The sequence below is a fragment of the Solanum lycopersicum genome, chromosome 12 (assembly GCF_036512215.1).
Source record: "Solanum lycopersicum chromosome 12, SLM_r2.1".
NCBI classification, from domain to species: Eukaryota; Viridiplantae; Streptophyta; class Magnoliopsida; order Solanales; family Solanaceae; genus Solanum; species Solanum lycopersicum.
The window spans coordinates 60,534,700-60,605,390 of record NC_090811.1 but is presented as its reverse complement, the minus strand read 5'-3'; the positions used below and the strand labels follow the sequence as shown (position 1 = coordinate 60,605,390).

The following is a 70,691-nucleotide window of genomic DNA, read 5'->3' as shown; positions in this document are numbered from 1 at the left end:
ATCAGTATTATTCTTTAGTAATTTGCTAAACCTATATAACAAAGACGATATATATGCATAAAAGAAATGTGAATAAGCAAGCAACAATTTGTCAGCATGCTTGTTTGTTTATCCACATTCCAAATTTATTAGCTAAATAATAAACAGTTGTCTATTTTATTAATAATTATAAGGTTACTAAGGTATTATATTTTGTGAGAAATGTGGGTCCATTAATTTTGTAATTTGACACATCTATTAGTTATTAAAAAATGTGGGGTGTCATTTGAATTGCTCATTTTTATCTGTAACGGTAAGCTTCTTTGAAAAATAACTCTTATTCACATTTCTTACGTATTAAAAATAATTATGGCTCTATTGATATAAAAAAAATTATGGTCTATGATTATATTTTGTTAGGATAAATGGACAAAGCTCAAGATAAAAATATAAAAAAAAAGCAGCAGAATGCTGCAAAAATAAAGAAATTAGAAAAATAATGTGTGCCGCACACACGAACAGAAGAAAATAGGGAAAAGGGTCTGATATACCCCTCAACTTTGTCATTTAGAGCTGATATACCCCTTGTTATGAAAGTGGCTCATATATACCCCTACTTGTAAACAAATGGCTCACATATACCCTTTTCCTCAAACGGAAATGGAAAAAAATATAATTTTAATCTAAATTTTTATCATTTTTTTCTAAAAAATATAATTCCATATTAGTAAATTTAATCTTTGTCAGACATATTTTTTTTGACTTTTTTTTGTTTCAATGACTAATTTATAATTATTATTTTGATAATCAAATATATTTATGTTTCACTAATATTCTTGTAAAACTTATTGTAGATGATCAAATTTTTTCTTCGAATATGAAATTAAATTACAATATACATAAAAAAATAGTTTAATTTTTTTTCTTTAAACTAAGGAATGAAAGAAAAAAACAAAATAAGAATAAGAAACTCAAATGATTATAATAAAAGAAGTCAAAAAATAATTTATGTATGAAAAAAATTAAAATATACATGAAACTTTGATAGAAGAATCATATATACCCCTAAATAATTTTTTAAAAAAAAAATTAGAAGTAATAAATATAAATTTAAAACTAATTTTTTAAACTTCCGTTAAATGAAGGGTATATGTGAGCCATTTTGTAACGACAGGGGTATATGTGAGCTGTTTGTATAACGGTAAGGGCATATATGAACCAATTTTATAACGAGGAGTATATCAGCTCCAAATGACAAAGTTGAGGGGAAAGGGAGGAGAAAATTGTGATTTTCATCCCAATGCTTAAGGTAATGCTTCTCGTCCTTTTCATTAAATTTTTATGTGATTATGAAAAGATTTTGTAATGACCTGTTTAGTCGTTTTGAGCAGCAGATTTTATTTCTGGAAAAACTGGCTGAGACGACGGAACCCACAACGGACCGTCATGGTCACGACGGACCGTCGAGGGGGTCTCGTTTCAAAACACTTAGAAATTCTGAAATTGGGTACTGAAAATCGACTCTCTGAACTTCGTGACGGAATGGCAGGACGGACCGTCACAGGCGTGACGGACCGTCACAGACTCTTTGGTGGAAATTGTGTCTCTGAACCTTGCGACGACCTGCAGGACGGACCGTCGCAGGCACGACGGGCCGTCACAGGTTGCGTAATCCCAGTCTGGGTCGGATTTCTTTACACGTTTTAAGGGACGTTTTGGACTATTCCTACTTTAATTATAAAGTTAGAGGGTTAAGGTTAATAAGTCTAATTACTTGAGGGGTTAAAAGAGGTAACCTTAAGTTAATTAGTGGGTTATTATTGCCATCTTTCATTCTTAATTATATACTAATTAGGGTAAAAGAAAGAGGGTTTGAATAAGAAAATAGAAAGAACAAAGAGAAAGAGGGAGAATCGATCGAGACAAGAGGAAAACGAAGAGAAAACAAAGCCTTGAGAAAAATTGCTTGCTTGATCACGAATCTTCGATGAAGGTAGGTTATGGTTTCTCTTACGATATTCGTAATAAACTCTTAATAGCGAATGATATGTATTGATAATATTGTAAACCCTGCTATGTGTTTAATTGTATGCTTGCATGAATGTAATTATATATATTTGTGATTATATAAGCATGATGAAGTTATTAAATCTCAAATCTTGCAAAACCCTAATCTCTTTGTTAATGATGAGGCCTTGGTAAGAAAGAAGGCTTGATGAACGAAAGTAGTGAGATTAGGGGATCGGGTGCCACGTTCCGGTACCAGGATAGTATATGAGGATCGAAGTGTCACGTTCCGACACCAGGATAGAATATGGATCGGGTGCCACGTTCCAGTACCAGGATAGTATATGAGGATCGGAGTGTCACGTTCCGACACCAGGATAGAATATGGATCGGGTGCTACGTTCCGTTACCAAGATAGTATATGAGGATCGGAGTGTCACGTTCCGACACCAGGATAGAATATGGATCGGATGCCACGTTCCGGTACCAGGATAGTATATGAGGATCGGAGTGTCACGTTCCGACACCAGGATAGAATATGGATCGGGTGCCACGTTCCGGTACCAGGATAGAATATGGATCGGGTGTCACGTTCCGACACCAGGATAGAATGAGGATCGGAGTGTCACGTTCCGACACCAGGATAGTATATTGAGGAGCGGAGTGTCACGTACCGACACGAGAGAAATAAAGATAATGAATCTTGAAAGATGTTAATATATTCAATCTAATGAACCTAATTCTCAAATGAGTATGATGAGGAGGTGTGAGTCCTCATTGATGAGCTTGGTGTTGTAACCAAGGGTTATGGTAATTGTAAATGTTGCATGCTAAGGATATTAGTTGATTTTATGATATTACTTGGTATATATTGATTCCTATTTTGAGTTGGCCGATGATATCTACTCAGTACCCGTGTTTTGTACTGACCCCTACTTTTATGTTTTCTTCTTGTTTATTTGTGGAGTGCAGCAAACGTGCCGTCGTCTTCAACTCAACCGTAATTCTAGCCAGTCTTCAATCACACCGGATTTCAGGGTGAGCTAATGCTTCTAGCTTGGACTGGGTCTTCCTCTTCATGTCTTGATGCGTTGAAGTTCCGGCATGGACTAGCTTTTACTTGTTTAGCTTTTTAGAATACTCTTAGTTTAGTAATTTGATCATAGATGTTCTTGTGATGATGACTTCCAGATTTTGGGGATAATAATAGTTATTGAATTGGTTTTTATTAATGAGTTTAAGTCTTCCGCATTTCTTTATGTTGATATTACATTGAAACGTTAAGGTTTAGATTGGTTGGTTCGCTCACATAGGAGGGTAAGTGTGGGTGCCAGTCGCGGCACGATTTGGGTCGTGACAAACTTGGTATCAGAGCATTAGGTTCGTTGGTCTCATCACACAAGAACGAGTCTAGTAGAGTCTTAAGGAACGGTAAGGGGACGCCTTTACTTTTCTTTGAGAGGCTATAAGACTTTAGGAAAATTCCATTCTTTCTTTCTTTCGTGCTACTACTTGAATCCAATTGGTATCTAGGTGATACAAATTGGTATCTGACCATCTTCACTCTCTTTCGCAGATGGTTAGAACTAGAGCAACGACTACGCCAACACCAACACCAGCAAGGCAGGATATAACTGAGCCAGCCACTGGGGCTGTGGCTCGAGGAGGAGCAACGGCAAGAGGCCGTGGTAGAGGTCGTGGGAGGATGTCCTCTAGAGGAAGAGGACAAGCACCTAGCCCATCTGATGCTAGGGCGGTGACTCCTCCACCGACTAAGGAAGTAGTAAGAGAGGGTGAGGAAGGGGAGAATGAACAAGTGCAAAATGAGGAATTGCCACCCCAACCTACCCCAGAGATGATCAATCAGGTTCTCGCTTATCTTAGTGGGTTGTCTGATCGGGGTCAGGCACCTCCAGTGTTTTCTGCACCAACACCTCCGGTTTCAGAGGTACAACATGCAGCCACTATGGCTCCTCGTATGGATGCCTCATTGGACATAGGCACGTTTCCACGTCTGACTACAGGGCCTATAATGACAAATGATCAACATGAACTTTTCAGTAAGTTCTTGAAATTGAAACCTCCAGTCTTTAAGGGCGCTGAATCTAAGGATGCCTATGATTTTCTGGTTGACTGTCATGAGCTACTACACAAGATGGGTATAGTAGAACGGTTTGGTGTTGAGTTCGTGAGTTATCAGTTTCAAGGGAACGCCAAAATGTGGTGGCGGTCACATGTTGAGTGTCAACCAACAGAGGCACCACCTATGACTTGGGCCTCATTCTCTAGCTTGTTTATGGAGAAGTATATCCCCCGGACTTTGAGGGATAGGAAAAGGGATGAGTTCTTGAGCTTAGAGCAAGGTAGGATGTCGGTCAATGCATATGAGGCTAAGTTTCGTGCACTATCCAGATATGCCACCCAACTTTGTTTCAGTCCACAAGAGCGGATTCGTCGTTTTGTGAAGGGGTTGAGGTCGGAGTTGCGGATTTCAGCCTTACAGGTAGCGGCTACGGCAAAATCCTTCCAAGAAGTGGTAGATTTCGTGGTAGAGGTGGAAGGAGTGAAGCCAGATGAATTCACTATGGCATCGACATCAAAGAGGTTTCGAAAGGGAGGTGAGTTTAATGGTTCTTACTCTAGAGGACAGGGTTCCGGAGGTTACTCAGTTCGACCCATTCAGTCTTCACTACAGACTGTAGTTGGGGGTCCACCTCAGACCGGTCAACACTTCTCTGAGAGACCTATGCTTGAACCCAGAGAGTGTTATGGATGTGGGGATACTGGACACATTAAGAGGTATTGTCCAAAACAGAGTTACAGACCTCCAAATGTTAGAGGTAGAGGTGGTTATGGAAGAGGCCGTCATTCTGGAGGACGCGGTGGTCGAGGTAATGGTGGTCACCAAAACGGCCGGGGTGATGGGCAAATTGGAGCCACTACATCACAACATGGTAGGGGCAACGGACAAACAAACGAAAGGGCCCATTGTTATGCTTTCCCTGGGAGATCGGAGGCGGAGACATCTGATGCTGTCATCACAGGTAATCTTCTGGTTTGTGATTGCATGGCTTCTGTATTGTTTGATCCTGGATCCACATTTTCTTATGTATCTTCCTCATTTGTTAATGGTCTAAATTTACATTGTGAATTACTTGATATGCCTATTCGTGTTTCTACTCCGGTGGGTGAGTCTGTGGTAGTTGAAAAGGTATATAGGTCTTGTTTGGTGAACTTTGCGGGGAGCAACACTTATGTAGATTTGGTTATCTTAGAAATGGTTGATTTTGATGTAATTCTGGGTATGACTTGGCTTTCTCCACAATTTGCGATCTTGGATTGTAATGCTAAAACGGTGACGTTAGCCAAGCCTGGGACAGATCCGTTAGTGTGGGAGGGTGACTACACTTCCAATCCGGTGCGTATCATCTCCTTTCTTCGTGCTAAGAAAATGGTTAGTAAATGGTGTTTAGCTTTCTTGGCACATCTCAAGGATGACACTACCCAAGTATCTTCGATTGAGTCAGTTTCGGTGGTCCGTGAGTTTCTGGATGTGTTCCCTGCAGATCTTCCCGGTATGCCACCAGATAGGGATATAGACTTCTGTATTGATCTTGAACCGGGTACTCGCCCCATTTCTATACCCCCTTATAGAATGGCTCCCGCGGAGTTAAGAGAGTTAAAAGCCCAACTTCAAGAGTTGTAGAACAAAGGCTTCATTAGACCAAGTGCATCTCCTTGGGGTGCTCCGGTTTTGTTTGTGAAGAAGAAGGATGGGAGTTTTCGGATGTGCATAGACTACCGACAGTTGAACAAGGTAACCATAAAGAACAAGTATCCTCTTCCTCGCATTGATGACTTGTTCGATCAGTTACAAGGTGCTTGTGTCTTCTCTAAGATTGACTTGAGATCCGGTTATCATCAATTGAAAATACGGGCAACGGATGTGCCAAAGACTGCTTTTAGAACCAGGTATGGGCATTACGAATTTGTAGTGATGTCTTTTGGTCTTACGAATGCCCCTGCTGCGTTCATGAGTTTGATGAACGGGATTTTTAAGCCATATCTGGATCTCTTTGTGATCGTATTTATTGATGATATATTGGTATACTCAAAGAGCAAGAAGGAACGTGAAGAGCATTTGAGAATGGTATTGGAAATGTTGAGGGAGAAAGAGCTTTATGCCAAATTCTCCAAGTGTGAGTTTTGGCTAGATGCAGTGTCCTTCTTGGGGCATGTGGTTTCGAAGGATGGGGTGATGGTAGATCCTTCTAAGATTGAGACAGTGAAGAATTGGGTAAGACCCACTAATGTGTCAGAAATAAGAAGCTTTGTTGGGTTAGCTAGCTACTACCTCGATTTGTCAAGGGATTCTCTTCTATTGCTTCCCAACTGACGAACTTGACTAAGCAAAATGTTCCATTTGTATGGTCGGATGAGTGTGAGGAAAGCTTTCAGAAGCTCAAGACTCTGTTGACTACTGCACCAATTCTCACCTTGCCAGTGGAAGGTAAGAATTTCATTGTCTATTGTGATGCGTCCTATTCGGGTTTGGGTGCAGTGCTAATGCAAGAGAAGAATGTGACTGCTTATGCTTCAAGACAATTAAAAGTGCATGAACGTAACTATCCAACTCATGATTTGGAATTGGCTGCGGTAGTGTTTGCATTAAAGCAATGGAGACACTATTTATATGGGGTTAAGTGTGAGGTCTATACGGATCATCGTAGCCTACAGTATGTCTTTACTCAGAAAGATTTGAACTTGAGACAGAGGAAATGGATGGAACTACTGAAGGACTACGATATCACTATTTTGTATCATCCGGGGAAGGCGAATGTTGTAGCGGATGCTTTAAGTAGAAAGGCAGGGAGCATGGGGAGCCTAGCTCACTTGCAAGCTTCTAGACGCTCATTGGCTAGAGAAGTTCAGAATCTGACTAACGACCTTATGAGATTAGAAGTAAATGAGAAGGGAGGATTTTTAGCTTGTGTGGAGGCAAGATCTTCCTTCCTTGACAAGATTAAGGGAAAGCAATTTAATGATGAAAAATTGATCCGGATCCGAGATAAAGTGTTGCAAGGAGAGGCTAAAGAAGCGACAATCGATGAGGAAGGTGTTTTGAGGATCAAGGGAAGGGTATGTGTACCCCGCGTCGATGATTTGATCAACACTATTCTGACAGAGGCTCATAGTTCAAGGTATTCGATACATCCGGGTGCAACCAAGATGTACCGTGACCTAAAGCAACACTTTTGGTGGAGTAGAATGAAGCGTGATATTGTGGATTTTATTGCCAAATGTCCAAACTGTCAACAAGTAAAGATTGAACACCAGAGGCCCGGAGGAACACTTCAGAGAATGTCCATTCCTGAATGGAAGTGGGAAAGGATTGCAATGGATTTCGTGGTTGGTCTTCCAAAGACAATGGGTAAGTATGACTCTATTTGGGTGATTGTTGACAGGTTAACTAAGTCTGCTCATTTCATTCCTGTCAAGGTGACTTATAATGCAGAGAAGTTGGCCAAAATCTATATCTCAGAAATTGTTCGATTGCATGGAGTTCCACTATCCATCATATCAGATAGAGGTACGCAGTTTACTTCTAAGTTTTGGAAAACATTGCATGCGGAAATGGGTACTAGGTTGGACCTTAGTACCGCGTTCCATCCTCAGACCGATGGTCAGTCTGAGCGAACGATTCAAGTGTTGGAGGATATGCTTCGTGCGTGTGTGATAGAATTTGGTGGCCATTGGGATAACTTCTTGCCCTTAGTGGAGTTTTCATACAATAATAGCTATCACTCAAGCATTGATATGGCTCCATTTGAGGCACTATATGGGAGAAGATGTAGGTCTCCCATTGGTTGGTTTGATGCATTCGAGGTTAGACCTTGGGGTACTGATCTTTTGAGGGATTCGATAGAGAAAGTGAAATCTATTCAAGAAAAGCTTCTAGCGGCGCAAAGTAGGCAAAAAGAATATGCAGATCGAAAGGTTAGAGACTTAGAGTTCATGGAGGGTGAACAAGTCTTGTTGAAAGTTTCGCCAATGAAAGGGGTGATGCGGTTTGGTAAAAGAGGCAAGCTAAGCCCAAGGTACATTGGTCCCTTTGAAGTACTTAAGCGAGTAGGGGAGGTGGCTTATGAGTTAGCCTTGCCTCCAGGGCTGTCCGGAGTACATCCGGTATTCCATGTGTCGATGTTGAAAAGATACCATGGGGATAGAAACTACATTATCCGTTGGGATTCAGTTTTGCTTGATGAAAATTTGACTTATGAGGAGGAGCCTGTTGTCATTCTAGATAGAGAAATTCGCAAGTTGAGATCAAGGGAGATTGCATCCATCAAAGTTCAATGGAAGAATCGACCAGTCGAAGAAGCCACTTGGGAGAAAGAGGCTGATATGCGAGAAAGATACCCACACCTGTTTACAGATTCAGGTACTCCTTTTCGCCCTTGTTTTCCTTCTTGTGATCGTTCGGGAACGAACGATGGGTAAATTGGTATCTATTGTAACGACCTGTTTAGTCGTTTTGAGCAGCAGATTTTATTTCTGAAAAAACTGACTGAGACGACGGAACCCACAACGGACCGTCATGGTCACAACGGACCGTCGAGGGGGTCTCGTTTCAAAACACTTAGAAATTCTGAAATTGGGTACTGAAAATCGACTCTCTGAACTTCGTGACGGAATGGCAGGACGGACCGTCACAGGCGTGACGGAATGGCAGGACGGACCGTCACAGGCGTGACGGACCGTCACAGACTCTTTGGTGGAAATTGAGTCTCTGAACCTTGCGACGACCTGCAGGACGGACCGTCGCAGGCACGACGGGCCATCACAGGTTGCGTAATCCCAGTCTGGGTCGGATTTCTTTACACGTTTTAAGGGACGTTTTGGACTATTCCTACTTTAATTATAAAGTTAGAGGGTTAAGGTTAATAAGTCTAATTACTTGGGGGTTAAAAGAGGTAACCTTAAGTTAATTAGTGGGTTATTATTGCCATCTTTCATTCTTAATTATATACTAATTAGGGTAAAAGAAAGAGGGTTTGAATAAGAAAATAGAAAGAACAAAGAGAAAGAGGGAGAATCGATCGAGACAAGAGGAAAACGAAGAGAAAACAAAGCCTTGAGAAAAATTGCTTGCTTGATCACGAATCTTCGATGAAGGTAGGTTATGGTTTCTCTTACGATATTCGTAATAAACTCTTAATAGCGAATGATATGTATTGATAATATTGTAAACCCTGCTATGTGCTTAATTGTATGCTTGCATGAATGTAATTATATATATTTGTGATTATATAAGCATGATGAAGTTATTGAATCCCAAATCTTGCAAAACCCTAATCTCTTTGTTAATGATGAGGCCTTGGTAAGAAAGAAGGCTTGATGAACGAAAGTAGTGAGATTAGGGGATCGGGTGCCACGTTCCGGTACCAGGATAGTATATGAGGATCGGAGTGTCACGTTCCGACACCAGGATAGAATATGAATCGGGTGCCACGTTCCGGTACCAGGATAGTATATGAGGATCGGAGTGTCACGTTCCGACACCAGGATAGAATATGGATCGGGTGCCACGTTCCGGTACCAGGATAGTATATGAGGATCGGAGTGTCAAGTTCCGACACCAGGATAGAATATGGATCGGGTGCCACGTTCCGGTACCAGGATAGTATATGAGGATCGGAGTGTCACGTTCCGACACCAGGATAGAATATGGATCGGGTGCCACGTTCCGGTACCAGGATAGAATATGGATCGGGTGTCACGTTCCGACACCAGGATAGAATGAGGATCGGAGTGTCACGTTCCGACACCAGGATAGTATATTGAGGAGCGGAGTGTCACGTACCGACACGAGAGGAATAAAGATAATGAATCTTGAAAGATGTTAATATATTCAATCTAATGAACCTAATTCCCAAATGAGTATGATGAGGAGGTGTGAGTCCTCATTGATGAGCTTGGTGTTGTAACCAAGGGTTATGGTAATTGTAAATGTTGCATGCTAAGGATATTAGTTGATTTTATGATATTACTTGGTATATATTGATTCCTATTTTGAGTTGGCCGATGATATCTACTCAGTACCCGTGTTTTGTACTGACCCCTACTTTTATGTTTTCTTCTTGTTTATTTGTGGAGTGCAGCAAACGTGCCGTCGTCTTCAACTCAACCGTAATTCTAGCCAATCTTCAATCACACCGGATTTCAGGGTGAGCTAATGCTTCTAGCTTGGACTGGGTCTTCCTCTTCATGTCTTGATGCGTTGAAGTTCCGGCATGGACTAGCTTTTACTTGTTTAGCTTTTTAGAATACTCTTAGTTTAGTAATTTGATCATAGATGTTCTTGTGATGATGACTTCCAGATTTTGGGGATAATAATAGTTATTGAATTGGTTTTTATTAATGAGTTTAAGTCTTCCGCATTTCTTTATGTTGATATTACATTGAAACGTTAAGGTTTAGATTGGTCGGTTCGCTCACATAGGAGGGTAAGTGTGGGTGCCAGTCGCGGTCCGATTTGGGTCGTGACAGATTTTTAGGGTAGAAACGTGTATAATTTATAGAAAATATAGCTTTAGAGTTCTTAGAATAAAATATTGATTTGGGGATCAAATAACGAGCCATTTTATCTGAAGTTTTTTCATGCAAGTCTGTTTTATCATGGGTAAATATAATCAGAAAGAAAATTTCAAATTCAAATTTAGTGGCTCGAAATTACTTTTTTATCCAATTTTTGAGTCGAAACTAAATATAGTAATATAGGTGTCATTATTGAGAATTATATATTTGATAGATTGGAAGTACTTTGAAGCTTTATGAAAGGGAAAGACTCAAGTACCGGAGTAATTGTTCGATTGTTTGAGGCAAGAAGATTTTTCAACCCCTATTAAGTGTATAAAATCGTGCATTTTCTTGTGATGTGTGTTGGAGAGTAATGGAGCTCGGTGATAGGTTGACTTGTTCATATTGAATAATTCTAATGATAAAAAAGGGGTAATACAAGGCAATGTGATTAATTATTGGTGTGTGATGTGTTGAGAATGGCTTATTGATTCATTGTTGGTGATGCATCACGGTTGTGCTGTTGTGAATTGTGTATTGTTATGTAAATGGTCATGTCCTCATGTCATTTGCATTGGTTTTGATACATAGTTGTAATAAGTGGTATGCGAATTGAGGAAGAATAAAAAATAAAAGAGGAAGGAAGTGTCGCATACCGCAACAGATTCTATTATCGAGTGACGTATCACACTCTGCGATGGATTTATTATTGAGGATCGTGTCGCACGCAGCGACGGATGCATGTATAGATATATCCCACATGGGTCCCGGACTGTGAGACTGTGGATGTGTATCATTAGGTCAGACATGCATCATTATACTTGATATTGAATTTCATTACATTGCACATCTTTATCATTGGTGAACTTGATCTTGTGTGTTGTTGATCATGTGAGTACCTTTTTATTAAAATATGTGATTGATGAACATTGAGCCTATTATTGAGAATATGAAATTGTTAGAGTGTTATTGTTGAGATATGTGCTTTGTAAATTGTGAACTGTTAGATTGGTCTGATTTTATGCAAGTAGTAGTTGTGAAAGTTTGATTAGGGTGTAAGGAGTAGTCGTATTCTATTTCCTTAGCTTGTGTTTAGAAATTTACTTGTTGAATACTGTGTAATTTGGTACTCAGCTCTTGCTTCTACGTTTTTGTAGGTTACTAGCGTAGATATTTATGATACTCTTTCTCTTCTCTTCTTGTCTAAGGCTTCTTGGTGGAGGTTTGTGAGATAGTTGCATCTCAACAAACCTTCTTTCTCCTTATTTATGATTTTGTTCTATTCTAGAAACAATGTCATTTGAGACTTGTATTTTCTTTTAATTTTGATATAGGTTTTGAAGTATATTTAAGCGGATTATGAGTTTCCGCATTATATCAAAGTATTAGACTTCTATTTATAGTTTATTTCTTCACTTCATCATAATGGTTGAGTTTTAGGTTAACTTATTTATAGGTGGGATAAGACGAGTGTCGTCACGTCTATTTTTGGGTTGTGACATTTTCATAAAAGTCACAAGTTTTTATTAAAGTCACAACTCTTCATTTTTCATTCACCTTTTAAAATTCAACACTTAATTCCAAGGCACCAAAAGAAGAAATAAACAAAGAAATTGATTTCAATTGTAATGCGACATTACTACTCTTGAACCTCTCAGTCCACAACTCATAACATGTTGAAATGATTGAATTCATTACATTTGGTTCTTTAGTAAACAAAACTTCTATTTATGCCACTATTATTTTTAAGGTCTTTTTCCGTTATAGTAGAGTTGAATTAAGATACATTAATTAAGCTTGTTAAGAAGTGTGTTTCATTCCTCAAAATTTTTTTCCTCCTATTTCATGAAAGCTTAATCTTTACAGTAAGTCATAGTGATTCATGTAACTATTGCGCAAAAAAAAAAAAACTATTATAGTGAGTTTTTTTATCTCTTTTGTCCTCTCTACAGGTTTCTTCAAATAAACAAAGAAAATTGATTTTAATTGCAATTATTTTCATACTTAAATGCTCAGTTTTCTCTTTTGTTCTTGTATTTGGACATGCAATGTAAACATGGAACTAAAATGGGGGTTGTGAAAGAGGACCTGTGATGCGCAAAAAACTGGAAACCAGAATTTATTATCTAAAGACGCTCGATCTGCAGGTCTATGTATCATCATTAATGCTACATCAACAACAAATCACGCCACTGATTTGCAACACATTTCTTTGAGAAATTTGCTTACGAAATTGGACTAGTTTACAATGATTTCAATCAACAATGAAGTTTCATCATTCATAATCCCCCATTGGTGGTTAGGTATGATGTAACGTAATAATCAGTATAACGAAAAAGAGATTAATGAATGAACTTGGAATGAATACTGAGAAACTTGATCAATAAACTTGGAGCAAGTCTGGAAAACCTCCAAGCCAGTGACCAATCTCAGAGATTATTACAAACTTTTGGGAATTTCCAAAGTAGAAGTGATTGCTCTACTACCAAATATTATTTCACCAAGCATTGTACAATTTTAATCACTACAGATCAACAAGCTGGGAGTGCCAGAAATACAGAGCAGGAAAAATGGGGAAATGGGAAAAGAAAAACATAGCTCTCAACTTTCAAAGAAACAAAATATATAAAGTTACACCTGAAAACATAAATGTGATACCTCTATAATAAAAGGGCTACGAGCCGTGCAGATGCCCCAATTGCAGTTGCAAGCAACATCAGGCTTTCCCAGGTTCACTCTTTGGTTTTGGTAAATATGCTTCTTCTCTATTCATCGGTAACACATCCCTTGGAAGCGGATTGCACATTTTTTATATACTGCATGAAATATAATAATTATGTCAGACATTACGATGTTTGCATTCAATAACTCATCATTGTCAAGTATTCCTGTACCTTGTAGAGAACCCCTCGGTCAGCCTTATATGCAGGGGGTGTCCAATTCTTTCTACGCTGTTCCAACACCTCGTCTGATAACTGAACATCCATTTTCTTTTTCTGAATGTCTATTGTTATTATGTCTCCATTTTGAACAAGACCAATTGGACCTCCTTCCTGGTAAAAGTTTGAAACGTGGGATTCTCAATGACAATAAAACAAGATTGTAAAAGATTCCTCTTATGTTACAACGCATGTTTATGTTCTAAAACTGTTATCACCACGACTCCACGGAGATCCATAGTTGCATCAACAACACATTTTTCATACAACAAAATACATTATTAACACTTGATAAATTAGACAAGTCATGTCTGCATGAGCACACTCAAAGTATCAAACGAGGTGTGTGTGTGTGTGGTGGTGGTGGGGAAGAGGGGGTGCACATGAGAAAACAAACCAGGAAAAATCTGGCTAACTAAAAATGGGAACATTAGTGAAGAAAATTTGGCAACTTTCCACTGGCACTTTTACAAGTAAAACTCTTAACTGCATTATGCAACGTGCTTCTATCGTGGTTAAACAATAAATGCATTAGCGGAATGCTCATAGCATCTGGCATCTTCTATTATTTTTTGTTTTACAACAAGAAAGTTCCAATGGTGAAACGGTCGATACTTGTTGGATAATACCCACCCACCCTCAAAAAATAAAAAACCTTCCTGCCCTCTTCCACTTAAAAGTTAATGCCATGCTTTTGTCTACAGCAGGGTTCTAACATGTAATGTGCGCCTAATCAAGGGTTGGATCCATTTAACCCATTTTAGAGAAATTATTCACATATCGAGAATAGTAAGGTGGCTCACAAGTTCCTGAAGGCTGCAAACTACAAGCTATAATGGTCAACCAGACAACATAGAGAAACCAATATAAATGGAGGGAAGGAACAAATTCAGAAACAAAAGTTAATGCACCTGTGCTTCAGGACATATATGCCCCACAACGTATCCATGAGAACCTCCAGAAAATCTTCCATCAGTAAGTAAAGCAACATCCTATTGTTCAAAACAGAATCAAATAAACATTCAGCAAGGCAGAGTACACCAAAGGGCACAAGTTAAGGTCATGAAATAAAGTCAAAATGACATACTAATAGAGATACAATAAGAGATACATGTTAATTATCAATTTTGACTATAACAAAAATACAATAGACAAGGAAGAGAGAGATCTCCCATTACGTACCTTCCCAAGACCTGCACCCATAATTGCACTTGTGGGTGTCAGCATTTCAGCCATACCTGGTCCTCCCTTAGGTCCCTCTCCTCTAATGACTACAACTTTTCCCTGAAATATTGTACACAGATAAGATGTCTAGATACCTAATACCCAACACATGGGAACTGCCCAAACAATTGCAGCCAGTTACTATTCAGATAAAGAAAATGACTATCACTAATAACTGACGAGAGAACTTGGAATAAATCCATGCTTAAAAGATACTTTGCTGCTAGGCAAATCCAAGCGATGTCTACGAGATCAAATACGAGCTGAAACTGAAGAAATCAGCAGAAGTAACTCTCAGTAGCGTGACACTTTGAAAAGTATCTACTTTACCTATCTGAAGTCCCAAAAAGATGTGTTTAATTACAGCAACTCATCCAAATTGATTAAAAACAAAATTACTGCAGAGAGATACAAGAAGACAAATAAACAAAGATGGGATTCCATCTCTTCTTCTTTGAGGCCTTGTCAAACACCTAATTACATATAGTCTTCTCGACCCATTCCCTAGTTTATCAGGTCGAAGTAAATGAAAAAAGATGGAAAAAGGATTAACTGGCTTGCCTTAAAACTTAAAGGATCTTCTGAGATAGCTGCAAGCATAGCCTCCTCTCCTTCAAACACTAAGGCGGGGCCTGATGAACAAGTTCCCCTAAGTAAGTATATATTTTCAAGAAGCATATAAACAGTGTCCACAGACACCAAAAATTTAATATTGAAGAAAGACAATGTACCAGAAAAGTATAGCCCTTCTTTTCCAGTGATCTTTGCCACGCTCCCCTCTGGTGCAAGATTCCCATACAATATCTGGATGTGGCCTGTTTCTTTGATGGGGTTTGATAGTGGTCTTATAATTTGCTAGAAGAAAAAGAAAGAAGGACAAAATTATCTGTAGCTTTGCATTCCAAATTCACTCAGGAGCAGAAGACCTATGACAAAATTACTGCAGCACATGGGAAGAAGCCACATTGGTAAAAAGACCTACCTGACCTTCAGCTAAAGAAGGAAATAGCTTTGCATTTTCAGCCAGAGTCTTTCCTGTGACTGCAAATCAAAAGCAAGTGGAATAAGTGCCACCTATTATTTGATAACCAGTACAAGAAAATCTCCTAATCATCAAAGTACATACCAGTCATACAGTCCCCATCCATATACCCAAGCTCCAACAGGTGGCGAATGACTGCGGGTGTACCTCCAATCTAAATAATTAAGCTCGTCAATTGATAAGAACAAAATCAACAGCAGTGAATGCCCATGTAACCAAAACTAAAAATGAATTGGTAAATGTAATATTGAATAAACCTTGTGCACATCCTCCATAACATATTTTCCACTAGGCTTCAGATCTGCAAGGAAAGGAACCTCATCGCTAACCTTTTGGAAGTCATCTAGAGTTAATTCCAAACCAACAGACCTGTGGAGATAATAATCATGACTCACATACTCAATCCAAAAGTATAGGGAACGGTGCGGAAAATTTGCTCACCTTGCAATAGCAATTAAATGTAGTACGGCATTGGTAGATCCACCAAGTGCCATGACAACTACCATTGCATTTCGAAGGGACTTTTTTGTGATGATATCTCGAGGTTTCAAGTCCATCTTTAATAATTCCATAAGATATTTTCCCGCTAGGCGACACTCATCCAACTTTAGTGAGTCTTCAGCGGGTGTGGAAGAGCTTTTGTATTGAAAAAGAGGTGAAGGACGTATTAGCAACGATTATTGTTAAACAAAGTACTATTACATCATATTCTTCTACCTATAAGGCAGTGACATGCCCATTGCCTCAATAGCAGATGCCATGGTATTTGCTGTATACATTCCACCACAAGCCCCCGCACCAGGACATGAATTACGAACTACATTCATCCTCTGTTCATCACTAACAGCACCACTAACATACTCTCCATACACCTGCAAGTAAAATCAAAGCAGAAAAAAAGCCATCACCAGAGCTTTAACAGAATTGAAGATTGGTGATTCAAACGTCTTAGACAAAAAGCTCCTTTTTAAGTTTAGCCTTCTCACACTAAAAAAGTAAAGTCACGCAGCATGCTTATATCATATAAACAATAACAACTACAACTGTGGTACATCTGGAAGCTTCTCAAGAACAACATTAAATTGCTTTTACAAACAAGAGTATCTATTAAAGTTGTCACAATTCATAAAGGAAAGGCACTTGTCAAGAAAAAGATACACAGTTGCCGCACAATGTCACCTGGACATCAATTGTGCTTCAATAATGTATTCATTAACAATTTATATTTTTTTAATCAAATACACGTATTTTCATTCATAAGTAAGGCCAAAAATATGCTCATATACAAGGGATATGCCAAAAGGTAGAGAATTTACAAAAAAGAAATTATTCGCTACAAACACCACCCAATCTCCTATACAACTTGTAACTCTATGGGTGCAACAAAGAAATAAGCAATCGGAGACTCCTCAATTGAGAAAAACTTGACTCTCTCTTATTTCTCTCTCCACACTTCCCACCTTTACATGAGTGGAACCAATACCCATGACCTACGTCTACTCCTCCTGCTTTTTCCAACTGAAACTCAGTTCTTTCATAGTTCTTGGCAAATGGCATTGTCCATGAAGTACCAAACCACCTAAACATATCCCACCATAATCTCGCAGTAAGACCACAATGAAGAAAAAGATGATCCATGACCTCGCCTGCCTCTTTGCACATACAACACCAACTAACACAAACAACATTCATTAGCTAAGATTTTCCACAGTCATGACTCACCATCACCCCTCTAGTAGTTGGCCAAGTGAAAAAACACACCTTGTTAAACATTCACTAGCTAAGATTCTCCTTCCATTGCTTTGTATTTTTTAACTATGACCCCTCTCCTAAAAGTATCTACCTCTGCCAAAACCTCCACAGCCAAATCCATCAAAGCTTTGTTGAACACCTTCAAGTTTTTAATACCATGCCCTCACTATTTTTAAGGAGATAAGTCCGTCTTCCACCACACCAAGTGAAACAAGTGAGGACTTGTCCTAAGTAGTCCAATTGAGTCTTGTCTATGTCACAAGAAAACCAAAGTAATATCTACAAACAACAAATGAAAAACCAAGTGTCCCAGCGCTCCCAACCACGACTTTGAAACCCTTTATGAATTCTCCCATGACACCTTCATCCAGCATCTTGCTTAATGCTTCCATTATTAAAATGAATATTGGTAATAGTGGGTCCCCTTGTCTCAAACCAAACAAACCCCTTGAACTCCTGGAAAAGTTGCATGGATTTCCATTGACCAAGACAAAATATCTCAGAAGAGATGCAAAAGTTGATCCATTTCCTCCATTTTTACCCAAATACCATTAGTAACATAATGGCATGTATGAATGATGACAACAAATGAAGCTCCAAGACAGAAATATAGGCATACTTGACCCACCTCCCCCTCCCCCCCCCCCCTTTTTCTAATAATGCTATATTTCAATATCTCCAGTTTTGGTGAATCCATATTAATATGCGTCCCTAATTTCTACTTCGATGGTGGTCCTCTTATTAGGGTCATTCATCCCCCTTATATTCCATGTAATAATTTTAACTTCCATGGACCAATTTTTTCTTCACCCCCACTTATCTTCTCCCCAACTCCTCATTTCCCTTCTTTTACCTCTAATCTTATACACCACATTTTTTCTTCTCCCTCATTTTCCGTTCCCCGTATTCTTTTATTCCCCTCCATGTGATCATTTATCTCCATATATAGAGGCACGCACGCACACACACCAAACATCGGCATTAATTTTACTGTAATCAACAATTCGAGCCCCAGCAGGGCCACTGGAGGCATTACAAATCGGCCGCGTTTCCAAGGCCCCGTGGAACTAATCGTGGTGAACCCACCTTGAAACAGCGAGACCCGATGGGTACAGATAGTTGTGTTCGCAAAGTGATACCCGGAAACCACGGCAAAAAAAAAATCAACAAACAAATAACATCAAGGACATCCTCCACCAGAATTTGATACAAAGAAGACAAATGAATGTGTTTAGAGGGGAATGACACAAGGTAAGAAATCTTATAAGAATATATGTCTAACTATTTTAGATTAGGTTAGAATAAAAAAATTAAAATGGCTAAGAATTTGCATTGCCTTCCATAGTTCATAAGGATAGCAATCTAGTAAAGCTTTTGCTGACTTGTCGTACCTCCTTAGTGCATTTCTGTGCAAATGCTTTACCTACCAAAGAAAAAAAATCATCCAAAGAATCCCATACTTTTGGAAAGTAGCTCTCTTTCTAGTTTCTACAAAAGTTCCCTTTAGAAGGCATAAGGCGACAAAAGGCAACAAGGGCCTACCTCATTAAGGCAAGCGGCGAAGCACTCAGTCTTTTCGAAGTGAGGCGCCAATAATTACCAAAAATAAAAATATTAATTGTGTATATAAATAAACAAAATCTCAATATCAATAAGGTATTATTGTTTATAGGCAAAAACTTAATGTACTGTGTAGTATACAACTGAATCCCCTTCTCCAAAGTCTAAAAATGAACTGCTTCTTCGCCCATGAGGGCCCAACCTAATCGGTTATTGGGGTAAGGTTGGGATAGAATTTTTCAAGCTCATTTAAAACTAGGGCTTATAAGCCCAACCCATATAAGTCCTTTGCCCTTGAGGCTTGATTGGGGTCGACCATGGGCCAAAATTATCTATTTAAGGATAACTTACAACAATCTCCCTAGTATATGAGCTAATTACTTTAATGCATGCTATGTTGTAAACTTGTAATATTACGAATCTTACCTAATTATGGTATGTCCTCGGGATACATTGACTCAAAATTAGGTTAATTTTTTCTTGATACACTTTATTCAAGTGGATTCGCATGTATCTAGGATACATAGACAAACCTTGCGCCCTCACCTCCCTCCTATCATGCTCACCTCTCTCATATCTAGCTCGCGTATCTAGGATGCATCACACCAGATACATGTATCTCGCGTATCTAGTATCCAAGATACATGTCAATCACACTAGATTTTTTGCTAGTTTATTGAAACAACACCATTGTTTGTCATATTTGATTTGAAAATCTTCTCATTTTCTTGATGTTATAAAATTTTAAGTTTGAAAAGGAAAAAAAAGAAAGGCTAGCTCGCCCCAGCCCTCGGCCCTTCTAGGGTTGGGTTGGGTTGGGTTAAGCATTTACCGGCCCTTCCAAATGAAGGGATGGCCTGCCCTAGCCCATAAAAAATTCCTTGGCCCACCAGGCTTGGGCCGGGTGAGACTGGATCGACACGTTTTGACAACTCTACTTTTGATGTATCTAGAGTTGTCAAAAAGGGTTGGTCCAGCCCCACCTGGCCCAAGCCTTGCGGGCCAAGCATGTATCTAGGATACTAGATATGCAAGATACATGTATCTGGTGTGACGCATGATGCATCCAAAATACACGAGCGATACGAGAGTGGCAAGAGAGATGGGAGGGAGACGAGGGCGCGGGGTTTGTCACATGCAAATCCACTTGGATAGAGTGTGTCTATAACAAATTAACCTAATTTTGAGTCCATGTATCCTGAGATACATGTATCTAGACGTACTAAAATCTAGTAAGATTCATTAATATTGCACCATAATGTGCATCAATGTAATTAGCTCATATAGTAATGAGATTGTTTACGTCAACCCTTAAATAAATAGTTTTGGCCCATGAGCCGACCTTGGCTCGGCTCCAATCAAGCCTCAAGGGCCAAGGGCTTATATGGATTGGGCTTATAAGCCCTAGTTTAAATGAGCTCGAAGAATCCTATCCCAACCCTACCCCAATAACGGGTTGGGTTGGTTGGCCCCATGGGCTAAGCCCATTTTGACGACTCTAGATGTATACATACTGTACCTAAGGATCCAGAGGACTTTACCCTATTTTTAGATAGTTTATGAGGGACATAGGTGATAGATTTTGTTTTGGTTGTTCCTTTATACTTTTGATGTAATTCCTTCAGGAGCACACTATTGGAGTACTACTCTTGTTTATAATACATGTTACCCTTATCCAAAAAATCCAATCAGGCAGTAAATTAAAAATTAAAAAGTGGACAGATTGGCAGTGCGCAGTCGCCTGAAAGCGGTGTAAACAGAGGAGAAAGAAGAAGAAGAATCTGCCACCCAGTGCCTAGTCACCAAAACAGGAAAGGAAGAGCAAAAAGGAAGAAGAAAAGAATTGGATGAACAGAGAATGAACATAACCATTGCAACTGAAATCTGCAGATAATGATGGAGAACTCAGAATCGCGTAGTTGACTGAAAAGAGGTAAGTGAGACAAAAACCCTAAAATTACATTTTCAATATGAAAGATATATCTTTGACTTCTTAAAGAAAATAAAGTGGCGCCTTTCTTCTTGCTTCATCTCTGCTTCCCTTTTTCATAGCCCTCGCCTCGCAGTAGAATGGCGACACAGCCTTGCCTCGCCTCTCCCCTAGGGTGCTAAGGCGAGCGCCTTTGATAGCACAGGTCCTCCATTGTTCCTCAAGTACTTACATAGGTTAACCAGAACTTCAACAAGAACAAGTTTTCTCCTAGTTTAGTGGTACTTTTTCTAGACGATGTCCATTGATATGAATTTTATCACAAGCAAGCATATTATTCGCCGTGTGCCGGAAGGCCTATTCAAACCTTGTCTAAAAAGTCTAAACTAAGGACATTTTTAGTGTGTATGGCTAAGCTTCTTGGAGGCTAAAGCATCCTTTTCAGAAAAAATAAATTAGGTGTTAGCCCAATAAAAAGGTGCTCTTAAGCAGAAGAAGCTACAAATTTATGCTTTTCCCAAGAAGCACAAGGAAAAAAATAATCAAGACAAATATTCTTACCACAAATTCATATTTACCAAACTATCTCTCATTGATTTAACATACCTTTCAATTAAATACAGTTCTTTTATCATTTTTGGTTTACACTGTAGTTTCCTTCCTCTCCTTTTTTGCTATCCTTCTCCTCTCCCACTTTGGAATAGTCCACAAAATATAAATATGAGTTGCTTTTCCCTTCCTTCTATCATCCATTACCTCTATCTCACCTTTTTCTCTTTGGAATAACAAAGCTATCTCTAGAAAAGATACAAGTTAATATTTATTTCCACATATTTTGAAGTCTTTACCTAAAAATATTTTTTTAAAATGTTTCTAAGTAATCCTATTTGTAAAATGTGCCTTGATACTTGTCATTTCCATAATTTGACACCCAAAGCACTTCTTGAAAAAATTGGTGAATGCACAATATGTTTATCTAAACTTAAAAAAACACTTACCAAATGAATTAGCCAGACACAAATTGTTGAGCTCCAAAAGTACTTCCCTAAAAAGTTTTTTTTGCAGAAGTGATTCTCAAAATAAGCAATTTTGGCAAATTAGCCAAACAGGCACTTACTGTGCTCAAAGGCAAAACTGACAGAAGAACTGCTAAAAACAGCAGTAACGAGACATTAAAACAGTAAACTAACAATTCAACAGACATACCTGGAAAGCGGACACTATATCGAATGTGTGCCCTTGGAAATGACCAGGCTGTACATCGGAGAAAAGGTAAAGAATCAAAAATAATTCAGAAGTAAGCAGAACAACATGTAATACAATAAATGCTCTTGAAATATCATTTTACCTGTCATAATGTTAGTAAGAGTCTAGAGTTGTTAACTTTCTCAACAAAAAGAAAATAGAGTCTACGAGTTGTTAACCTTTTATGTTGCTTTTTATTTAGCATTATTTTGAGAATGTGGTCACCCTTATGATTAAGCGATGAAGTAATTGATGCACAGGCATTTTCTAGTTATCAGCTGTATCTTGGAGAACATTGGCAGCAACAGCATACAGCAGACATTCAGAACCTTATAAGCAGCTTATGTGATCTCTAGTCTTTCCCATTGAGTTGTTGACCTTTAATTAGCATTATTTCTAGAAAGCTGGCCACACTTATGATTAAAATTGGCATATCTAGTTGTTATCAGCTGTACCTTGGAGTACATTGGCAGAAACAGCAGACACTTAGAGGCTTGCAAGAAGCTAATGTGATCTCTAATCATTACCATTCATTCTGTCCTTCTAGCAGTTAAACCTAAAAAACTATCTCTACAGTCATTCTCTCTTATTTCAATTCTCAACCTCTAAAAGTCCCCCACTCTCCCAAACTTCCTTCCCTAAAAGGACAGCTAAGAATATATAAATTTGTGGCAACACCCGTTTTACATGTCCTACACCATTAGGATTGCTCTGTCTCCTATCCCATCCATAACAAGTTCTCCATTTTCATTGGCATTTTTGATGCATCAAAAAAAAGTTCTCTTTGTTGCAATGACAAATAATGGAACGATAAAGAAGTTTATAGCAGATTGACATGTACTTTTTTCCATGCTTTATTTGTTAAAGATTAAGAAGATTTAGCAACTACATAATTAACTTATTAAGACAATCTGATTAATAATTTGTAAAAATGCTTGGGGGATTAAAAGAAATAATTTTTTAGTGATACGCAAGAAAATTACAAGCAAGAGAAGAAACTTTGTCATGATTTGATTGAAAAAGATGCATGGTCTTGTGGCTTTGCACCGGACAGCAGACCACAATCATCATGAAGAAATATCTTTTTTGACTAAGTAAACAACTCCTTCACTCAAGCATAACAGATATACCATATGCTTTCCTACAATTAACACACAAGTTCCTAAAAAATCTGACCAGTCGTAATACTATATCACAAAGTTTAGCAGGAAAGACAAATGAAAACGTCAAATAAGCCAAACAGGATCTGCTGCATATACAGGAAAATCAGGTAAAAGGAGGTGCAAAAGAGCCACATACGCCACCATGTCACTAACACAGATTCTCCAGATGTCTTGTAAAGGCGGCTTTCATATTGAGGACTTCCCTCTACTCTCACATTTTCCCGATACATCAAATAGATTTCAAATACTACACCGTGTCCCTTCCAAATTTCCTTTTTCCATATTCCTGTCTGAAAGTGAAATATTCCTGGTACAAACTCCAAATGTAACGAGCTAGCTCTCTTCTTCGTGTTTCTTTTGATGAACCCAATGCCTTTCTTTTTCCCTATTTCTTTTATTAACTGTGGGAATCCTGGGTATATGAAATATTTGTCCTAGTTTTTAATCAAGTAAAACTCAAACAAATACCCACGAACTTGCTTTCCGATTATTCCTTGAGACACCAGTCCACCACAAGTATATATCCTAGTTATCTCTCCTTTTGTTTATTCCCCACAGTTATTCAACTTCAACAAATCCCAAATAAATATTGTAAGGGATGGAATGGTTCCAAGCAGACAAAATTAGAAGATAACATCTATTTTTACATGAAAAAAGGCTTTAGATGCACAAAAAAGAATTAAAATGTGAGTGTTCCAATCTCACCTTAATGGTTCCACCATATATCATGATACTTGGCCTGTTTAGTCTTCCCATCGCCATAATTGTACCTGGCATCTGCCATATTACAACAAGAATTTATCATTTCGATGAGATACAGCATGACAGGCAGCTAGAATTAGACAAAAGAAGAAGATGATTAGGGGGTAGCTCAATGGTTTGGGCCCTATTACCAAGAAGAGTCTCATTCTTTTCACTCCATCAAGACTACTCAGTACCACCCGGCCCTAACCGCTAAAAAATAGAACTACAATACTATAGCATGTGCATACACATTGGCAGAAATTTAGTGAAAGAGAACACCACAAAAGCACGAAAGAAGCAAATTGCAGGAAATTGTAAACATGCTAGAAAGTAAAATTTATTTAATCTTGAATTTCTATGTGAAATTTTTTAACATATTACAATTTAATTTGAGTATGTTATAATTGTGAGCAGATGTAAGGGTAGTTAGATGAACGAAAAATGACATTATACATACAAGATCAAATTAGATGTTGAATACTCTTGGCTTCTTCATGTGATTTACTTATTTATATTTTGAATCTATTCGGTGAAGATCCTAGCTCCACCACCGGTTATAACCAGTGCAGGTCATGGGAACAACTTTTCGAAAAGAAAAAAAAAATGTAACGTGTCATATAAAAATATTTGGTATTTTGAAGTAATTGCATAACTGAATAAATCTTCACAGCAGAAAGTCACCTAATATCTGGAATTCATGTCTTTTTTGCTTTCTCAAATTAAATCAAATCCACAAACTTTTATACAAAAATCTTTAAAAGGATATACTTAAATACACTTCTAATTGGAAGTGTTGTAGTTCCAAAAATCAATATTCATTCCGGAAATCAACCAAGAATCTTATCTACTCAAAGAAATTTAACCTAAACAAGAGAGTAAGGCCGTACAAGGATAGACAGTAATTTGTTGAAAGTAAAATGCAGATGCATTAAATATATCTATGAAATTGCAAAACTTGCATCTTTTTCTCCACAACAATAGCAAAGTTCACATCTTTTATTCAAATAAGAAATAAGTCGCCCGTCATCATCTTTAATAATTTACAATTGAATACTCGTAACTCAACAACAACAACAATGTACCTAGTGTAATCCCACGGGTGGGGTCTAGGAAGGGTAGAGTGTACGCAGACCTTACCTACCTCCAAAAGACCCTCGACCCAAATACTCGAACTCACAATTAAGAAAAAGGTTCACAATTTCCCAAAATATCACGAACACCAATTTTTTAAGGAAAAGATACCTTTCACAAAACCTTTCAACAAGGAAGCACTACCTAGAAGGAAACAATTCACTAAGGAATTACATTTACGAACAGACCATATATGTAAATCCAAAATAATATAACCAAATCAGGTAGATTAAAAAACAATCACATGAAACTCTTTATAATAAGCATTAATCTATAACCTGCAAATGTGGTAATTAACAACAGTCACATTACACTAATAGTGTAAAATTCCTTACTCTATCACTGCTAAAATTCTTTCCAGTAAAAGATTAAAAGAGGCTCACATTTTTATCACAACCAGGAATGGCAATATTCCCATCATACCACTGAGCAGACATGACAGTTTCAATACTATCAGCAATCAAATCTCTTGACTGCAAACTAAAACACATGCCTCTAGTCCCCATGGAAATAGCATCACTAACACCAATGGTATTAAACCTGAACCCCACCATGCCAGCTTCTGTAACCCCTTCTTTAACAGCTTCAGCAAGCTTTAACAAATGCATATTACAAGTGTTGCCTTCATACCAAACAGAGGATATCCCAATTTGGGGTTTGTTCATATCCTCATCAGTTAATCCTACTCCATAGAGAATCGCCTGTGAACCACCCTGTGACTTGGGTTGAGTAATGCGGCTGCTGTATTTGTTGAGTTGCTGAGATGGGTCTGTTGAGGTAGAGGTCTGTGGTGGTGGAGTCGATGTTTCCGTTGAGGAAGCTCGGATGGTGAGAGTGGGTGGTTTTCTTAAGTGGGTCCTACATTTGGGGAAAAGGGGGCTGGTGGTGGTGGTGGCGGGGTATATGGTGGGGGAGAGCAAATGGGCTTGCATAGTGGCGGAGATTGACTGTAAGTGACGGCGGAGAAGCTGTTCAGAGGGTTTTGTAGGGGATTTGAGACAAAAATAGATATTGTCACTTGTCAGGGTGGGTAGAGTTGGACTCTTGAGTGAGACAAGTAAGAATTCAAGACAAAGGATAGAGAGAAATAATAAAATTATATAGGAAACATGATTTATGATATTGATTTCTATTTTATTATTAGTTTTTTTTATGTGTTATGTTGTATTGTATTGTGGTTTCAATTATGTTTAAATAGTTCACTTTAAAATATCTAGATATTCACTTGCTTTATTTTGCTATTTAGAAAAATGAGGCTATCTTTTATAAATAGAAAACATATTCACAAATCGAGTAACATCAGTTTTTCGCAGGTGAGGAGATCTTTTTTAACGTTAATACAATAATTTAGACATCAAAATGAAATTTGACACATTTAATATCAAGAAAATTGTAGAAGATAGTGATTTTTTAAAGACATTATTAAAAGAATAGAAGAAAGCTTGCAGAATGTGTGTAATGAAATTCAATAGGAAAATGGTATTTTTGGAAGTTGAATGAAGAAGAGAAAAAAAATTATTGAATGTTTTTATGTGATCTTTTGATTTTGTATTGGAAATGTTTATAGTTGATTAGTTATAAGTTTTTTTAAAAAAAACTGTTTTTATGAAGTGTGTTTTTAGGATTTTAGTAGTTTGAATTTGTTATGTAGTGTGTCTTACAATTGTAGTTTAAATTTTAGTAAGATTAGTTAATTTGTTTTTACGTGAATTTATTGTAACTTTCACATTTTTATCAATATTTGATTTAATTTTTAAGTTTTGTTGTAAACTATGAATAATATATTATTTCCTTCGTCTCATTTTATGAAGTGCTCTTTTTCTTTTTGGTTCGTTGCAAAAAGATTGTTTACCTTAGTATAATTAGAAACAATTAACTTTAGAATACACTTTTTACTTTTAATGAGATGATTTTCAATCACACAAATATCTTAGGATTGTTTTAAATCAGAAGTTTTATAAGTCTTTCTTTTATCTTAAATATTGTGTCAAGCCAAACAGTGTCACATAAAATTGGACAGAAGGAGTACAAGAATATAGATATCATAATATTCAAATGTCTTACAATAGTGAATGACAATCCTACTTATAAGTCGAAAAATTCCTTTCAAATGTCATTATATTTATGCCCAAATTAGTAAAAAAATTATCAAAAATGGTCTCAAACCTAGGAAATTTGTATAGATGAATGTATGTAATTCATGTATTAACTAAATGGTCAATCTCATTCAATAAATTTATAACAATCCCGCTTAGATGTTTATAGATCAAGTGTGTTGTTAAAATCTTACTAGGAAGAATCTCACGGAAAAAAGTCTAGCGAAGAAAAAAGGGTACACACATCTCATCATACGTCTTTAATGCTACTTTATTAAAAGTCTTACTAGGAAAATCTAATTGGGACAAAATCATTATGATTAAAGAAAATAGCACAACACGTATTTCACTCTCTCTGATGAAAGTGTTGCTTGATATCTCGGAAACGGCGCACTTCAATCTTATATTTCAAACTCTACTCTTGATCTGAGGTGCGAAGAGAAAGATTTCTTTTTTATGACTTCCACTTATCGATCCCGGCCCAGAAAAGTGACCGACCAGGGCAGGGCCCTATTGATAAATGAAAGAAAGGGTTTATGAGCCCTAGCCCTGTAAGCCCACACCTGTGTAGAGTAGATCGTTCAACACCTACGTAATGTTGATGTTGACAATTCCTTAATGAATAATCTAAGATTGTCAGATTATTATTTGAACTTCTTTCTTACCTTTTTGATGAAGATCATGTGTGAAAAAGAAGTTAGGTGAAATAAGTTCTGAGTTGTCTCCTTTAATTGCTTTCTCCTTTCAACAAGCTACACATGCAACATTTATTTTTGTACCTGGCAATGTTTTGGACAGCGAAAGGTGACAAAAGTCGACTATGGTTTTTCTCACGGTGAGACATTCACCTTTTTGAATTGAGGCACCTATTAATACGAAATATTAAAAATATCTAATTACATATATAAATATCCAAAATCTCAATAGCTATAATATGTATTAACAAATATTTCTATTCAAAAACTAATAGTATATACTACTTGCTAGAATACTAGATACAAAAGTCTAGAACTTTGAAGACCCAGTAATTCAAAAGACAATTGACTAGCAATACTAGAAATCTTAAAGCTCATTCTTCTTCGAAATTATCCAACTCTTGAAGATCAACATCCTTTACATCATGATTATATTGTTTTTCATCTTCTTCCTCCTTGAATTCTTCCTCAATTAGCGTTTGAGTCCTACTTAAAGTTGAACTTGTAGACGTAGTCTGCACTCATTTGCCCTTGCCAAATGTTATTGATCTTGAAGAAAGTCCCCTAAGATGTTAGATACTCTCGTTAGCTCCAATATCCATATCAACATTACCTCAAGTAATATCGCCTTACTCTTGTACTAGTTCATCATCCAACTAACTATTCATTTGAATCATCAATGATATTCGAGAAATTGGATCAATGTTATCACGAGCATCATAATGACGTTGTAATATTCTGTTGTACTTGATATATACTAGATCAAAGAGACGTGATAGTGCAAGCATATTCCCTTTATGGAATGAATATGTCAAATAAGTTATATATATAAGTGTATAGATACTAATAATAATATAATATGAAAATTAGGATATAAAAAAATTTCTTACGCGTTAAAACAGACTCCAATTTCATTCACATTCGGATGAGCTATAAGTTAGGCTTAATATTTTTATCGCAAATTTTTACAAATTTGATGTTTGACTACCAAATAATGACCGCCATTCAACTATAATAAAATAAATTTAAAGATTAATGAGTATAAGTAAGTCAAATAATTTAAGTAAGAGCTAAATCAACTCACTTACCCGGTGACCTTGTGTCTTTTGTTCTTTATACCTGACCAAAACAAATAGTCCATCCGCCATTTTGTACCTAGGAAATTCAGCGGCTATTAAATCTTTTGTATTGTTATATCAGGGTTCATCTTCTCAACACATGCATAATACTCCTCCCACTTACTAGCTAGTAAATTGCCCTCTCTTCTTGAGTTTCATAAAAAAATTATGGGTTCAAAATATGGCCTGCAACATGTAGAGGCCGATGAAGTTGGTCTAACCAACCACCTTGAGTCAATAATTTCAAACATTTTTTCATATTGCTTCTTAACTCCACGAATATCCCGTGTGATAGTTTCTTTGGCTCTATCCATTGCTTCATAAATATAGTTCATTTGTTGTTTTTCTATCCGTCCACCAAACGAAGCACTTTTGTCAAAGGGTCACAAATCTTAAGTGCCTGAACAACATCATTTCAAAATTGGGCATAAATAAGAAGGTTGACAACTTCTTTCCCCAAAGTTTCCTTTGCTTGAAGTCCATTTGGTTGAGAGGACTAAAATTTTCAAGTTTTTCTTTTGGATGTGCATAGCTCTCATAGTTAAGAAGGCCGTTGCAAATTTTGTCTTGAATGGTTTCACCAAATTTCTTTGCTTGGTGAATTTTCTCATCAAATTTAACAACAACGACCTTTGACTAATGTAAGAATGGATTTTAATAGCCTTCTTAAAAGCTGTTAAAATAATATTATAGTAATTAGTAGCTAATGAGTATTAAATATTAACTATAAAGAAAGTTAGATGATTGAAGAGTGATATTGCCGAAAGCATATTGATTAATCTTTAATATGTCACCAAATATCAAGTTGATGCAACAAGTAGCACATGGAGCCTAATAAATGTGTGAGTACATGCACATCATCATGTTTTCCGCTTTAACATTCTCACTATCATTATCGGTGACAATTTGTATAACATTTTTCGATTCAGTTCTTTCAATAATGCTTTCAAACAAGTTGTACATTTTGGTGGAATCGATAGATCCATTATTAGCATCAAGAGAACCAAGAAATTTTACTACCGATTGGAGAATTCACCAAAATATTGATGATCATTTAATCATTTCACATAATGGAACATCCAAATTTTGTCAATGACATTTTATGCTCATCGACAATTTTTTCCACTTTCTTCACCTCTTCTCTTAGGTGAGCAACTCTCACTTTATGGAATGTAGGAGGCTTCATTAAGAGGTCGTATTGTCCTACTGCCTCAATGAACTTATCAAATAATTTTTAAATTGACACAATTAAAAGGAAACTCTGCATCGTAAGTTCATATTGCAAAAGCACTTACCGCATACTATCTTAGAATTTTCTTGGTTTCAAATTCCTGTCCTTTTCCAAAAGTCTCCTTCTTGTTGTGATTTTTGTTGAAAATAGAGATTCATAGGGGCTTTTGTCACGTTCCGCACGGTGGATAATGTACCTCCACTAGAAGACATCTTTAGAGTTTTAGAGGGAGGCATCATTTAAGCATATTCATCCCATATCGTCATCATTAATATTAACATATTCTTCTGGCTGTCTCACTTGAAATTTCAAATTACTAGCAATTTTATTTGTCATATAAGCCCTTATTTCTTATTTAATCTCCGACGGACAAGATGTACATCGTTTTACATTTTTGTAATCACCCACTAAATATTGCTTGTGCCGAGTAATATCACCATTAAAAGTAACCCTACAAAAAATACAACTAACTAAATCTTTTGTTGATCTTCGAGGACCGTAATTCCATCCAATGTCCCTCTTTTTGCTAGCATCCAACGTCATTGAATTCACTATTTACAAACAAATAATTACTATATTAATTAAAAGGATTAAATTTTTTTAAAAAAATATAGACATAGTAGTGAGCAGTCATCAGTGAGCAACAAAAACATAGTAACAAATACAAAGTAGTGAACAACAAAAACAAAGCAACAAAATAGATCAATTCAGTATTGTTCACTACCATAGATCAACCGAAGAAGAAATAAGAAACTGATGAGAAGAAAAGAAGAGGAGAACTGATTTAAAAAGAAAAAAAGGTTGAGAAAAAATAATAAAAAAAAGATCTTGTTGTCATACCTGGCAACGACTCGACTTGCACAAAGGAGAAGAGTAGAAGTAGCAGATGCGACTCACGACAGAAGAAGAGAAGAAGAAACAAACCCGACTGGCGATGTGAATGAAAGTTTGCACAAAACCTTAATTTTGACTAATATTATTAAGTCAAACCTTTTTTTAGCCATACCTCGCCATAGGGGTGGGCTTTCGGTTCTTCAATTCAATTCGGTTATTCGATTTTTGGTTTTAGAAAAGTGTCCACCATATATTAAATCAAACTAATTTAGTTCCATTCAAATTATTTTACTTCCATTCGATTAATTCGGTGTTTTTAAATCAATTTTTTGATGTGATTGAAAAATAAAATAAGGACAAAATATAAGATACTTAGAAATTTAAACTATGTTAAGGAACGATGTATATCATTGTGGAACACTTATTGTGCTAACTTAAAGAGTACATTTTTCTTTATCAAAACATTATGCATCCAACTATTTCTCGGAAAAAACAAGTACAAAGATGGTTCATTTAGATTATGTACATTGGTAGAAACATATTTGAGTTTCTCTTGAAAATTAATATTTGAAGTTAAATATTGAATTGTACATTTGTTGTCACAGTGATTTGTCCAAGAATGATTTAATAGTTAGTTGATTTTTTAGCTTTTAGTTAAGAGAATGCCCATATATATATATTTATTTATTTTAAAAATAAAAATTTGATTATTCGATGCACCAAAGTTTTGAGACCCTTACACACAATATCGAATCAAAGAAACGAACTTTTGAAAAATAACACGAGCCAAAAAATCAAATTATTTCGATTCGGTTCGATTTCTCAATTTTTTTAGTATTTATGCTCATCACTATCTCATCTAGTAATCGCTATCACCTTATTGGCGACATACCTCGCCTATTTAATTTTGCCTCGCCACACTGTGAACAGACTCTAGAGCCTCGCCTCGCCTTATTGCATTGGGCTAAAGATGAACGTTTTCACAAAATCGGTACCTCGTAACTGAAATAATCTTTTTTCAAAGAAAAATTACACATTTTAATGGGATAGATTGTTGGTCCCAATCAAGCACATTTCTGACTTACTTCACGAATGAATATTATTTCTGCATGATTTGAAAATATAGTGTAGTAACGATCCGATCCGTCCTTATTTCAATACCTCATATGCGAAGTCTCAAAAATGTCTTAAATTTTCGTGTTAAATTAAAATTGGGGCACAGAACGAAATTACTTAGATTTGAATTGATCTAAGCTGAAGTCAGCTTGTCATAGTAAAAAATCTTCTACTATGGCGACACCGCTATAGCACCTAAATGAACGTTGTAGCGGGATCGACGAACTAGACCCTAATTATGCGATGTCTTTTATTTTCCCTTTCCAGGAATAAACAGACGAGGATTGCTCCAAAAATATTCCTCGCGCCACTCAACCCTGAGAACAATGGAGTAGAGGATTTTCAACGCTAAGAAAGTTACAATTATCATTTCAAATTCAGCCATTTTCAGCTTCCTAACCACATATTATATGAATATTACTATCTCTCCAGATAGGTACATATTCAACTTACCATCTAATATCATTCAACAACTTTCAAAATGCCAATATTTTTAATTAGGTGCCTTACCATCCTGACAACAATAACCAAGTATGATTTCACCCCTTGAAATTTCATGCCCGAAGGATTATACATGAAATATTCGACAATCTAGAACGTGTTATGTAAACAAAGTCTAGTTTAACTACTCAGGTAAAACTAATTTATTTGGGTGCCAAACAATTGCTGAACATGAGCTTATGGCTTCGTGGGGAGAATTTTGACGAATGTAGGCTTGAAATTCATGGGGTTTTACCTTCTTTACGGTGGAATCCGTTCAATAGCTTAGGATAGTTTTTGGAGTAATCCTCGTCTATTTTATCAACGAAGAGTAGGAGTAAAATTTTAAAAATTCATATTTTCTAGGATCTCAACCTGTATGTCTCGCTATAGTGACCATGCAACTGCTATAACGATGTGTCATAACAAAAAATTCTTGCTATGGCATCATGACGTCAACCCGGATAACTTTGTAATTTTAAAATTTCATCATGTCACCCCAATTTAATTGGACAATGTCTTTCAAGAAAAATTAAAACTTGCACGAGGTGTCGTTCGAATAACGATGAAATATATCGTTACATCAAATAAAATGAAACAATTGTTTATTTCTAATTTAATCATGCTTTAATAAAAGATTTAAGGGGATACCGAAAAGGAAAAAATATAATTTTGTTGATTTATATTGAAATAAAAAATATTGAGATTTTTATTCCACATAAATTGTAATATAAAAATATTATTATAATAATTATAATATGACAGGATGACGACCCTTATACTTGACTCACATTGTAAATTAGATCATTCTACTTCACAAAATTTCAACTAGACACTTGAACTCGTTCATGTGACAACCTTATCTGTCGTTATTCAATAGGGATCTCGTGATGAGTCCCAATTTTTTAAAGATCATATTGGCATTTTAAAATTGCAGTGATGCAACAAAATTTTAGGATTTAAAATTTGATCTGGGATGAGATTATTTGTATTAGGAAATCCTGCTCTGGCGGCATGTCAGACGCTATAGTGGAATCAACGAGGTAGAAACAAGTAAATGCAAATTCTTTTAATTTTCCTCTTTTTTTTAGTGGTAAAACATACGAGGAATACTCCTAAAACCTTTCAAAATACGGTCCAAGCTTGGGACAAGAGAGGATAAATTCTAGTGCAAGGTAGGTAAAACCATCAATTTTTTTATTTACGTCCATCATAATTTGCCCCATGAAGCCAAAAGCTCATGTTCAAAGTTCTTCAGTAGTTGTCTGACATTCAGGTTGACTGTGTTATTCACTCGGTAGTTACATTTGTCTTTACTTACATCATATCTTGTATATTATCGAAGATTGTATGCATGGACCATTGGACACAAATTTGAATATTCAAATATGGAGTTATTTATGTCTTAGGTTGATGATAAACTTTATAAGTCAATGTTAACCTTGTGATGATTGCTAGATGTTATCCTGGGAAAGTGAGTTGTGGAAAATTGGATTCCAAACCAAAAATTATTTGAAGGTTGGTGATGATTAATGTGGTCTAAGTTAAGTTGTATGCTTGTTAGTTGTCTCTATAATGAAACATGTGTTATGCATATTTGAAAACCATAAGAATCGAATGTAAACTGATGGATTGTTGATAATCTTATGCAATGAGGGTATTTGTTTACTTGTATTTAGTTTACAAGTGTGATTGTGATTGTGACTGTGTTTGTGTAACCCTTAGTTGGATCGCGTATCAAGCCTGATATATGTTATCTCTTGTTTGACTCATATCCACTTTTGATACATTTAGTCGATTCGTTCAAGTAAAATGCTTGGTGTATAAGTAAAATTAAGTGCCTGGGAACACACATGGTACAAATTACTATTGGTTGACTTGGGTATCACGCTTGATACGCGTTACTATTAGTTGGCTCAAGTACGTTACTTGATATGTGTTTCTACATAATTGACTCGGGTACCACGCCTTGTAGTGTTTAATTGTTCTCTTGTATGTTGATTTCATGAATGATTCATGTTTATTTCTTCATAATGTAATTGTTATATGTTGGTCTTTGACTGACTGAAATTTGTGTCTAGATATTAGGGTGATTTCTTGTTTAGATCAAAATTGTATGTTAAAACATTGTAATAGGTGTCTTATGATCCTTAGTGGTTTGGGTTATTTGAAAGGTGTAATGGATTAGTTATATTGGACCGTAACATTATAGAACAAATTCATGTAAATGTAAATCTGGGCGAGTATGGGAAGTCAGAGTTATGTTTCTGGTGGAAATTATACATATATATTATCTATTTTACTATGTTGTAGTCATCAGGTCAAGCTGATAATTGGAGGTTTGTTGCATAGATTATTTGTTAGGATTGTTTATTGTTGTTAAAAGGGGTTTGAAACATATCAAATAAGAGAGAGTGAGTCAACGTAATTTAGTAGGAAGCTAGGTTAATAAGGCTAGTGAAGGGACTCTGAGTTTGATAAAATAAGTGGTGCGGCAGTGAAAATGACGCCGGAAGAACTAAATTAGGAGTTATGGTCATGATGGTTAGATTAGGATACTAAAAACGTGTGGCAATAGTTTGGAGCTGATGATTGTCGTATTGCATGTTTTTGTGTTGTTTGTAACATGGTATAGTTTGATTGTAGGGTCTATGATGCTTGTTAGATGAAAATGATCTCCGGTATCTTCTACTCCTCTTCCTTCATGGTGAAAGTTGTGTCTATTAATTTTAAAAAAGTTGCGTATTTTCTCACAAAAATATTTTATTTTTATCAAGGTTGAGCATTTCAACATTTAAATAGGGTGTTAACTTTTGTTTTTCACTTCCACATTTAATGTCCACTTGGGGGTAAGAATTCTCCTATCTAAATGTTAGAGTATGTGTCCGCGCAACTCAATGGGTTGAATCGTGACAGTTCGAAATAAGAATTTCAATCCACTTAGTCAATGTTGTTCTTCACTTGCTCTAACACGAGTGATACATCATATCTACGTCAAAAAAATTAATGTCATATCATAGAAATATTATTGATCACCTCATTTTTATATTCATTACTATTTTTTTTGTTTCTTTTATAAGGTTTGAATTTTATATGAAAAAATTGAATGTAGCTAGAAATGATATTTTATAAATAGCCATCTTTTTTATTGTTACACCCTAAGGAGCTCCACCACTATTTATGATACATTAGAACAAATAAATCAAATGAAGTACATACCAAAATATATAAAAATACGAAATATGAAATCGTCTAAGACATGAAGCTCATTGAAAAGTGAAACACGAAATGGTTAAGTTTATCGGAGTTGCAATTCTGGCATGTAACAATGCCTAATTGTAATAACAACGAACACACATACATACGACCATAAAAAAAAATTGACTGACATTAATGAGTGTGCCGATAATATAGATTCATATAAATTGAGTGTATGTTGGAGGAAACGAGATGAAAATGTCAGAGCAATGCTAGAAAGGTGTATACATAGTCAGATTTAAATTTTCAAGGTGTAGACTAATATTTTCAAGTATAAATCTAGTGTCAATAGATTCGAATAGGTCGTATCTATGTTGGAGGAAACGAGGACAGTAATGATCCTAAGATGTTGCTTTAATGATAAAAATGTCGGAGCAATATTAGAAAAGTGTATACACGGCCAGATTTGAGATTTCAAGGTGTAGACCATCATTTTCAGGTATATATCTATGTTTATAGATTCGAATAGATCGGTTTAGAAAAATTGAAGACATTAATGATCATAAGACGTTGCTTCAATGACGAAAATGTTGAAACAACACTAGAAAAGTGTATACACGACCAAATCTGAAATTTCAAGGTTCAGACCACCATTTTTCAGGTATAAATCTAATGTTTTACCATTATTAACATATTTTTTGATTCAATTATTTTTTAGATCTTATTTTAATTTTAAGTTAATCTAATACACATAATTGCAGTCACTTTTAAGAGCAAGTTGCCACACACTTAGACCACTAAAAAAATTATATGTCATATATAAGTTCGATCAAACATTTAAAGAAGCTTAAGATGAGTTCATATATATATATATATATATATATATATATATATATTAAGAATTTAATAAATAATTATATAATTTATATTTTGGAATTCTAATTCCTTATCTCACCAATGTCCCTAAATATTAGAATTTTCCATATAATTTCGAAAAGAAAGATTCATAATAAAAGAAATTATATAATTCATATATTTTAAAGCTCAAATATATTAGGATATATATATAAAATATAACTAGTAAATTATAATTACAAATTGTCAAATATATCTTATTTGTAATGTAAATAAAGAGTAAATAGAAGTAAAAATAAAAAGGTTGAACATTTGGTGTTGGGCTTGTGGAGTAATAGTATCATCTTCATACAATCTCTTATTTTGCACCTCTACTGATTTTTCTACCTTCATTTCAAGTTGGAAGAGATCTCTTCCGGCCGTTAACTGGAGTTTCCCTTCAATCTGATCTCTAGCGGCTCTTCATTCACGAATCTCTGATTCACTCAATTCATCCAAAAAGTTCCGTTTACAAAAATGGTGAGTTTTCTAGTTTCAACCAATTTTATAATGACTTTTGCGTTGTCGGATCTGAATCATTCCGATCCGGTTATGTCTTCCTCTCGAAGTTTTGCATATTGTTCGAGTATTTTTAAATGATTAAGTTTGCACCTATTGTTATGAAGATTCATGATTCGTTTAGGGTTTTTAGTTTGTTTGAGATCTGGTATGTTGTTATTACTAACTTAATTTCACTTGCTGCATTGTGTTTTTGCGCAATCTGGAACTCGATATCACAGCCTCTGAGGTTGGAGATTAAGGTATGTAGCATTGTTCAAATTGGAATAATACTGGTGGTTTTGTTTGTGGGATTTTTTTATTTGTATGTACTTATGTTTTGCTCACTGTTGTTATTGGATCAGAGAAAACTTGCTCAAAGATCGGAAAGGGTAAAGTCAGTGGATCTACATCCTTCCGAGCCATGGTAATTGAACTTACATTTTATGAAATTAGATCAATTTGTTTTCTGATGCAATATCTGTGCTCGCTTTCTAGTTTTATAATGTTATATATTGGAATGACTTGGCCCTATTAGAGAGAAATGGATATTAGAGAATTCATTTAGCTGACGCCAAACAGTCGTGAGTTGAGGTAGTTGATTTAATTGTTTATTGGAGGGCTATGTTTCTAGGATTTTTTTTTTTAAAACTTTGTTTATATTTTGGAGTGAGGGATAGAGTGGGGGTGAGCTTAGTACAATGTTGAGTTCGTTTGATTAAGATGAGCTGTTTATTTTATCATTAATTTTAGCTTTCCGCAGCTCATTCTTTGTCTTCCTTCTTGCAGGATATTGGCAAGTTTGTATTCAGGGACTGTATGCATCTGGAACTACCAGACCCAGGTACCAAAAATTGTGTTGTTTTTTTAGTAAGTTTGAGTTCTCAAATCTTCTGTGAGACATGTGGAACTCATAGAATGCCATAGAGATACGACGTTCTAAAATAGAATGTGTGTAACGGGATATGACGAGATGGTATATCTTATATGGCCTTAGACCAAATCTTATTATACATATGTGGAAACCTACAATAGCTGGTCTGATGCGGTAGCTTAATTCAGGCCACGCTTGAATGAACACATCATGGAATGTGAACACTGGAATTCTTGTGTTGGTTGTGTGTTGATTCTTCAATGTGTTAATATTTTTACATAGCAGACTTAGGTTGGGAGGATTGGATGGAAGTATAGAAAGACAATCTGCAAACTTATTTATCAAAAAGGAAAAGATGACATGCAAACTTTTTTGATGCTCAATAAAGAGTTTTTAATGAAGAAATAGCTTTAAATTCGGGCCAGAATATAGTTGCAAGATGTGCAAGTTTCCAGTTATATCTAACATCTACATCCTATATATAGTTTAGGTTGGACCAAAAAGCTACCATGGACATTTCACTACACTTATGGTTAATCTTAAAAAGCTCTATGGTTCCTTTTGGTCCCAACTGTCCACCAATTTACCAAATGGCCTGGGGGATAGTATTCTGGACTTGTTGAGTTCTCTTATTCAGTCCATCTTTGTTCCAGAACTTTAGAAGCTCTCAAGTGGAGTGTGGCCTGGTTTCAGTATGGCTAAAATATGCACCACTGTCAGCGAGTCACCTTGCAGTGCAAAATTGATGACTAGTATCTTTTTGATGTTCTTCGCATATAGGACATCTCTCTTCACAGCTGACACCCTCTTCTCTAAGGATTAGTTTGAGTGTGGCAGATTTCCCTAACTACTAGCCAAGAGAAATAGGAAACCTTTAGAAGGGCTTTGCTGTGCCAAGTCTTCTTCCTTGGCCAACAATCTGTGTTAGCTGAGAACATCTTCTTCATCTGATTGGCTCCCCCATTTAATGGAATGACACTGATGTTGGTTTAGAACAGCGTTTTTAGCCTCAAGTTATGTCCTTTGAATTTTCCTGTCATTAATGTTTCTTCTAAGAGAAAGGTCCATCCTTGAGTACTATAAAATCAACAATTTCAGCATTGTGGAGAGTAGAAATGACGTGAATGATTTTCTCAATAAAAAAGAAATTAAATGCTATTCTTCTGAGGGTAAGTATCCCAACCAAGTTTTCTTCCCAAATTAGATCTTTTTGCGTTAACGGTGTGTCCAAGGCAGCTTGCGTGCACCTTGACTATTCAACCTGTCACTATTGTCAATGGCACACTTAGCCCTGAGCGAGGCACAAAACAACACTTCGCCTTTCTTAGCCAGCGTATTATTGTTCTCATCAAGGCCCTAAGACATACTTTTTCTTGCCAATGAGCGTAATTCTAAAGAAGTGACAATAAACAAATGATGTTTCACCACTAGCACAGGTACCTAATAACTTATCCATCAAGACTTAGGTAGACGGGAAAAAATAGCTAGTGTTTTTTTGTCTATACTGGAATCTGATCTTTGGTTGACAAGGTTTGCTCCCAGACCACTAGGCCACACCCATGTGCTGATTTTCTATCATTTCCCAGTAAAAAATTTAGTTTACTGCAGAAGTTGTCCAATGTGTTACCATAAAACAGTGCCATGTGGTGAACTTGAGATTCTGGTACTCCAGGGAGAACCCAGAGTAAATTTCCGTATCAACAATTTCTCCAAAGTGCTTTACCTTATCTTATCAAAAAGTAGTTTCTTCTGAAGTGTGTTTTCCTCTTTGTTGAACACTTGAACATCCTATGCCATTTCATCTAATGACTTACATTATGGTGTTTCAAATTCATAATTCCAAAACCACCAAAATTTTGGTCAAATTAACAATTTCCCTTTTAACAAAGCAAATTTATTTTGTTTGTGTTGCATTGTAAAGAAAATATCTTCTCATTTTTGATGCACTTTAAGGAGCCACAGTTAGGAAAGAGTGACGTGGTGTAAGTGTGGAAAGCATCTAGAACATGGTTAATTACAGTATCTCTGTCGCTTCTAATTTGACCACTTCTTTCCCATCCACTTGAAACCCCCATTCCAAATAGTTGTAAGAGCTATGTTTACCTCCAAGAGGCAAGCCTAGACACTTCATGGGGAGGGATCCAATATTGGGATGCAAGATATGGGCAAGTTGTTGACTATTAGGAATCTGGTTAACCTGGAAGAGTTACTTATAGATGTGAAAATGATTATGTCTTTAACGCTTGTTGTTTACTTCGAAAAAGTAAGTTTTACTTGTGAATTCAAGTCACTTTGATGTATTCTTTACCTGTGCAGCCTTTTGGCTCTCTATCCGATTTCTTCCATTACCTGCTTTTTGCATTCTTCAGGTAACATCTTGTTTTAGCCACAATGGAGGACCAACAAGTTAGATTATTAGCATTAGTACAAAAAGTGTTCCTTAATATTGTATCTGAAATCGATAATGGCTCTTATAGGAGTTCAGAATTTTAAAATGAAGTATTCATGTTCTTTGAATCATCACAGATGCTACTATTTTTTGCTTATGTGCAAATCCATCTTCTTCGGTTAGTAAATATGACAAAGACATTACATCTGCACGTTTAATATTGATAAAAAGAATGTGTTTAATAGCATTGTCTGACAAGAATGTTGATGGATAATTCATTTTGATGCAGACAATGGCTAAATCATTTGAAGTTACTGAATTACCAGGTTAGTTTGTGATATTCAAATGGTCTCTTTGAGTCAGGATTTTTCCCAAGCAACTTTTGCTTTACATAGGTTTGCAGTATTTTTATACACCTAAGTTATTGTTTTGCAGTTAGGTCAGCGAAGTTTATACCACGCAAGCAATGGGTTGTTGCTGGTGCTGATGACATGTTTATTCGTGTTTACAATTACAATACCATGGATAAAGTCAAAGTATTCGAGGCACACACAGATTATATTAGGTGTGTGGCTGTCCATCCTACACTTCCATATGTGCTGTCATCATCTGATGACATGCTAATAAAGCTCTGGGATTGGGAGAAGGGATGGTTATGCACTCAAATATTTGAAGGTCATTCCCATTATGTGATGCAAGTTACCTTTAATCCGAAAGACACCAATACTTTTGCTAGTGCATCTCTTGATCGGACTATAAAGGTAAGTGTTTTTCCCTTCCTCATATCATTCTGTTCTTCCTCCAAGAAATTGGTTAACATATTCATGTCATTCACCTATGTAACGTTTAGATTTGGAACCTTGGCTCTCCTGATCCAAATTTCACGCTGGATGCTCATCTTAAAGGGGTTAATTGTGTAGACTATTTCACCGGGGGTGATAAACCCTATCTAATCACTGGTTCTGATGATCACACTGCTAAGGTTTGCCAGTCTTTATCTGTTCCCATATTCCATTCTTACTAATTAGGGTTTGAATTATTTATGTATTATTATCCATGAAACAGGTGTGGGACTATCAGACAAAAAGTTGTGTTCAGACTCTTGAAGGCCACACCCACAATGTCTCTGCTGTATGTTTTCATCCCGAGCTTCCGATTATAATTACAGGTTCTGAAGATGGTACTGTTCGTATATGGCACTCAACCACTTATAGGTAATGGCCGGATTACCTGATTATCTCAGCTTAGTTCAAAATTTCATATCAATGACAAAAGATTGGGTTTGCTCATTTTTGAAAAATGACTGTTTCTAGGAAGTTGTCTTATACTTGTTGGTTTCCATTACTTTCGAGAAGACACCGACGGTTGGTTTGGTAGGGTGTATAAGAATAATGTTGAATTTGGTGTATTAGTATTGCTGACACTTGCGATGTGGATATTAGTTATGCTTGTGTTAGTTATATTGAGATTATCTCTTATGCAGCATTTGGTTTGGTGTCTTAAAAGTGACATGCATTGCATAATTTTTTTAAAAAATACCTGTTTACAAAAATACCCTCCACAAATACGGTATAAAGGATGTGGAAAATATTTTGATGGGTAATTTTATCTTTAATTATGCTAATGCATGCACTAAAATCCCTTGCTTTACTAATGCAATAGCTTTTCTAATGTTCTTTACCAAATGACCCCTGATTGCTCTACATGTATATATACATATTTAACAATTTTTTAAAGAGGAAAATCTTTTCTATTATTGTTTGTAGTTGTTTAAATCAGTTGCACCAGGTAAGTAGAAGGCTATGTGAATTTTCATATTTATTACATTTGATGACCAATATAAAATAAGTGGCAAGTCATACTTCATCTGTTAAGAGCTGTGCCTTCACCACTGAAAGCTTGTTACAGTTTTCAAGCTGCATGAAGTGTCTAGTTACCATTCCCTTTGTCCAAATTGGAATCCTATCTCAGCACCCCCATTTTTTAAAATAGAGTTATGATCATTTTCCTATAAAGAAAAATATATTCGTATTAGTAATACAAGAGTTACATGTGACCCCTTTTCAGCTTTAACACAGCGTTTTTCTCTTTTCAATTCCTTGAAAACAAAGATTGTATACAACCTAATATGTTCCTTTCAAGTCGACAAAGTAAAATGGGGACAATTAGTCTGGGATGAATCTAACAGCAGCCTGAGATGTGGTACAGAAACTTCTCGTTTCTCGTCATCCTTTCTTTTTTACTTTCACTCTTATATTTCATTTTTAGGTTCTCATTTCTATTCATATATTAAAAAGGACTTTGAGTGTAATTGGTCCATATGGATTCTCTCTTTGGGCCATGGTCATCATAATTGTGCTTTCTCTTCCGACTACAATGGTATTTTCATGTCCTTGTTACCTGTAGGAACTTCTTTTTGTTGTGGGGTTTGGACTGAGGGATTAATGGATATCCTTCCCCAGAGTTTTTGTTTCATACAAACATAATCTATCATATGGTGTTGGATTTACACATCTTTGTACCAGAGCTGGACCTTGCTTTATGAGATACTTTTGAGCAAATCAGTTTGTGCATTGAAACGTTTCGAAGCCCTCTTTTCTGTTGTACGCTATAGCTGAAGTAGGTTTCCCATTTTCCTATCCACAGAGGCACAGACCGAAGCTTAGCATCTTTTGGTAAAATTTATCTAGTGCCAATTCCTGATGTTACTTTTTCACTTGCAGTTTTTTGGGGGTGAAAATGATTGGTTAAACTCAAAAGTTGTTACATTCCACAATTTTCTCTAAGAAGCTGAACTTCTATTCGAGTGAAAACTTTCTATACTTGAACCAAGGGTGTGGTGCGGTCAAAGAAGTGGGTTTAGAACATGAGGTGTCAGGTTCAAATTCCAGTAGAGACAAAAAAAAGGTGATTCTTCCCATTTGTCCTAGATTTGGTGGACAAAGTTTTACCTAGTATATGTTGTTGGTGGGAGGTGACAAATATCTTGTGTAAGTGTGAAAGCTGGCCCAGATACCACAATTATCAAAATAAGAACTTTCTGTTACTTAAACAGGGTATTTCTTCTTTTGGTGACTCTGTTCTCGAAATGATGAGTCAAGTGGTTTTGTATGCATTCTTGTTATTCTAACTCCTTACATTCTCTCTTAAGTCCTTGTGCTTGAGTTACTAATCCTTTTTGTTTGTTGGCATCTTCATGTAGACTTGAGAACACTTTGAATTATGGTCTTGAAAGAGTATGGGCAATTGGTTACATGAGAAGTTCAAGGAGGTGAGTATTTTCAATCAATTAATAGTGGTATTTGTTCTCCTTGGAAGTCCGAATATTTGCTTGTAACTTAAATTTTCTTTTCAATTAGCTTGCTTGTTCATAGCTAGAAAAGTTTTTCTGGACGAGTAATTAAGGAAAGGTCATTATTAGCCGCGTCCTAACAAATTGATAAAATATCTGTGACTTAAGGAAAAATTGTGGAGAAAAGAATTAGATCATCATATTAGTTGTGTTGTTTGTGCACCCAAGGGTGTGTCCTAGTGGTTAATGAAGTGGGGTGAGTACCATTAAGTCTCAGGTTCAAATCCCAACAAGTGTTGGTGGACAGAGTTAACCGGTACTTGTGCTGGTGGGAGATAACAGTTAATCGGTGGAATTAGTCGAAGTGCGCGCAAGCTGGCTCCGGCACCAAGTTATTATTTTCTTTTGGGTTCTTTGTATTTCTATAGTTCTAATTGCAGTTATGATGATTGTGCTACATGTACAGGGTTGTTATTGGTTATGATGAGGGAACCATCATGGTGAAACTTGGCCGAGAAGTACCTGTTGCCAGTATGGATAACAGTGGAAAAGTTATTTGGGCTAAGCACAATGAAGTTCAGACTGTTAACATCAAGAGTGTAGGGGCAGATTACGAGGTATGACATCTCACTGCCTCAACTTTTACCCTCCTGATTGTTCTTACTGCCTTAGTGTTATATGAATTCATGTCTGCTTTATCTTTCAGGTTGCTGATGGAGAAAGACTGCCTTTGGCTGTCAAGGAACTGGGATCCTGTGACCTCTACCCACAAGTGAGTTTGATTACTGAACATGCACATTGGTGTAACCTTGTATAATCGGTTTTATAACAAGTGAATTAGATTAGTCCCCAGTGAAAGGCTGTTTCTATCACTCCTTTAGTTTAACGATCTGTCCATATATTTGAAACCATACGCACCATTTGAATTTATTGACAGGGTTCCAAAAAGTTGTTCTTTTTATATTCCCTAGTTCGTTTGCTTTCAGTTTTAATAACTTGATGAATTCATTGTTATATTATTCGGCTTTCATGCAACCAAGGTTGTGGTTTAGTGGTCAATCATCAAAGAAGTGGTTGAGAACCATGAGGTCACAGGTTCAAATCCCAATGGAGACAAAAACACTTAGTTGATTTCTTCCCATCTGTCCAAGCCTTTGTGGACATAATTGTGGTGGTGTGAGGTAGTAGGTACACCATGAAATTAGTCAAGGTGTGCACAAGCTGGCCGAACACCACATTTATAAAAAGAATCTTGTTTAGTAGTTTAAAGAGTATGGATATAATATAGTAGTTGGCATTTTCTGTCTTTTTTAATTGGGTTAGCATTAGAAATTTGACTACCGAAGTTCATTTACTTAAAATCTTGCACTTCTTGTTCACAGAATTTGAAGCATAATCCAAATGGAAGGTTTGTGGTTGTTTGTGGAGATGGAGAATATATCATATATACTGCTCTAGCTTGGAGAAATAGGTCATTTGGCTCAGCTCTGGAATTTGTTTGGTCTTCGGATGGAGAATATGCTGTGAGGGAAAGTACTTCAAAGATTAAGATCTTCAGCAAAAGTTTCCAGGTCCAAATTTGCCCTTCCAAACACCTTTTCCAATTGTTTTATGATTTGCATTTGCTGTCATTTGATTTGTCTCATGATGTACTGCTCAAATATTCTAATCCAATACCCCCAGCCCCTCTCTGTGCTTTCTGCTTTAAACTCTCTACCTTTAATGAATTACATCTGACTAAGCTTGGGAAGTAAGTTACTAGTTCACTCATGCAATAAGTTAAATAGACATTAAAATGCAATTACTTTCTCTTTATCTTGAAGCAGAAGCAAACAAGTTGTATTTAGTGTATTTCTTCAAATTCTGACCCAAAAAGTAAATTATGATAATATCTTTCAGGAGAAGAAGAGCATCCGACCTACTTTCTCTGCTGAGCGCATCTATGGGGGTACTTTATTGGCAATGTGCTCCAATGATTTCATTTGTTTCTATGATTGGGCTGAATGCAGGTTGATACGGAGAATTGATGTTAATGTCAAAGTAAGATATATAAAGTTTTACCTCAATATAGTGTAGAGTGGTGCTTTACTCTTTTAGTTGGTAGTTCTAATTTTCTGCTGTGTTCTTTCGCTTCAACTTTTTCAGAATCTATACTGGGCCGACAGTGGTGATCTGGTGGCAATTGCAAGTGATACATCGTTCTACATACTAAAGTATAATGTAAGAGCTCTCTTTTACTAATTTTTAAGTTCATGTGTTGAAGTTTTTTCTTCCATGCATTATTGTATTAACAATCCTCCTACCATTTGATGATAAACCTGCAGCGAGATGTGGTGTCTGCACATTTAGATAGTGGAAAATCAGTAGATGAACAAGGTGTTGAAGAAGCTTTTGAACTTCTTAATGAGATCAATGAACGGGTCAGGACTGGGATTTGGGTTGGGGATTGCTTCATTTACAATAATTCTTCCTGGAGACTTAACTATTGTGTTGGTGGTGAGGTATGATAGATCCTCTGTACTGCTCCTCTCGGCAATTGTATTTGGAAAACATCTTTTCTCATGCTGAGTTAGGGACATACTTTTTGTTAATTTTAGGTGACCACAATGTTTCACCTTGATCGTCCCATGTACCTACTGGGATATCTTGCTAATCAGAGCAGGGTTTTCCTGATTGACAAGGAGTTTAAGTGAGTAAGCTTGTGTAAGCTTTTAATAAGGGAAACCAAAAATTGTTTCAATAGATACATAAACTCATCTGCTTTCCTGTAGTGTTGTGGGATATACTTTACTCCTTGGCTTGATTGAGTACAAGACACTTGTGATGCGTGGTGACTGGGACAGAGCAAATGAGGTCTTACCATCAATTCCTAAGGAGCATCACAACAGGTATTTTGCCTGTTTAAGTCTTTCAACATGGTTGTAAAATGTGATTAACTGCATCTTTAAACTTAGAGATGTCGATGCTGTAATTTTATGTTGTGAAAATGTATATATCTGGTGCTGTACTGGTTCCTATAAGAAGTTGTCTCGAATACAACTAGTTTGTAAGTTTTGATTTTTGTCTACTATATAGTTACCTGATTTTTGATTGAATGATTTTTCCTACCAGTGTTGCTCATTTCTTGGAATCACGTGGAATGATAGAGGAAGCATTAGAAGTTGCTACAGACCCTGACTACAGATTTGAACTAGCTATACAGCTGGGTAAATTAGAGATCGCAAAGGTGAGGGCTAATAACTAGTGAAATGTGGTCTCCTCAGCACCTTTTTTTTTTTAAAGAAATATTAGTGTGAAAAAAATAACTGTATGTTGTTAAAAGTTGCGGCTCTTTCTATGTATGCAGGAAATTGCGGCAGTGGCACAGAGTGAGTCCAAATGGAAGCAGTTGGGTGACCTAGCCATGTCTAGTGGAAAGGTAACTGTTACTTATTGCCCCTTGAGCCAATTTTTTTTGGTGAAGCAGTTATGTCAAAGAGGAAATGAAAACTTACTGAACTTTTAAAGAGAAAACATGTAGAAGTTAAATGCTAAGCGTTCTTCCTTACATTCAAGTGAACTTTCGTATCCAAAATGTCTCTGCGGAAAACCTCTGATTCAGAAAATAGCTAACCGGTAGCAGATTCCGCAGCTGCCACTTGCTTTTTCTGTTGCCAAAGAAATTTATATGCAATATGCTTTACGATGATGAACTGTCTGTAGTGGTTGCTACCCAATTAACACTTCTCTTTCTCTTGGCTGATGGAAGTAGCAGAGTCAAGTATATCACTCTGTATAGGATAATAGTTGATACTCTGTTGTCCTGTCATCTATTAAAGTTTTTCCTCTGTTTCTGATTGTAGTCAATAAGTGTTTATCTGTTTATGTCTTTTACATGTCAAAAGAAATGTTGGAGAATCCTGAGTATTTGAATTAAACAAGGTCGGGGTGGAGTGAATTGGATTTAGAGAACTCATTTAGCCAACGTAACTAGCCTAGAATGGAGTTATGTTATTGTTCTTCTTGTTGAAAAGTAGCAGAAGGTGCTTTGGAGTTTATTTCTGCAGCATCCTAGTAATGTTTCTTTTGCAAAATGCATGTGCTTATTTACTTCTCATATTTTTTCATTTTTCATAACTGCTGCTGTTTTACTATGTTTTGTAGCTTGAGATGGCAGAGGAGTGTTTGAAGCATGCAAATGACTTGAGTGGTTTGTTGCTACTCTATTCTTCTCTTGGAGATGCTGAAGGAATAACTCTACTAGCTTCTCTTGCAAAAGAGCACGGGAAAAACAATGTTGCATTCCTTTGCATGTTCATGTTGGGTAAAGTGGAGGAGTGCATTCAGCTGTTGATTGACAGGTACCTTTTCTCATAATCCTGCATATATGTATATTTTTCATATTGTAATGATTTCCATGTGGTATTATGTTTGCAGCAATCGGATACCTGAGGCTGCATTTATGGCAAGATCTTATTTGCCTAGTAAGGTTCCTGAAATAGTTTCAATTTGGAGAAAGGACCTCAGTAAGGTTAGTGATCTTCCTTTTTGTGTTTGCTTTTCTGTATGCTTTCTGCCCCCTGGAAAGTTTTTTCCCAGAGCTGGCTTATCCTGTAAGCTTAGTTGCCCGGACTCTTCACTTTTGATGCCACACTCGTGTCGGATTCTCCAAAAATACACTACATTTGGTGAATCTGACACGCACCCGTTGACATTTTTGAAGAGTCCGAGCAACATAGCCTGTATTTTCAACTTTAATGTAGGGAGGGGTATGAGGTTTCTTGACCATTAAGCAAATGGTGCAAAGAAACTTCAAACCTCTGTACTTCTTAATGAGTCTCTTTACACCTGTGGTAGCGAGTTCGAACAAAATCAGACATTATACTGTTTTTTTTTTCTCTCACTACTGCGCTATCTATTTGATATGATGTGTGCCACAAACATTTATTTCTTATGTTTTGGGAAGGCCACTGATGCAGATTATTTTAACCTAAGCATTTGGTCTTTAATCTGAAATTGGTAAAGGTTGATCATTAATGAAAATTCCATGTTTACTGTTCAGACTTCATGCTGTTTGAGACTGCCAATTGTTCTCCACGGCCATAAGCACAAAATCTTTGACCTTGTTTTGCATTAATGATGCATGCAGGTTAACCAGAAAGCAGCAGAAGCTTTAGCTGACCCTGAAGAATATCCTAACCTGTTTGAGCACTGGCAAATTGCACACGCTGTTGAAGCTAGAGTTGCGGAGGAAAGGTAATCAGTACACAGCTCTTTCTTTTTTCCATGCATCTTGTTATGTTCTGTTCTCTACCTGCCAGTGTCATTTTCAAAAGAATAATGCTTTGGTTTATGGAAGTTCCTCGTTTTTGCTCTAGTGTCTCACACTGTCTGCTCGATTTGTTGCTCGTTCCTTCTTGCTTGGAGTATGAACTTAAAAGGGATGTGTTCTAATTTCAATATGTATGGGTCTGTTGAAAGATTAACTTTTGTATTAACAGACAAAATTTCACTGGGAAAATTTGTTCCAATTTGGTTGCTTTCCTAATTTTATGTAGGGGTGTCTATCCACCAGCGGCTGATTATGGAAATTGTGCTGATAGACCAACTACTAACCTTGTAGAAGCTTTCAGCAACTTGAGAATGGATGAAGAACCACATGAAAACGGAGTGTTGGATCATGAGGTATAAGATGGACATGTTTCTAATTTTTTTGGTTACGAGAATTGCTTTCTTTTTTTTTCCTCAATAAAAGTTTGTTTTCTTTACATGTGATTATATTCTTAAAATAACAAGTAAAAGAAAATCTTCTTTACTTAGCTAGGTTTATGTGAAGTTGACAATTGTTCCCCTTTTTATAAAAAAAAGTTAATAGTTTGATTATTTTATATTAAACCTATCTTTGGCAAAAGGTAATCAGTATAGTGATTGTTTCCCTTGGTTTAACTGGTTCAGGATGCAGAACTGAATGGTGATGAGGTGCTAGAACGGGGTGAAGATGACCTTCAACAAGAGGGCCAAGAAGAACGGGGTGAAGATGACCTTCAACAAGAGGGCCAAGAAGAAGCTGTTGTGGTGGATGCTGACTCTACTGATGGAGCAGTACTCGTTAATGGAAATGAGGGTGATGAAGAGTATGGTACGAATACTGAAGGAAAACCGTCAGCCTAAAAGCAATTGGTTGGGTTGGTGTGAAATCCTAGTTTTGTTGCTGGTGATTAATTGAATTTCCTTTTGTTGCTAAATTTCACTTTCATTGATTCCAAATTCGTGTCTTTTCTTTTTATGGTTCTTTATTTTCATCATCTATCATATTACGCCTGCAAAATAGTAAAATAATTGACTTTAGATTGTAACATTTTAAACAATCATCTCAATACCCACCCGTCTCCAGTGAGAGGAGAGAACATATAGCACATCTGTGTAAGACAAATGTAACGTTTTGTGTTTATTTTTCCTTGTGGGAAGCTTTATGCAATTTTTTCTCTCATCAAGCTTTCTTGGGTATCTGACTCAAATAGTCATCTCTACTCTTGACATCCTCGTGTCATTTGAGCTTCAAATGTTGCTACAAGTGGTTAAGATTTTCATCATGTTGTGGCCCACCTTAGTCTGCTTGTGGCCCACCATAGTCTGCTTTCTGTTATCTTTGAACAAATTAGGTCTGTTGCCTGTGATTCTTCTTCATCTTGTTTTCACGCTTTTGTTAACATAATTGTTTGATGTATATTTTTTGTTTATTTATGTTGCCATTTTCGCTTTCTGTCTCTCATACTTTTCTGCTTTGATGCTTTTGCAGTTCTTACACCACATCATTAGGTTCAGCCAAGACAGATGGTTCCAGTTGTATGTAATCCGTCCTTAAGGTGAGAGTTGAATTTGTGCATACACTCCTAATGCGATGTGTTTTTTTCCTGGAGAAAGTTCTTAATATGTCTATGTGATAGGGCTCTTCATGTCTCATTTTACTTCCTGACTGTGTGTGAAACATTATTATTTTAATTAGCCTGAAACAAGTGTCAAACTTAAATTGGTGTTTTCAGCACAAAATGCAGTTAAAGATTTTTTGCAAAGGCACAAATATATACATATATTATAATGCAAGGAAAAACAAACACAATAATTATATTGTCAATATACTTTTTAGTAGTATATATATGTTCTTATACTAAAATTTTAATTTTATATTCCTAATCTCTTAAATTTGTTCTACGATAACATTATTTTTCTGTTAATGCTTTGCTTTACCAGCTAGAGTTAGTGTTTAGTGCTGTTCTCTTTAATATAGAGCGCATGAATGCTGTGGTGCATGTCATAAGCCTTGGTACCCCCACAAAAGTGTTCTCTAAGCTAATTGAAGTGCCCAACATACAACATCTAGTTTTAGGGTCTAAACCTGTCTCAAATGCGCCTTCAACAACATTGTTTTGCATATTGTTCGATTAAAATGCTTCCATATTCTTTGTTCTACTTTCTTGGGATTGTTGCAATGAAACAAAGAAAGGCATGTTAATCTGGCAATGCCCTGAGTCCATGTTATACAAAAAATTTCTGGTAGGACTAGCAAAAGATCATAATAGTTGTGTTTTGCATCTCTCTAACCTTCATAGTGGTAGTCCAAAATTTGGCTATACTTCACCTGGTAGAAGATCCAGTGCAATGGATATTCGGCTTCTCTAAACCATTGCCTTACTGTGTCTAACAGTTTCTCCTTTGCGATCTTTTCTTGTATTTTCCTCCTAACATTACTGATTGTTTGTTTTTTGTTTTCATTCTAAGATTCTGCTGCCTTAGAAGGACAGTTCAAGGGACCGCATGTCTGTTCAGCCAGTGTTGTGATTTTGTAGCAATGAGTTTTGTCAGGATGCTGTAGAATGACATTTGTTTCCAGCTTTCCATTATTCTTTCAGAGGCGTAAATTCGTACCTTACAAATTCTTATGTGCCCTTGTGAATGTAGAAAAACTTATACCATATATAGAAGCGGGAATAGCGGAGAAAGTGTTTTTTAATTTGCATCTCTTTTATTAAAATGTGGCTCAAGCAAGAGGGTGGTGCTAAAGAGCTCACAAATTACTCTTGCACCTGGGTTTCAAAATCTGGCTCTCTCCTGGCAATAGGAGAAATCAAATAGGGCTTTACATGCCAGTGTTGCTTCGCCACTCTTCCAAAACGAAACCTGGATCAGCTCCGTGTGTGTGACTATATCAACTCATGGTCACTACACTCATCCCAACATTTTGTTAGCTACTCATACGCAAACATAATTTAATCAACCTATGTGCCCCAAAATTATACTCCTCTAGGGTGACAAAGGGAACCTGATGTGAGACAAAAATTTGAGTGAGCAAAATAGGCTAGACCATTATCACCTCCCATTGGATCCAAAACTAGAGCCAGTGGCGTATAAAAGTAAATTTTGACTTACTATGGCTCAAACTAGGGCCGCGCATGGCAAATCAGCCAAGACGCTTGGTTATTCAAGTAGTGTCATCAATACTGTTTGTAGAGATATCTCTATTTTTTCAGATTTTTTTAATATATGTATAATACTAAAATTTTTCAACGGGTCTACGCCCCATGGCTTAGGGTGAGTCTGCCCCATGTGTTTAATCATGGTCTAGCTTATTTGTGGATATATATGATGTGATCCTTTATTAAGTTTATTAAGAGTTTCAAAAGAATATGTAAAATCAATCGAATTGACTGATCCAAATTGATTTATGTCATTTTTTTCAATAAAATTGTAGATTTTTATTTAGGTGTATAACCGTTTTGGACAATTGGAATATTTTTTTAATTCATGAAAAAAATCTAATTATTCTCGAACCAAACCGATAACCTTATGTCTATCTATATATATTTTATAAATTAATAATATGTTTTATATATATATATATATATATATATGTATATATATATATAAAACCTAGGTTCTACCTCTTTGGTGACTAAATGACTTTGAGTCTTTGCTCTTTAGTTAGTGTTTAATTAATTAGATTTAAAGTTAAAAGATACTATAATAGATACTCTACCAAACAATACAACAAAATTGGGTGCTTGAGATAATCATTTCAAAGAGATTAAGATAAGTTAAGTGTGTACCATGCATCACAAACAAAGAACAAAATAAAAAGGGTTTAATCAATCCTTCTTTACTCCTCTTGAGAAATAGAACTCTTCTAATTATGTAGTTTATGACGCAAGGAATCACCTTTCGTAGTCGTGAGCTAAGATATCGTAACTAAAAAGTGATGATGGGGTGACTGAGCATTGCAGTCCCATGGGACAAGATTCCCATAGTTCAAATGATCAGGCGAAGTGAGATTTGGGTGAAAAAAAAGGACATAATCAAAAATTTTATTTTTTGGAAGAACTTCCATGATTCATCATATTGGTAGGATATCCTAATCTTCATTTTAATGATTATTCATGACTTATGTTTTTTGTAGCAATTTAATTCATGAACAACGTTGCAAATTAGAGATTTTGATCTCATATTTAAAAGAAGAAAAGATGGAAATTAATGTGATTGGTTATGAGAGAAATTAACTCAATTTTGAAATAAATTTCATATTTAACCTCAAAGGTTTGAAGTTGACTTTTTAACCTCATAATTTTCATCATTATGGGTATCTATAGTTATGCATATTCACGTAGAACTCATATTTAATTACATAGGAACGCTGAATAAGGCAAAATATTTTTGTGATTTTGTTATACTACTGATCCAAGAAATATCTTCATAATTAAATTATAATAATTGTTGAAATAAAAGATGTGTGATACCATATGTGAGGTGATAAGCACTACCCTAGTATCAAGTGTCAAGTTTGGATACTTGTTCAATTATGTAATAACTTTTATGATTATTTGACATTATTCATACTCTGAAACACACTTTGATTATGTTTAAGTGATTATTGTGTTAATTAATTACGTGCTTAACATTAATTTAAAAATTTCATACACTTGATGATAACTGTCTCGTATGAATTTTTTATATACTTTATATATTCCTTCTGTGAGCATATGAAATTCTTATATGATCATGAGAACATCCCTTTTTTTTTTTTTTTAATTGATGATGTATTTGATTTATGCTTTGATGAGATATGATCTTGAATGAAGTGATGACAATCTTATATTCTTACATGTAAAATAATTTAGTTGATATTATAACGAAAAATGATACTACGTTAATATATGAATGATAGAATATTTCTTTATATGTCATGTTATTCGATATACTTATTAGAATTGGTGTGTACAAACGGATTCATATAAATATGACTATTTCATTGCATCATATTCCAAGAGTATTTTTTTGTGAAAAAATTAATAATTAAAATTCAAAATAACAACAATAAAGTGAACCAAATGTTAATTTCTTTTTATTTTTTATTTGAGATTCGAAATTGAAATCCCAATTGAATTTGAATCGCGGACTGTGCAAGTGAAACGTTAGGGTCCAAATGTTGAAAATCTTAAGAGTTAGCTGACGACTGGCGAGTGACATCAGTAGTCTCACCCCATAACCCCAGTTTTTATCCAAAAAAAACCCAATCTTTTTTTTCAAAACTTTAACCTAACCCTACAATTTTTAGACTCCAAATTCACTACGCAGAGCCCCAAAAACCTCAATTTTCCTTCAAATTCTGCTCTATTTTCGATTCAGTGTTTTGGTTTTGGATTCAATTGCTGATAAAGATTTGTTTTTGAAAATGGTGTTAGTGTAAAGTGCTGCTGGAGTTTGATTTTGATTTGTTTGTTTGCGATGACGGGAACGGGAACAGGAACAGGAGGGGAAGATGTTGATTACGAGAGCGATCCGGAGGAAGCGATGCTGTCGTTGAAGATGAGGCGGAGAGAGGCAAGTGATGATGAGGACGGAGGTGGAGAAAGTGGAAAAACAGAAAAGCCCTTAAGGAGTATTGATTCTGATGATGAGTCGGAGGGGCAAGGTGCTGCGGCGGTGTACGAGGATGATGAGGAGTATGTAGAGGAGGAGGAGGAGGAAGAAGAATTGTACGGGGAAGTTGAGGCTGTGGTTGAGGAAGCGGCTGAGGGAGTGAAGGAAGTTGTTGAGCAAGGAGGAGGTTCTACTCCAGGGGTTGTTGATAGAGATGAACATGATTTGCCGCAGGAAGAAGAGAAAAAAGAAAATGAACCCTATGCTGTGCCCAAGACTGGAGCTTTTTATATGCACGATGATAGGTTTGGAGACAATGTAGGCGGGCGACAGAAGTAAGTTTCACTTTAATTATGTTAGTTTAGTTTATTATGAATTTTTGAATTTAGATAGAGAGAGTACATTAGTGTTTGTGGTATATGTGGAAGGTGTTTTACTGTTGATTTAGTGATATTAACCTATCAACTTGCCAAAATTCCAAAGTAGTTAGGTCACCATTGCCGGTGTTATTATTTTGGACACCTACACCTTGATTAAGTGTCTGATTTTGCAAAGATATTAGTTAAACCTCTGCTGATAGGGGTTGTGTCGTGCCCTACACAGCATGGATTGGGATATCTAATGATTTCCTGTATAAAGGATAACTATACTTTGAGACTTGAGTCTGTGTCTGATTTTCCCATAAAAGTTGAAAGACAATCTTCTGGTGGAAGTTCTCGAAAACACAAGCTAGAAGATTGGGAGTTTCGAAAACACAAGCTAACTATCTTCTTGATCGCATCCAAGTTCCAAGTCTGGTTGCTTTTCCTTTGCTCCCTTTGTGGTTTCCTGATCCAAACCGCAACAGTCGAGAAAAACCTCCTTGAAAAGGCTTAAAGAGGATCATCTGGTTTAACACTGCAGCTGGCTATGCATAACAATGTGCTTTATGTGTGTTTCCTATGTAAAGATAAACCTCCACACTTTTGTTACGCCCTCCAGTTTAGAAATAACTGATGTTTCACAAAAGTCAAAACCTAGAAGGTATTTAATTCCTTTTCCCAAATGTATCCTTGACACATTCTTAACCCCAATGATAATTATGTGAATCTAAAAAGAAAAGACTATCATAACTAAGAGTATTTTACAAATAAGGCCTCTTAGTTTTAGGAGTAAGTGGATTTCTTAATCCATGTGCCCAAACCTAAACATCAATTGTTTTGGTCCGGAGGGAGTTTTAACTGATTCATTTTGCTTTGAAACAAAGACTTAGAAATATAGTGATTTTTGGGTTCCTTGACTATGCAGCCTCTTGTATGAATTAATCATTGAAGGATGAGAAATACCCTGAAAGGGAAGTGCAGTCAGTAATTTAAACAAAATATGTTTCCTTAATTGCTTGCACATATTAGTGAAATTGATAATGCTTCTTATCTTTAATGCTTCTTATCTTTCCCCCAAAACCCATCCTGTTCACGTCGTAGTTGTGCTGAATGTTGTAGGTTGTAATTATGATTTACTACAACATTTTACCATTTGTAAGCCTTCATTTATTATCACTAGTTTTATGTCATTGTCTCATATAATCATATTATTTAGGCAACTAATTATGAAAAAAATATTTTGTTTAGACGAATGTCTGGCGGAAGAAGGTTATGGGAATCAAAAGATGATCGTAAATGGGGCCATGACAAGTTTGAAGAGTTGACTGTGGAGCAGAGGAATTACGACGATGTGACTGCTTTGATTTATTTGCTATTCATTCTAGCATTATATTTTTCCTGTCTGCTAGTCATTTGCTCACAAGATTTTGTAAAATTCTCAGGATAGGAGAATATCAAGGGGTCGCTATCGAGGTCGTGGTAGGATGCGAGGGGCTGATAGTGGAGCTTCACAAGGAAGAAAACCCAGAGCGTACATCAATGGTAATGATCAGACTAAGGATAATAACCAGAACATTCAGAGTAATCCTTCAAAAGCTATCAGAGGTCGGGGACCAAGGAGGTACAGACAATCTTTTAAGGATAACGCTGACGCACCTCCTCCACCAAACAAGCAGTAAGTTTCAATTCAACTATTATTCTCATTTTTTCCTTGTGAAGGATCTTTTTCAATTCTTCTTGTCAAATCTAATTTTCAGATCTGGTCAGTCCGTTGACAAACCTTCACGTTATAGCACAAATGAAGCATCTGCTTCTGTATCAGATTTAGAAAAAGATGCTGTTACAGCTGCAAATCAAAGGTCTATGTCAAGATTGAATTATGCTTCTCCTCCATTTTATCCCTCTAGCTCTTCCAGTAAAGAGACTACAATAACACACAAGAGGGAAATGCAAACTGAGACAAGTAATCACAGTGTTCAGCCTTCTCTTTTGGGCGAACGTGCTGCTTCTGCACAATCAACTGCAATAATCCGGAAGGATCCGAATGATTCGTTTGGCATAAACAAGCTTAATATTGATGATTCTATTCCTGCAGTTGCTGGGAAGCCTTCATCCAGTTTGCAGTTGTCACCGGGGTTGTCTTCATCAATGAAGTCTACTCATCCCCAGGCATCGAGAGGCCAAGGAAGAGGATTTAATGCATCACCACATAGGAATTATCAATCGCCTGTGCGCAATAATCAAGTCAATAGTGTTTCTCTGCCAACCCAGCTCCACCCTGCACAACGATATTCTGCTCAAAGTCGAGGACAACCTTTTCTGCAAGTAACTGGTCAGCAGTTAGTACAGCAAACGGGTGCTGGATCTCAAGTTTCATCTCCCCCCAAAACAGCACAAGTTATGAATACTTGTGAACCTGGAGAGCTTGCATTTACTTCAGAGTCCAATAAATTAACGAGTTCCGTGGTTGCAAAAGGGAAAGGCAGTCTTCAGGGTCCTGGAAGGGGATATGGGGCTCACATTGTAGGTGCACCTGGAAACATGGGTAGTGGTCACAGTAATCAGAAGTTTTCTGGGACTCCAACCTTTCTTCCAGGTAGCCCTTTTATAGCCTGCATCATTATATACTAGTTTGGAACCTAAATGATGGATGAAAATTTAAAAGTGACCAAACTAAGTTGACAATATCTACATATAGTGCACTTATTTGGTGTGCTATACAAGTTCCATTAACAGACCAGGCTTAACGGCCATTATGGTCAATGGACTTGTATAGCGCACAGCGCACTAAATAAGTGCGCTATATGAGGAAAATGAAACTTGCCCTTTAACATTTCTTATTAATTATTTCTTGTTTGTTACTTGTTTATTCTTTCTTAGATTACTTGCTTATTCTTTTGTTTAGTTATTATTTCTAAAGCATGCATGTTAATTAGCTAATTTCTTTTGATGTGTTAATTAGTTAGTTGGTTTAATTACTAAATGTGTTATTTAGCTATTTAATATTAATGTTAGTTTATTAGATTAGTAATTAGTTCATGTTAATTTGTTAGATATATTTAAAATCAATATGTCTAAATACTTAATAGTTAAAAGATTGTTAATTAGTTTACTAATTTAAGTTGAAGATCATTTATTTAATCTGTTTTGCATATGATACATTGTAACTGTGAATTAGTTAAGAAAATTATTAATTAATTAATGTTTAATTAGGGTTGAACCATAAAAGGTATGAACCATACTAACAAGAAATAGTTGAGAAAAAGTGTTTGATAAATGAATACAAATCAAATGAACTTGAGAAACAAAATTAGGGTTTAGGTCTTGAAAAAATGTATGTACCAATAGAATTAAGATTTAGGTTTTGAAAAAAATGTACGTAGGTTTAGATCTTGTAAAAATGTAGCTTCTAATAAATTAAGGTTTACGTGTCGCAACTTGAAAACCTCAAACACCAACAAAATGAACATGAAAAATGTACGTACTAATAGAATTAGAGTTTAGGTCTTGAAAAAATGTAACTTCTAAAAAAAAATAGGATCTAGGTATTGTCTGCAAGACCTAAAACACTAACAGAATGAACTTTGAAGAGATGTATGTATATACTAATAGAATTAGGGTTTTTGGTCTTGAAAAAAATTAGGGTTTAACTAATTAAGTATTTAACTATATTGATAATAACTTATCTAACAAATAAACATTAACGAATCTAACAGATCAACAATAGCATTAAATAGCTAAGTTACACATTAATAGTTAAATCAACTAACTAATTAACACACTTAAAAAAGAAATTAGCTAATTACATGCATGCTTTGGATATAACAATTAAACAAAAGAATAACCAATTAAACTAACAAATAATAAACAATAAATAATTAAGAAAATAACATAAGAACTTAAACCAGACAAAAAAACGCAAGTGTTGAAGGACCGGCTTTATTTTCCTCATATAGCGCACTTAATAACTGCGCTATATAACCATTAAGCTTTGTCCCGTTAATGGAAGTATGTAGTTTACTTATATGTAGATTTTGTCAACTTCAATTGTCCATGCTATTTGGTTAGTTTTTGTTTTTTCATCCATCATTTAGGTTCTGTACTCGAGATATACCAAAAGATCGAAAAATATGGGTCTTGTTCCGAAACAGACTTTTAAGTATACTTGTTCAGTAGTGATCTTGTTTAGGCAAGCTTCTTTAAAGTTACATTTTTCTCTAGGAGTGGTTTATGCAGCATGTTATTTCTGTATGCTTTTTCTTGTTCTGTTTAGTAGCTAGGTTTTCTCTTCCATAAGTTATGCTCTAGTAATATCAAGTGTCCAGTAAGTGTTATAAACTGGTAATCGTATCATTTCTGTTTGGTAAGTAGAGTGATATTTGTACTTTTAACGAGACATTTTTTTTCTGTAATGGGATTTGCAGTCGTGCAATTTGGAGGCCAGCACCCAGGTGGCGTTGGAGTTCCTGCTGTTGGCATGGCCTTCCCTGGATATGTTGGTCAACCGGGCAATTCCGAAATGACATGGTGAGGTTATCTTTACCTAATCTGATGCTAACCAAAATGTAAACCCCCCCCCCCCCCCCCCAAAAAAAAAAATAAAAAAAATGAATAAAATATAATTGTAGTTGTAATAACAAGAGAAGAATTTGCCGTGTAGTGCATGGACATTTTATTGCGTAGGTTCTTTATTGTCATGCTTCACAGTTTGAGGGGATGGATTGACAGCTGTGGGGTGTGTAGGATCTTTTTCTCTGAATTCTTGGATATAATAAAATTCCTGCTCTCTTTTGATGTTAGATATGGATTTATAGTTTGAATAACTCGGTGTCACTAGATAAATATTGGTTTGAATTTTTCAGGTTGCCAGTTTTAGCTGGTGCTGCTGGAGCACTAGGCACACAATACTGTTCACCATATGTTACTGCGGATGGTGCTTACCATCCTCTCCCTAGTGGGCAGATATCATCTCTCGGTGCTGCTCCAATGTCAGTAGAATTCTTTGCAGATTGTTATGATATTTTGATTTCGTTGTTTCTCTTTCTACTAGCATGTACATGTTATTTTTGTTCTCTTGCATTTTCTCGTGTTGTTTTGCTCATATTCATCAGTAACTTGTTTTCAGTATATAACACAACTTTGGCTTTTATCATGAATTTTTGCATTAAATTTCACATGAGAATACAAGGAGTCGGGACAAGGTGACCGAATCAGAGCATTTACTTTTGAGTCCAAGCTTGTTCTTGTGCACCCAAAAGAAATTGGATAATCTGTGATTGCAATTCTAAGTATTGGACGGGTCTATCATCCGTTTTGGTACCTTTTGAAAATCGGAGTGGATCTTTCATGTTAAGAGTGTGCTATCTTAAAAAGAGTTCTTGTGCCATGCTTTCCTGATGATAGTTAAATCTGTATATGATTCAGCATCTCTATTTAATAGCCAACCTGTTTTAAAAATAAATCTACATTTTTAGAGTGATTGCTTGGTTTTTTGAAGTGTTGTAGCTATAGATGTTCGAAGCAGTGTTTGATTATAGACCTACTAAATTGTAAAGAAACATAACATTACTTCCTGTTTGCAGCAAAGAGAATAAGACAAGTAAACAAAATAGTGAACTGAAGCCCCAACAGAGCCCGCCTGGTAAGATATACCGACCCTTGTCTGTTACTTTGCTCAATTAATATTTCTACGAAGCCTGTGAATATGTAACTTGTATTCAGAAACAGCCTCTCTACCTCCACAAGGTATTGGTAAGGTTAGCGTACAATCTACCCTCCCCAGACCCCATTTTATGGGATTCACTTGGTATGATGTTGTTGTTGTGTTATGAAACCTTCCTGTAAATTATTGATCTTGTGTGCCCTTATCTCATTACCAGAGTTCACAAATGATGACTTCAGACTGCGACAGAAGAATCCTCGCAGGCAAGCTATAATTTATATTGCTGAAATGAGACCATATTTTAAATTTCTTTTCCAAACTGCTGTTTTCAATTGGCTTCATTTAGAATGTTGAGTTCCTTTGATCTCATCTTCTGTGCAGATATACAGAAATGAAGTTTGACCAATGAGATGGTACGCTGGTTGAAGCAGTTTGAAATAAGCAAATTAAGGTCAAAATCTACAGTTGAATATTCCATCTCTAGTTGCATGTTGCGAATCTCTTAAAGAAGTTTGTGGTGCTGCAGCCTTCTCTGTGGCCCTTCGTTTTCTCCAAAAATGTTGACTGGAGCATGGGGACATCTCATGTATTAGGTGTGCTTTAGTTAATGATTTTGCTCCCAGACTTCAATCTGATTAATTTTCTTTTTCTTTGCCAAATTATCCAGTATTTTGAAATTTCCAGAAAATATCATCCTTAAAGGGCGTGCATTGTTGCCTTTGATAAAATTTTAAAGGGTATGAATTACTACTGTAAGATCTCATTTGTTATCATTAAGATTTAGATGTTTGAATCTGAATGCATAATGATAAGATATTGTCTCTAGATTTGACTACTGAATGACTAAAACAATTTGTTTTTCAACATTTGAATGTACATAATAAATATACAATTCAAATAAAAATTAATTATATATTTAAAAATTAATAAAATAAAATCATTATTTGATTAAGAAAATAAGAATGAAACACCTTGATTGCGACTGATGATGGAGATAGGTTGCAGTAGTGGTGATGATGATAATAGACAAATAATTGTTAATGGCTAGTAATGATGGTGATTATAGTTGTGAGGGTGGAGGTGGTTGCTGTTGTGGTTATTGTCACAGTGGTGGCGATTGGTGGTGGTTGAATGATGAAGTTGGTTGATGTTAGTAGTTGGTGGTGTTGATGGTGGAACAACGTGTGGTGGTTGATGATGTGTTTGTGGTAGTTGACAGTGGTGGTAGTGTCTGATTGTAGTGGTGGAGGTGAATGACGAATTTGTGGTGGTAGTTGACAACAATGCTAGTTGTGATGCCAAAGTTTGTTAAGTAGAAGGAATTGACTGTAGTGGTGATATTGGTTGGTAGTCATGGTAGAGGTGGTGACATCAATGAATATAATTATTATAATGGAGGTAAGTGTGCTTGCAACAGACGGTAATGGTTAGCAACGGTTGGTTGTAGACGACAATAATGGTGGTCTACAATGGTTGTGGTTGTAATGGCATAGGTGGTTAGTGATGGTGGCTGGTTATCATAGATAGAGCGATGGTAAATATTATCTATAGAAGAATACTTCTTAATGACATTAAGATTTTGTTCTGGATCTAAATAATAAAGTCCAATTAAATCCTTAAATCTTAATTAAAACAAATGCACTTAATGGTCTAATATCTGAAATTCAGATTCAGACTCCATTAAAAGTGCAAACAACTGAGGTCGAAATCTCCTTATCCTCCTCCAAAAACAACGTAAGCAAGAAAAAATATTTATTAAATAGAGAAGGTACTCTTTTGGGCATCAAGGGGAAACATCAAACTAAACAAAATTCATGCAACAATTTTTTTATCTAGCCTATCAAGATTACTTTACTTCACATTAACTCTTAGAACTTCAGATTCTCATTTGTTTGAACCTATAACCGGTTATACCATTCTGATTCTGGATTTTATGATCCCAGGTTTGCTTGACAATTGCCTGCTCATGCTGCTTCACTTTGGAAGATACTCAGCAGCTTGACAGGTGGTTGTTATCTGTTTAAATATGTGGTAGCATTACAAATCTCATAACTTCATACTTTAGGTACTGTTTATATCTAAAAATATGAGTGATAAGTTCTTTTTGTCATATATTTTAAACTCAGGTTCTTGTGGCATGGTTTCTCGGCATTGGCAAATGATTAAAAGAAGATACTGGTGAAGGGTTCAGAAGTTGTGCAGCTGCTTTCTAGTATATATAAAACGTTTCTCTTCTAAATGTACTGTCGTCGGGTCGTTATGAGTTTTCCATTTGCAGCTCTAATTACTGTTGTTATTAGTAGATGCTTTTTAAGGTTTGGAATTTTCTGTTTCAGTCAGGAGAGAGCATAGCTTACTCAGGTGTTGGGTGATAAATTTTCTATTAAGACATTGATTTGTTTCTTGTTTGGTACAATGGTGGAATTAGTAATCGTTCTTGCTAATAATATTACTTTCTATTCCAGTGTTGGGGGGCAACCACATAGGAAATTTTCAGTGTACAGCGTGTGTCCTCTTTGAACTATATTTGATGGTTAGTATCTTGTCGTGTTAGTTGTAATTCATACTAGTTTCTTCCCAAAATATGTTGTGCTGCTCTCCTTGTTTGTTCCCTGGTTTACGAGATTCAGTTTTATGTTTTTGTATGTATTAAATTACCAGGTTGAATTAAATTTTTTATTTTTTGATAGCAAGTTTGTTTTATGTTTATATGTCATGGTCAATTCAATTGCTTTGGTTCATTTTGAATTGAAGATGTTGAGGTGGTTGTATGTGGACATACAAAGGGGCAATAAGATTATGAATGAGGATATTTGGGGTAAGGTGGTAGTGGCTTTCGTGATTGATCGAGATAAGAGATGCATAGTCACTAAGGAGGGGCTAAAACTTGGTTACAATTGGTATGGGTAGAGGTAGGTGGAAGAAGTATTCGAAAGATGATTAGGCAAGACATAACACAACTTTAAAGTTATCAAGGATATGACCTCAGATTGGAGGACATAGATGACAAGGATATGCCCTTCGATTAGAGGAGGATGCCATTGGGGTAGAAGTTTAGCAGACAATGAAATGTTGTCTTGCTTTTTAAGGGTTCAGTTTTGTTGGTGTTTGTTGTTATACTAGAGGAAATTTATCATTGTCGGTTGTTTATTGTGTTACAAGTCACACTCTTGTTTCTTTCTAGTAGGACTTGTTAGTTTCTATGATTTGTTTGCATTGCTTACCTTGTTAGTTGCTTTGTTTTCTTATTCATAATTCCACCTGTGAGATTTCATTCGGGACGTCAACACTACGTATAAACTTAAATCCTAGAACATTACTGATGAAGATGTTAGCAAGTTTAGCCATGCCAGTGTTAATGCAATTTGTCCCTTGATTATAAATTCTTGCTTGTACCAAAGGGTGTGATCTAGTAAATAAAGTGGTGGAGAGTTTTGAGATCTCAGACTCGAAATGTAACGAAGACAAAAAATCACTAGGTGATTTTTTTCATATGCACTTGCCTTGGTGAACAAAGTTCTCTAATATCTATTGCTATTGCTAGTGAAAGATGACACGTATTCATTGGGTGTGCAAAAATTAGTCCACAAAGGATACGTGAAAATTGGTCCAGACACCACGATTAACAAAAAATAAAACAAAAAAGAGTATAGCTTCTTGCTTTGGTAGGAAATACGAATAAAAACACAGATGACTCAACCTTTTACAACTTTTATTTAATTCAACATAAAGATAAAAGTAGAAATGATAAAAACAAGCAACATGAAATTACAAAGAACAATATATAATGAAGGAAAATACATAACATAGATCATAAATATTTTCAAACACCACAAAAAGCTTTTAAGGGATCTTTCTCTTTGTAGCCATGTGTTCCACAATATTTGAGATATTGGAAGTTATTAAATGACTTAAATTGCTTTGGATTCTCTTCATCAATTAACTCCTCTGGTACTTCAAGAGTCCCTCTCATAAAAGAGAACAATGCTAGTGAATACTTATCTTCATCTCCTTTCATAATCACTCTGTGGATTGGTGCATATACCCTACCATTGCTCCATGCCTATCATCACGCAAAATTATAAGCAGTCTCTTCGTCTCAATTTACGAGACATTATTTTACCAAACACAAAGTATAAGGAAGAAAAGGAGGTTTTTTGGTCTAAAACAAATCCTAGACAGTTTCTTTTGTTATAGACTAAAATTTAAAGTTAAAGTTGTTTGTGATTATAGAAAAGCGACATTGTTTCACTAGGCACAACGCCTAAGAAAAAATGAAAGACTTGTGAAATTTGTAGTCTAAAACAATTTTATGACGTTTTGTTGCTATAAACCATATCATTAATTAAAGACAAACTTGAGTTGTTTCCAATGGTACACAAGGGTATCATTTTTCGTGGGACAAACTAAAAAGTAAAGTGTGTCCATATAAATAAGGACGGAGGGTATAGTTAAATATGCTAAAGGATTAATAATATTCCTTTTGTTCCAAAAGAGAGTCCTGATTCAGAATACGAGGGTCAAACTAACTAATATTTGATGTGAATTTAAATATGGAATCTTTAATTCTTTAAAAATAAAATTTAACATTTAGGAACTATTTTAGAAGTACTTACGTTACCATAGTTATCACTTTAAAATATTTAGAAAGCTGAAAGTATATGAAATAATTATAATTAAAGAAAATATCATTTGATTATCCAAATAGTAATTATTAAGACAATATTTTTGGGATGGAAGAAGTAGCAATAATAGCACTACTAATAATAGAAGATTGAGTGTGTTTTGATATGAATAATTTGAGAGATAAGAATCAATAATAATTATATCTAATTGCTAGTTGAAACAAATAACATGAAGTTAAAAATTAGTGAAAGATAACTCTTAAAGAAAAGAAAATGACTTCTACTCATAATTGAAGTTATTTTTAGAACTAAACATCTCAATTACTAGATTTGAAATTTAATATTTATACACGAATTTTAACACATCAACGAGAACCTAGCCAAAGTTATTAGATTCATGGAAGATTGTATTTTCCTCCTTTTTATCAATTTTTTTTTTATAATCGAGGAATCAGTTTGCGACCCGTCCTTTAAAGCAATAACAACCTTCTAAACTCAGTGGACAATGGGTCTATCCCTCTACCTTTTCCCACTTAAATTACGGGCTTCGATTTGCTTGGTGTGGGCCTTGACCCAGCGACCTAAGTCACAAATCTCTCACCTTTTGCCACTCGAGCTCGGCATTGTGGGCTTTTATCAAACTTTTTAATATTTTTTTTTACAGAAATGGTCCCTTATACTTGAGGATAAGTTCAAAATAGTCCCTTAAATTGGTACTTCCTCTGTTCCATATTAGATGAGTATTTGATCTCTGGTTAAATCAGGATAATATAAATTAATCCTCTCCTATTTTACCCTTGCAATTTAACACGACCAAGTTTATACAATTTTCTAAGATGTAAGATTCTTTTTTTTCTAAGAGACTAATTAATATAAACAAAGATAAAATAGTAAAACTTATCAATCTATTAATAATTTCTTAATTATTGTGTAAATAGAAACCGTAAGTAATTCTTACCGTGAACGGCTCACCAGCTATGATTACAAGAGTCTTATAAGAAGAGGGATGAAAAGTAATCCATCTGCCATCTCTTGTTTGCATCTCCAAACCTCCAACTTGATTAGTGTCAATAATTCCCATAAATGATTTATCTCTATGAGGTAAATGACCTATACTTTTTTCATCATTTTTTGGGCTTCGATATTTAATTAATCTCATCAAATACATACATGAATTTTTTAGAGCTTCATAATGTTTCTCTATGCCATAACACTCCAATATCATACGAATAATCGTATCGTCTAGTTCAACAATTAATTTTGAATATGAAATCGATTCTTCACTGCAAAATATTAGCACTAAAGTTAATATTGAAACACGAAACAATTACAATCTTAAATCAAATCAAACCATTATAGATCAATGATACAAATGACCTAAACTAGAATTCTTGAACCAATTTAGATTTCGCGATAAAAAAATACTGATTTCTCTTAGTACTTATCATTTTAGATCACATAAAATAATTATTTATTCAAAGAGGTTAATTATTTTACTACACAAAATTAAATATAAAAGACCATGTTCTAAGGGTATATTTGATAAAATAATAATTCATGACCTACCAAATATTGTGATACTCCTTAAAAGTAAAAGGGTGTATATATATATATATATATATACATACATGAGATAGGAAGGGTTATTCGGATGACAAACACCTCTCACTTTCAACTCTAAAATGTTAATACGAATCATTGAGAAGCAAAAAAGCTGAGAGCTCCTAAGGGGGTAAAATAAAAAATTCCCTCAATTTCAATTTATATTGCGCCTTTTTGCTTCTCAAGAGCAAATTTAACTAATTTTTAAAACTGAATTGAGTTAGATCAGTAATTAACTCAATATTTTAAAATTAAATTTAAATACTAAAAATTGTATACAAAAATAAATTAAAATGATAACCATGACGAAAAGTACTTCTACATTCTAAAAAATTAATATGAGAGTTTATATAAAATTGAAAAAACGAAAAGTGTGACATAAATTATTTACCAGTATTTATGAACGTTGTCATTTGGCCACATCTTGTTAGCAAAATCCTTAGTTGCATCAATAGTTTCTCCATTGACGATACCAAAAAATTCAGCTAGAGGCATAGTGCTAAATTTCCCACTATAACCAAAACCATAAATATCACTATTATTTTTGAGTTTAGTTTCTAAGGGAAGTTTAAACAACTCCTTGCAATGATCAAACATGGCTTCCCTTAGCTCCGGCATGACTTTCTTGTACACTGCCGCAAAGCAACCGTACTCTTCCAACGCGCATCGGATTTCTCGAGACGTCGATAACCATGAGGTTGTGCCACTCCTCAAGGTCTCATTTGTGAACTCAATTATGGGAAGTTTTGGTTCTACTTGGAAAGCCATGGTGATGGACTAATTTTTTTTCTTTTGGCAATGGAAAGAAAACACAATGTACATACATATATATATACAAACAAATGAGTAGAGTCGTGTGGGGCGGAGCCAATGTGTTGATTACAGATTCGGTTGAATTCAATAATTCTAGTTTAAATTCAAATTCATTCAATATGTTATATATTATTAATTTTAAGTCCACAACAACTTAAAAGAATTAAAATTTTGAATTTATAAACTTTAAATTCTGGTTCAATTTATGCGTTTAACAAAGCTTTTGTCCAGAGAGGCGGTGGCGGATCGGAGCCACCTTGTAGTTAGGTTAAAATAATTTTTTATGTGTATATATATAATAAATGTCGTACCTCCTTCAACTATGTTTATGTGTCCACTTCAACTATGTTTATGTGTCCATTTCTTCAGATTTTGAGCATCCACCATTTGAAATTATCAGCTCTGCTGCTGCAGAGAGGGAGGCCCCAGTCTCAACTAGGATAGTTGTTAGTTATAAGTTTAGTAGAATTCAATAACTTTGACTCAAACTGTATTTATGTGTAATTAGAAAGTTCATTTAATGTATATAATACTTCCTTTATCGTTTTTACTAGTCCATTATTTTAAAAATACATTTTCTTTTTTACTAATTACTTTTAACATATATAAAAAAATATTTTTCATGTTTTACCCTTAATATTAGTTACCTATTCCCGTACCATTTTCAAAGACCTAATACTAAACACCAATCAATAAAGATAGTGTTGTACATGACAATTAATGTGTCATTACCAAAAATAACAAGTAAAAATAGATCAAAAAAATATTTATGTAATTAAAAACTTTATTTAATATGTAATGACTTATTAAAAACTCAGTAAGCAAATAATAATTATAGTTGAGAATCTATAAACTAAAATTTTAGCTCCCTCTTTGATTTCAACTTTGTCTTTTAAAACATTAGAAAATTCACCCGACACAAATATATAATAAGGTTGTTGTACTCCTATTTTATTATTATATCTGATTTTTTGATATCATCTTACTAAATTTAATGAATCGTAGGTACATCTAAAAATATAAAAATAAGTAGTAGCCTTCATATATAATTTTTGAATTTATTTTAGTAGATTAATATAGATTGAAGTATTTATTTTCGATACGTATCAAGCATATATTGTATATTAAAACCTGTTATTTCAAATCAACAAAAAACATACAAATAAATGACCTTAGCGCAATGCATCAAAAATAATTCTTATGGTAATTTATTTTATATATATATATATAATATATATAATAAAAATTGAAGGTGTTTGGAACCCACTATTTTCACCAAGAAAAATGAAAAGAAATTGAACCGAATCATGAAAGTTTGGAGTATACACAACTTTCGATTTTTAAGGATGACAATAATATTTTATTAAATAAGGTATTCTTCTTATAATAAGCATTACTATGAAGAAATTAATATAAAAGAGGGCAATTTTGTCAAATTCTCATTACATATACAATTGAAGTGAATTGTATAAAACGAGAAAGAGAGAAATTATATACAATTTGAATTGTATAAAACGAGAAAGTGAGAAATGGAGAACTGAATGATATAAAACGAGAAAGAGAAAAATTACATACAATTTAAATTTGTATAAAACAAGAAAGAGAGAAAGGCAAAAAGAGACTTGTGCAGGGAATAAAGACAAAATTGAATTATATAAAACGAGAAAGAGAGAGGCAAAAAGAGACTTGTGCAGGGAATAAGACAAAATTGAATTGTATAAAACGAGAAAGAGAGAAATTATATACAATTTGAATTTGTATAAAAAGAAAAAGCGAGAAAGGCAAAAAGAAACCTGTCCAGGGAATATACAATTGAATCGAATTGTATAAAACGAGAAAGAAAGAAATTATATACAATTTGAATTTGTATAAAACGAGAAAGGCAAAACAGACTTGGGCAGGGAAATGTTTGTATTGTATAATTATAAGTGTATAGGACGAAGATATATGTATTTGCATGCGTTTATACAATTTTCTCTCTCTTTATACAATTAGAAACACAATTTATACAATTCTATTGTATAAAGCGAGAAAGGCGAGCGACACGAATAAGCGAGCGAGAGAGGGAGAGAGGGACTGACAAACAATTTCCTATGGAACACAAATAAATCAAAGGGTAGCTACTATATTTATTTTATATTATTAGTTTGTCATTCTATACGATTTTCCCTTTGAAGAATAGTTATAAAAAAGAGTAAACTTTAGGTTTAAACACAAAATCATAATTGTATGCTATAACTATAGTTTGTATAATTGCGTTTCACAGCAAACTGTATGTTTGCTATGACTATTAATATGTATATTTCGCATATACAAAAGAATTAATTGTATAATCTGTTTCGATATACATTCAAAAGAATCAATTGTATAATCTATTTTGGTGTATATATACAAAAAAATAATTATATAATATGTGTTTATATAAAGCGAGAGAGATAGATAAAAGAAAACTAGGCAGGGGAAGATCTGTATCATGTAATGATAAGTGTATATGACGAAAATATATGCACTTGTATTTGTATATACAAATTTCTATCGCTTTATACAAACACAAACACAATTTATACGTTTGTGTTTGTATAAAGTGAGAGAGAAGAGTGAGAGTGCCGAGGATAGTGGCGAGCGAGATTCTCTGGAGAGAGAGGCGAACGAAAAGATATGTATATATTATAAAGTTTTCTCTCGCTTTATACTAACATAAACACATTTTATACATTTGTGTTTGT

The 70,691-nt window shown here is 35.4% G+C and overlaps 4 protein-coding genes across 28 annotated transcripts; 2 read left to right on the top strand and 2 right to left on the bottom strand.

The window, feature by feature from the left end:
- Positions 1-12,938: 12,938 nt before the first annotated feature.
- Positions 12,939-26,368, bottom strand: LOC101264707 (dihydroxy-acid dehydratase-like). Its single transcript, NM_001324484.1, has 14 exons — positions 25,680-26,368; positions 24,127-24,198; positions 22,220-22,267; positions 16,489-16,643; positions 16,213-16,407; positions 16,029-16,140; positions 15,856-15,925; positions 15,712-15,770; positions 15,461-15,584; positions 15,291-15,361; positions 14,688-14,789; positions 14,417-14,497; positions 13,461-13,619; positions 12,939-13,382 (listed from the first exon to the last, which is right to left on the bottom strand). The coding sequence occupies exons 1-14, from the start codon at positions 26,226-26,228 to the stop codon at positions 13,332-13,334; spliced, it is 1,848 nt and encodes a 615-aa protein (NP_001311413.1). The 5' UTR covers positions 26,229-26,368; the 3' UTR covers positions 12,939-13,331.
- A 10,693-nt stretch (positions 26,369-37,061) lies between these two features.
- LOC101264409 (coatomer subunit beta'-1) lies at positions 37,062-52,001 on the top strand. Of its 3 annotated transcripts, none has more exons than XM_004252281.5 (26): positions 37,062-37,438; positions 37,699-37,719; positions 37,822-37,883; positions 38,246-38,300; positions 41,009-41,045; positions 41,155-41,480; positions 41,570-41,701; positions 41,785-41,933; positions 43,922-43,990; positions 44,478-44,628; positions 44,718-44,783; positions 45,394-45,582; positions 45,911-46,051; positions 46,157-46,231; positions 46,336-46,512; positions 46,609-46,700; positions 46,783-46,899; positions 47,123-47,237; positions 47,358-47,429; positions 48,155-48,351; positions 48,428-48,521; positions 49,140-49,246; positions 49,549-49,675; positions 49,946-50,129; positions 50,790-50,856; positions 51,770-52,001. In XM_004252281.5, exons 1-25 carry the CDS (start codon positions 37,436-37,438, stop codon positions 50,807-50,809), a joined length of 2,778 nt encoding a protein of 925 aa, XP_004252329.1. In that variant the 5' UTR covers positions 37,062-37,435; the 3' UTR covers positions 50,810-50,856; positions 51,770-52,001. The 3 variants fall into 3 exon arrangements, 1 of the variants encoding a protein (XP_004252329.1); XR_738937.4 differs by having other exon boundaries at positions 37,183-37,438; positions 49,946-50,204; XR_738938.3 differs by having other exon boundaries at positions 37,185-37,438; positions 49,946-50,175.
- A 2,392-nt stretch (positions 52,002-54,393) lies between these two features.
- LOC101264103 (protein MLN51 homolog) lies at positions 54,394-63,389 on the top strand. 23 transcript variants are annotated; one of them, XR_003244788.2, is made up of 13 exons: positions 54,394-55,236; positions 56,512-56,614; positions 56,706-56,938; positions 57,021-57,859; positions 59,688-59,790; positions 60,126-60,251; positions 60,846-60,904; positions 61,143-61,188; positions 61,307-61,338; positions 61,452-61,518; positions 61,610-61,662; positions 62,869-62,930; positions 63,052-63,389. XR_003244788.2 is itself a non-coding variant. In XM_026028742.2 (10 exons), exons 1-9 carry the CDS (start codon positions 54,767-54,769, stop codon positions 61,332-61,334), a joined length of 2,007 nt encoding a protein of 668 aa, XP_025884527.2. In that variant the 5' UTR covers positions 54,394-54,766; the 3' UTR covers positions 61,335-61,376; positions 63,052-63,389. The 23 variants fall into 23 exon arrangements, 1 of the variants encoding a protein (XP_025884527.2); XR_003244786.2 differs by having other exon boundaries at positions 61,593-61,662; XR_003244771.2 differs by having other exon boundaries at positions 61,307-61,376.
- Positions 63,390-64,616: 1,227 nt separating this feature from the next.
- On the bottom strand, positions 64,617-68,467 carry LOC101263795 (deoxypodophyllotoxin synthase). Its single transcript, XM_004252279.5, has 3 exons — positions 67,544-68,467; positions 66,509-66,833; positions 64,617-64,988 (listed from the first exon to the last, which is right to left on the bottom strand). The coding sequence occupies exons 1-3, from the start codon at positions 67,918-67,920 to the stop codon at positions 64,749-64,751; spliced, it is 942 nt and encodes a 313-aa protein (XP_004252327.1). The 5' UTR covers positions 67,921-68,467; the 3' UTR covers positions 64,617-64,748.
- Positions 68,468-70,691: the final 2,224 nt, after the last annotated feature.

What these genes read in the sequence shown, in the direction of transcription:
- LOC101264409 (XM_004252281.5), top strand. An exon ending in TCTACATACTAAAGTATAAT is followed by an intron (nt 46,232 to 46,335) that starts GTAAGAGCTCTC and finishes ATAAACCTGCAG; the next exon opens with CGAGATGTGGTGTCTGCACA. An exon ending in ATTCAGCTGTTGATTGACAG is followed by an intron (nt 48,352 to 48,427) that starts GTACCTTTTCTC and finishes TTATGTTTGCAG; the next exon opens with CAATCGGATACCTGAGGCTG.
- LOC101264103 (XM_026028742.2), top strand. Translation starts at nt 54,767, where the DNA reads ATGACGGGAACGGGAACAGGAACAGGAGGGGAAGATGTTGATTACGAG. An exon ending in GACTCCAACCTTTCTTCCAG is followed by an intron (nt 57,860 to 59,687) that starts GTAGCCCTTTTA and finishes TGGGATTTGCAG; the next exon opens with TCGTGCAATTTGGAGGCCAG. An exon ending in GCCCCAACAGAGCCCGCCTG is followed by an intron (nt 60,905 to 61,142) that starts GTAAGATATACC and finishes TCTCATTACCAG; the next exon opens with AGTTCACAAATGATGACTTC.
- LOC101264707 (NM_001324484.1), bottom strand. Translation starts at nt 26,228, where the DNA reads ATGCAAGCCCATTTGCTCTCCCCCACCATATACCCCGCCACCACCACC. An exon ending in TATATGGTGGAACCATTAAG is followed by an intron (nt 22,268 to 24,126) that starts GTGAGATTGGAA and finishes TCCGATGTACAG; the next exon opens with CCTGGTCATTTCCAAGGGCA. An exon ending in GGATGGGGACTGTATGACTG is followed by an intron (nt 15,771 to 15,855) that starts GTATGTACTTTG and finishes TTTGATTTGCAG; the next exon opens with TCACAGGAAAGACTCTGGCT.
- LOC101263795 (XM_004252279.5), bottom strand. Translation starts at nt 67,920, where the DNA reads ATGGCTTTCCAAGTAGAACCAAAACTTCCCATAATTGAGTTCACAAAT. An exon ending in GACAACGTTCATAAATACTG is followed by an intron (nt 66,834 to 67,543) that starts GTAAATAATTTA and finishes AATATTTTGCAG; the next exon opens with TGAAGAATCGATTTCATATT. An exon ending in TAGCTGGTGAGCCGTTCACG is followed by an intron (nt 64,989 to 66,508) that starts GTAAGAATTACT and finishes GCGTGATGATAG; the next exon opens with GCATGGAGCAATGGTAGGGT.